The following is a 72089-nucleotide window of genomic DNA, read 5'->3' on the forward strand; positions in this document are numbered from 1 at the left end:
CATGAAAAGGATTTACTCGTACAATGGGGGGCACCGTGCAAATTAGCTTGATAAGACTAATGAATCAGATCCCCAGAAAGGATAATCTCCTTTAAAGATCAAAAATCAGCTTTTAAGACTGATATTACTCAATCCTAGATATTGACCTTAAAGATTGAGAATTACAAACTCATGGAATTCAATGATATCTAAACTCGAGCTTGAACGAGAAAATATTTTGATCAAATTATAAACCGATTTGTTTTCTGAAAACACATTTTCAATGCGTTCATTACCATTGAACGTAAAATCCTAGGAATTCATCTGGAATTCATTAGGTCATCTGAACCAAATCGGGTGTCAACCGTAAGAACGGTGGTTGCATAGCATGGTCAAAGACAGGACCTTGTGCCAGACCGGAAAATTATAAGGGTGAGATTTACTATTGCTCCTACAAAGGATAGTAATTGCGTCCGACATGTTATAGACCATAATTAAAAGCATGTCAGGGGACATTGCCTTAACAGTTGCTTGTTCAACGCTTTCCTTTACAACCGGACGGTAGTTTACCGAAAGGTAATATACGGAGCAAGTATACTGGACGTGTTGCTTTCCTAATACATGGTTAGCAAGTGGGTGACACAAAACCACAAGTTTTGAGCTAAAATTTTCAAATCTGAAACCCACCAAACCCACAAAAATATTTTGCAAACACCAGTGAAGGGTTATTCCGGAAAAATTATCTAGGGTAAAAACTAGATTTAATTTTCAAAAGATCAAATGTTTTCATAAAGATCCAATTTCCTTAATGGATCTAAATTTTATAGTCATGTGGGACTGTAAACCACATCGTTACTACCATTGTTTATACCGCCGTAAAGAAATCACTGATGTACAAAGTGTGAAGAATAAAGAAGTGATTCTAGTATTTCAAGACTATATTGCTTGAGGACAAGCAACGCTCAAGTGTGGGAATATTTGATAATGCTAAAAACGAACATATATTTCATAGCATTATTCCTCAAGAAAGACAAGCTTTTAGTTGCAACTGTTCTATTTACAAGTGATATTCGTTTAAATAATAAAAGGTGAAGACAAAAGACAGATTCGACGAATTGAAGACGCAAACGACCAAAAAGCTCAAAAGTACAAAATACAATCAATGAGGTTCCAATTATTGATAAGAAACGTCTCAAAATTACAAGAGTACAAGATTAAAAACGCAAAGTACAAGATATTAAATTGTACGCAAGGACGTTCGAAAATCCGGAACCGGGATCAGAGTCAACTCTCAACGCTTGACGCAACGGACTAAAAATTACAAGTCAACTATGCACATAAATATAATATAATATTTAAATAATTCTTATAATTATTTATATATTATATATTATATTATTAAAAACCGTCGGCAGAAAAAAAAAAGGCATGTGAGCCTCCCCAGCTGGCCATGCGATCGCATGGCCTTGAAGGGTAAAGCTCATGCGATCGCATGAGCCACTTTTCCAGCCCACATGCCTATAAAATTCGCAGCTTGGTGAACATCAAAACACATCTTTTTCTTCTTCACTCAAACGTAGTATATGTATATATAATTTATATTTTAATTTTAATTTTAATTTTAATTCTAATAATAAGGGTATGTTAGCGAATGTTGTAAGGGTGTAAGTCGAAATTCTGTCCGTGTAACGCTACGCTATTTTTAATCATTGTAAGTTATGTTCAACCTTTTTAATTTAATGTCTCGTAGCTAAGTTATTATTATGCTTATTTAATCCGAAGTAATCATGATGTTGGGCTAAAAATATTAAAATTGGGTAATTGGGCTTTGTACCATAATTGGGGTTTGGACAAAAGAACGACACTTGTGGAAATTAGACTATGGGCTATTAATGGGCTTTATATTTGTTTAACTAAATGATAGTTTGTTAATGTTAATATAAAGATTTACAATTGGACGTCCCTATAAATAACCATATACACTCAATCGGATACGATGGGTGGGATATTTATATGTACGAATAATCGTTCATTTAACCGGACACGGGAATGGATTAATAGCCACTAGAATTATTAAAACAGGGGTGAAATTATGTACAAGGATACTTGGCATAATTGATAACAAAGTATTAAAATCTTGGGTTACATTCAGTCGACATCCTGGTGTAATTATTAAACAAAGTATTAAAATCTTGTTACAGTTTAAGTCCCCAATTAGTTGGAATATTTAACTTCGGGTATAAGGATAATTTGACGAGGATACTCGCACTTTATATTTATGACTGATGGACTGTTATGGACAAAAACCAGACGAACATATTAAATAATCCAGGACAAAGGACAATTAACCCATGGGCATAAAACTAAAATCAACACGTCAAACATCATGATTACGGAAGTTTAAATAAGCATAATTCTTTTATTTCATATTTAATTTCCTTTATTTTATATTTAATTGCACTTCTAATTATAGCACTTTTATTTATTGTTATTGTATTTAATTGCACTTTTAATTATCGTACTTTTTAATTATCGCAAGTTTATTTTATCGCACTTTTATTTATCGCAATTTCATTATCGTTATTTACTTTACGCTTTAAATTAAGTTTTTTATTTATTTAATATTTTACATTTTGTTTTAACTGCGACTAAAGTTTTAAAAACGACAAACCGGTCATTAAACGGTAAAACCCCCCCTTTATAATAATAATATTACTTATATATATATATATATATATATATATATATATATATATATATATATATATATATATATATATATATATATATATATATATATATATATATATATATTTGTATTTTTATAAAATAAAACTAATATAGCGTTAAGCTTTGATTAAAAGATTTTCCTTGTGGAACGAACCGGACTTACTAAAAACTACACTACTGTACGATTAGGTACACTGCCTATAAGTGTTGTAGCAAGGTTTAAGTATATCCATTCTATAAATAAATAAATATCTTGTGTAAAATTGTATCGTATTTAATAGTATTTCCTGCTAAAATTTAAGCTATTTTATATACACCTCGCATAACATCAGTTATTCCTGATAACTAATGGTCCATCGGGCCTGGGATCGGGTTTCTCTATCTTGATAGATGGAGATTTTCCCTTATTGTTTTTCTTTTCTTTAAACTGAGTCGGTGTAATTTCTATCACTTCATCGAAATCCTCATCGGGATTCTCTTTCGGTTCCTCAGGAAATTGGGAATCTTCCCAGTATTTTTCTTCCTCAGCAGAGACACCATCGACCATTTTTAACTTTGGTACATTGGTTGAAGATTTTGACTCAATATCTGAGTCGCTTGAGTGACTACTATAATCGGAGTCGTTTGATAGCCTAGCATGATCGGATGAAGTCATCTAACACATAATAGCAAGCACGTTAAGATATTAATATATCACATAATATTTACATGTTAAGAATATATAGTTTCCAACAAAAGTGTTAAGCAATCGTTTTTAAAACAGACACGGTCGAAGTCCAGACTCACTAATGCATCCTAACAAACTCAGTTAGACACACTAATACAAATTTTCTGGTTCTCTAAGACCAACGCTCTGATACCAACTGAAATGCCCCGTTCATATCGAATATAATCGTTTCATAATAATCGGTTTCATTGCGAGGTTTTGACCTCTATATGAGACGTTTTTCAAAGACTGCATTCGTTTTTAAAACAAACCATAACCTTTATTTATATGATAAAGGTTTAATTGACATAATATAGATTATCGACCAATGATAATCTAAGACTACAAAGTTTACACACGACCATTACATAATGGTTAATAATATGTTACAATAAAAGATGTTTCGAATGCAGTTTTTAAACAATATCATACAAGCATGCTGACTCCAAATCTTGTCTTTATTTAACATGCAACAGTGGAAGTCTTTTAATAATCATCTGAGAGCTTAAAATGTCAACAAAAAATGTTGGTGAGTCATAGGTTTAACCTATACCATAAATCGTAATAATAATAGACCACAAGATTTCATTTTTCATAAATAGCATACAGGCATATAGCAATCTGTATAAAAATTATTTGTATGATGAACACCTGGTAACCGACATTAACATAATGCATATAGAATATCCACCGCATACCGGCACTTCGCAATCGCTATGCCATATATATCGGCAATCGCAATCAGTATATATATAAAGCGAAGTATTAAAGCATTTCATATCTCTGACTGGGGCATGTCAAAGCCCATAGATCTATCTTTAGGATTCGCGTCAATTAGGGGCCATTTCCCTAATTCTTAGGTTACCAAGCTAAATGGGCGATATTCGTTATAGTAATCCAACCATAGAATGTAGTTTCAAGTACTTGTGTCTATTTTATAAAACATTTACAAAGCTGCATGTATTCTCATCCCAAAAATATTAGATAGTAAAAATGAGACTATAACTCACTTTCACAGATTTTCAATTCGTCGAAAATCAGACTTGGCCACGGATCGATTCACGAACCTATAACAAATATATACATATATGTCAAAGTATGATAGAAATACATTCACATAATATTTTTATTTACGTGTTGATGATTTAAGTTGTTAAGTTAGCAGTCCAACGTTAGTAGTCCACAGTTAGTAGTCTAATGTTAGTAGTACATAACTAGATCGATATATCACCCTGAAATAATCAAGACATAGTATACACGTATTGTATAAGACTCAATCATGACCCAAGATACATATATTGTATTTGAATTAATCTAGACGTATTGTGTATATGGTGTCTTTCGATTTATCCGACGTATTGTGTAACTATTGTCTTAACTAATCAAGATTATATTATATTGTCTCAGACTTAACCAAGACTAGTTTATTACAAGGAAATACTCATGATATGTTAGAATACATGTATAATACAAGAAAATTTAGCTAGGATTTGGTTAGTATAGATTTTATCAAAATAATCCCGTAGTCATTTTAGCCATTTCTAACCAATATTGTTTTGCCTATAACTTCTTCATTACAAATCAGTTTTGAGTGAATCAAATTGCTATAGTTTTGTAATGAACTATATTTTTTAAAACTAAACAGAAAAAGTGGTGGTTTATAGTCAGAGTTACAGGTTATAAGTCCATTTTGAAAGAGGTAGTCATTTCCGTCGAAAGAATGACATCTTGATGACCATTTTGATAAACATACTTCTACTTTGTGTTTTACCACCATTTTTGGATATATTATCATGTTCATATGAAATATCATTTTCCCATGAAACAAACTTTAAATCAAAGTCTTTGATAGTTTTTAATTATCCAACCCAAAACAGTCCCCGGTTTCACTACGACAGCGTATGTCCAGTTTTACGGTGTTCTTCGTGTTTTCAAGTTTTAAATCCTTGCGTTAGCATATCATAAAGATATAATACATGTGTTAAGTTGCTTTTAAAAGTCAAGTTAGAAGTATTAACTTTGTTTGCGAACAAGTTTAGAATTAACTAAACTACGTTCTAGTGATTACAAGTTATATTCTTCGAATAAGATAGTTATATAAGTATGAATCGAATGAGGTTATGAACATCGTTACTACCTCAAGTATAGTAGGTAAACCTACTGGAAATGATGAGAAATAAACTTGAGCTTCAAAATATCTTTGATGGCTTGGAAGTTCTTGAAGTAAAATCTTGACATGAAAACAAGTTCAAGTAAGATTACTACTTGATTTAAGATAGTTATGTTTATAGAAATCGAATCAAAGCTTGAATATTTGAATATTACCTTGAACTAGAATGATACCCTACTGTAAATAACAAATATTTCTTGATCTTAGATGATTAATTGGAATGAATTAGAAAGCTTGGAAGTAGTCTTGTAAACTTGGAATGATTCTTGAAGTGTTCTTGAAAGATTGTTTTGTATGATGATTAAAGCTTGTAATTGAAGCTAAAAGATGAGGAAAATGCTTGGGAATGATCAAGTATGAAGTTAGGAGTATTTTGAGAGAGAATTTTGAGTGTAAGTATGAGAAAATGGAATGAAAAAATGGTGTGCATGCATAAAAATGTGGTTACGTGTTATAAAGAAAGAAAAGATTCTTAAGTTTGTTTTCTTGCTAAATAATTCATGCTAGTTAACAAATGGTTGGTTCCACATGGTTGTTAATCATTTAGGGCTGCTAAGAGCTGAATTATTATGTGTATATACCAATAGTATATACATATAGAAGCTGGGTATTATACAGGTACAAATATCGAACGAATACGAGTAGAATTCTTGATGAAAACGGATGGGGATACAATTTTAACAATATTTGTTAAGTATAAGTATTTTGATATATGTTCTTAAGTCTTTCAAATATGTATTAATACATCATTGTACGATACGTATGTATTCATTATGATTCAGGGTTTATTTCGTCGTTTAATCGATATGTTTATATATTGTTTCGAACCTTTAAGTTCGTAGTCTTGTTTTATGTATATAGTTCATTGTTAATACACTAAATGATATACTTAATTATCATTTTATCATGTTAAACATAGTGTATTAACATATCTTAATACGATACATATGTATTTATTTTAATTAAGACGTTACTACGTCGATAATCGTTACATATATATCCCGTTTCAAATTCCTTAATTTAGTAGTCTCATTTTATGTATATAATTCATTGTTAATATACTTAATGAGATACTTACTTATCATTATATCATGTTAAATATATATGTATGTCCATATATATATATATATATATATATATATATATATATATATATATATATATATATATATATATATTATCAAGTCGTCTTTACAAGTTTTAACATTCGTGAATCGTCGGACAAACTGGGTGGTCAAACGTTCACATAAAATCCGTTTCAATTAATCAAGTTTTAACAAGTTTGATTGCTTAACATGTTGGAAACATTTATTCATGTAATATTCATCTCATATAATATATAATCATAGAAAATTCTGGGTCATTACAATTTTCCTTCTTACAGTCGTAATCATCAGTACTAACTTCCAACAACTTTTCAAATTCAGCATCTAAATCAAAATCATCACTACCATCAACGGGAACAAAACCTGTAGTATCAACTTCCAAGAACTCCTATAAATCATTCTCAACACACAAATCTATTATATTAAGTTTAAACAAGTATCATCAGTGGACTTAGGTTGTTTCATGGTTTTGTCTACATGGCAAATCACTCTTTCGTCACCTACAACTATGCTAAGTTGGTTTTGTTGGACATGGATAATAGCATCAGCGGTGTTTAGGAAAGGTCTACCTAGAATGATTGGTACTTTAGTGTCCTCTTTCATTTCAAGGATCACAAAGTCGGTCGGAAAGACTAATGGTTCCTTATTTGGACAAGGGTGGCTAACTCTTACTATTAAGTCTTCGGCAATACCTATAGGAGTGTTAAAAGAATGGTTGGCCAAACGGATTCCCATTCTAGTCGGTTTTAAGTATCCTAGGCCAAGTTTTAAGTACAATGAATAGGGCATTAAATTAATGCTTGCCCCTAAATCGGGTAGTGCATCGTACACTGCCGAATCACCCAATAAACAAGGAATAATAAAGCTACCCGGGTCTCCCAAATTTTGGAGGCATCTTTTGGTTTTTCAAAATGGCCGAACACGCCTCATTGAGGAATGTGGCCGACACCTCTTGATATTTACCTTTCGAAGAGATTAGGTCCTTTAAATACTTCTTGTAGTTGGGCATTCCTTTTATCACCTCCGCCAATGGCATATTGATGCTGATTTGAATGATCATATCCAAGAATTTATTATACTAATTTGCAAGCTTGTCTTTATTTAGAGCTTTAAGATATGAGATTGGTTCCTTGTACACTTTCAATGGCGGCTATGATCTCCGGTGGATCATCTTTCTTTTGCTCTTGAACCTTTGGCTCGTCATCCTTAAGATTAACATCCTTTGGCTCCTCATCATTTGGTACCTGCAAAACAGTAGGAGAAACAACAACAGGTGGAGACTTAAGAGTCTTCTCATTAATGACCAAACCACTTCGAGTGGTTATGGCATTCACGTGCTCATTTCTAACCGGTCCTTTGTTGTTCGGATTGGACTGCGTGTTAGATGAGAGAGTACCCGGTGGTCTCTTCGATAAAGACTGAGCAATACAACCTACATCTCGTTCCAAATTCTGAATCGAGGCCTGCTGACTTCTAACTTGCTGCTTTGTTGATTCACCATCTTGCCTCAAAGCAGTAATACTCTCGTCCGTTTTCATGATAAAACCCCTTAACAACTCTTCCAATGGAGGCATCTTATCGACTGGTTGTTGAACTGGTTGAATAGGTTGCTGAAAATTTCTAGGTGGTGCTTGTTGATTTCTGTTATTAAACTCAGGCTGCCTATACGGATAAGTCTTCTGATTACACTGAAAAACTTGATTTCCATTCTGATAATTATTTCCACTCGTATTACCCACTTGGTTGAAAAACTGCCTTCCACCCGAAAATTCACTAAGCTCAAAGTCACCCTTTTTCACATAACCCAAATAATTTTCCTGTTCCTCCATCGACGCCTGATCACAATCTTTCGTAAGATGTGGTCCCTGACATAACTCACAACTAACCTTTCTCGCGTGCATCTCTTTGGTCATAGATTACATCTGTCTTTTAAAGGTTGCAAGTTGAGCCTTAACTGAAGTAAGCTCGTCACTAGTTTCGGTACTAGTAACGTGAGAAGAGCGAGAAACATCCATCTCTTGATGGCAATCATAAAAGTGCGTAGCAGTTTCGGAGATGATGTCATAAGCTTCGTCTGGAGTCCTTTTCATTAGCGAACCACGTGCATCAATATGAATTTCTTTCCTTGTTGGCACATTGACACGTAGAATATCCGGACCTTATTAAAGTTGTTCAACCCGTGTTGAGGACAATTGCGTAGCATTTTACCGAACCGTGTCCATGCATCATAGAGTGTCTCGTTTGACTTCTGAACAAAGTGATTAATGTCACTCTTCAATTTAGCAGCCTTAGCAGCCGGAAAGAAATGCTGCAGAAACTTATCTTCCATTGTAGGTCAACTATCAATTTCACCTTCAGGCAATGATTTCAACCACTCCTTGGTATCGTCGTTCAAGGATCAAGGAAAAACTCTCAAATAGATTACCTTATCTGCAACTTGGGCAATCTTGAACAAATTGCAAATATTTTTGAAGTTTCTAAGATGCTCAAATGCATCCTCTTTCAGTGTACCCCTGAATTGACACTCGTGAGTTATCATATTCAAAATCTGTTCCTTAACCTCAAAATCCGTGGTGACTGCTAGTTGTCTAATGGCATGTCCATTACCAGCCCTCGTGGCTTTCATCATTGCTTCCATCGTTTGACCTTCTCCTCCTTCAGCCATTTTAAGTTCTTCTTTCTTAATATATTCAAAATCCGGAAAAAGGTAATTCAGCGAAACCTTCGGCGATTTCCTGTTCTTCTTTAGCTTTGTTGCGTGTATGGTAAACTCTAGACGGTTCCAGAGTTATTTGTACCTAACTTGTGATCACACCACAACAAAACCGAGCGTAAATCCAAATAAAAATGACAGTAAAGTAACTTTAGCAAGAATTGCTTCTCACAAAAGGATCGAATAATTAAAAGTAAACTTAAAATCCCAATGTAGAACCGCTCCCCGGCAGCGGCGCCAAAAAGTTGATGTGTGAGATCTGACTTTAAAATGACTAGCTAAAAACTTAACAATTATCACACAATTACAGGCAACTATAACCTGATCATGCAATAACCTATAAGTAATTCGACCAGTTCGTTCCACAGAGAGCAGTTTAATCGAGATCTTAAAACTAGTAATTATCCTAGAAGTTTAATAAATAGGATTGGTTTGTGTTTTAATTCATGCAATCAACGTGAAGAAAATGAAATGAATTAACAATTAAGATAAAACAGTGTCCACTTGAATGATTCACTAATATTATGGATTGTTCTTGCGATTATTACCGATTATTATGTCTTTAATATAGTTGTGTGACTTCTCACAAAGTTCTAATCAATCAAAGTTAGTAAACTCACATAAACATACTTCAAAAGATTAAACTATATTCGATAGAAACTAATGAGACTTGATTTGAACTAAACTCACGTAAGATCCTAACTATAACAATCACTTGAAATAGTTACACTATTATGCAGTTCACAGCCCTTTCAATTACCAATTAAATCAATGACACAATCACTTGAAATCACTTATCTAATTGTCTAGATCACCTAAGTGTTGAAGCATAAATTACATCTCAATTTAACTCACATTAAACGATTAACAACCTATGTAATTGAATTAAGAATATAGAACATGCATAAGAGTGGATCTTTAATCAAACACAATCAATTTCAATCACAAAACATTAAATTCAATTGAAAGAACAATCCAATATCCATAGTTTCACATTCAAGCAAACACTCAAACTATTTAGCCTAGCATATTAAAGTTGCAAGAAACAAAGAAACAATAAAAACAATGAGTATTCATGATTACAATGATAAAACTAATGATTAAATCAAGTACCGAAAGTTATAAATGATAGAATGAAAGTAAAGGATGAACTAGTCTTCAAAGATATGATCCAAGTCTTCAAAAAGCTCTTCTTTTCGTAACCTAAAAACTGCACCCCTTCATTAGGGTAAAAACCTCGTCTATTTATAGTTGATCAAAAAGTCACCAGAACGGGACCGCGTCGCGACCGGAATCAGTGGATCGCGACCGGGATCATTAATCTGCATCGCGACCGCGATTGCCTGAGTCGCGACCGCGATTGTGCTGTTTTCGATTCCTTCATGGTTTGTCAATGTATTACGGCCGGGATTCACCTAGTTGCGGCTGTGATCAGCTCCAGACTCAGTAAAACTTCAATTTTTCGCGTTTAAACATACTTTGAGCTTATATATAACCAATACTCAACAGGAAACAACCAAAACATTAAACCAAAGACCTCTGGAGCTAGAATTATCATTTTTTCTCAAATTACCACATAAGTCTTCAAATTCTCGGAAATAAATAACAATAAGGAACCGATATCGCGATTTAATATATGTATAATTCGAGCGATATCAATACTTTAGGTTTTTAAATTGGTGGTTGTTTCTTGATTGTAATTCCATATCACTTTCAATTATGCTCGCTATGCTTTCAATTTGGTCGTCTGGTAGTGTTAGACGCACATCGCGAGTGTCAACGATGTAATCTCACTTCCAATGTTGTATCACCGGTTCTTTGACTTATGTATATATATATATATATATATATATATATATATATATATTCGCCAAAAAAAAGTCAAGTAATTAATTTAATAAACTATTTTATTTTCTTTATAATTACATATTAATTACAATTTTAGATATTTATATAATTTTATATATAACTAAATGCTCATTAAAAATTAGTGTACTAACTTGTGCTCTAATAACATAAGTTAGTTTTTCTCTTTTAAATAAGTTAAAAATTACTGAAATAAACAATTATCATAGGACATGGTGACTCACTTATACTTAAAAATTATTGAAAAAAGAAATTATGATAGGACATGATGAGTCACTTAAAAAAAATCTCTTTTTTATTATTGAAATACATCAATCACTACTACACAAATTTTGAATTAAACAGAAATAGAAAACAAAAAAAAAATATAAGTAGAAACTAAAACAAACGATAAGGCAAAACCGCTTCAAAATGTGTCATGTGATCATCGTTTTTAATGCTAACAAGAAATTATGTTTAATGATAAGGTAACACCGCTTCAAAAATCTAACGACGAGGCTACACATTTTAATGCTATTTAATTTTGTCATTAAGAATACATCAAAATAAACGATAAGGCAACACCGTTTCTAAATGTGATAATTAGATCATCGTATTTAATGCTAACAAGAAATTATGATAAACAATAGGGTAACTCCGCTTCGAAAATCTGCGATTAAGTTTTACTTTTAATGCTATTCAATTTTATTATTAACAAGACATAAAAATAAAAGATAAGGCAACACTGCTTCGAAATGAGATCATGCTTTTCTAATAATATTTAGTTATATTTTGATAAAGATAAGGTAACACCGCCCCGAAAACCTTATGATGAGGTCTTACTTTTAATGTTATTCAATTCTCATCAGGAATAACAGTAGTGAATTGTTGGATGTGTGAAGGATATCAAAACAACAAGAAAAAGTGTGTTCTAGTGTTAAGGCGCGTCGAAGCTCGACACATGGATGAGGTTTGAATGTTGTAAAGAAAGCTATTTTGAAATCATGCTTTAAGCCACGGCGCGGCTCCTCCAGCCACGACGCGGCTAAAGCCTATCCGGGAGCCTGGCGAAGAAAAACGCGTTTTCTTGCTCTTTAAGTTGTTTCCTTATTATTTTATGCCTATATAAACACCCTAATGTAACATGTAAAAGTGTGCACGAAAATAATAAGAAAAATTCTCTGGTTTGCGCCCGTGGAGTAAACCTTTCTTCGTGTTTAAAGTTGGGATATAACCACGTTAAATATACGTGTCGTTTATGCTTTTATTTATCATATCGCTTATTCGTTTGTTGTATGTGGGTTATGTGATTGTTGTAAATCACATGTTCTTGTTAGGGTCCACTACTGAATTCCTAACAAGTGGTATCAAGAGCTAAAGGTTTGAAGATTGGGCACAACGGCGATTGAAAGCAGATATACGATTGGTTGATTATTCGGGTATCACCAAGAGAAGAAACGACGATTAGGGTTTTGTGTTTTGTAACATATATCAAGATCCAGAGATTTAGTTGATCGCGGTAAACTTATGGTATGTCTATGTACCCAGTAAGTTGATCACACCAGAGTTTGTCTGATTCTGGCGGGTTATAATGTAATCGGGCGCACGGTTGCATCATGATGGTGATTTATTCGTGAAGGTTACGGAATCAAGGGGGCCGGTTTGATAGAGTTTGTTTGCAGAAAACACAAGATGAGATTTTTTTTCCGGAAGATCCGGGCGTTAGATCTGAGTTCTTGTTCTTCGCGATCCCGAGCGTAATAATGATTGAACTTTCAAATTCGGAGTTCCAGGAGTTATTGTAGTAGAAAATTCGTAGCGGGTACGTTAACCGTTGGATCGACTTGATTTTTTTGTATGTGGATAGTAGAGTTACTGATCTACACGTGGTAAAAATTTGAGGCGGATATGAGCTTTGGATCTTGAGATATGATTTTTCAAATCTGGACAGTTTTCAGGATGAAGTTTTTCTAGTTTGATGACGCGACTGCGAGATGGTTTGTGTCTCAGAAACTTTGGTCGAAACGAGATGGGTATTATGGGATGTTGGTTTGTTACAGAAGCTCACGAGGGTGATTCTCTCAGGTTTGGGCATGTTTAGGTAACGAATGGATTACATCCGGGTTATTATCGACAGTGGGAGTTATCGGGGAAGTTTGACACTTGCGGGTTTTGAAACGGGTCAACTAAACTGATTGGTTGGATATTCCAGGTTATGTGGAATATAAGGGCGGGTTAGAGCTTCTCTCACTAAGGAGAATTGGTTGACGAAGGGTGTCGGATAGAACGCGTTCGACCGGTCAGGATTTTGGGTAATGATTGTTTCACCAAACAGGCGATTTCTTCTGGGTGACCAATTATGAGTTCTTAGGTGATTGATGAAGTGGATAATCTTGTAAGTCGCATAACTTGAGCTTTCAAGATATTGTTAAGAGTGTCGAGAACTCGGAGTGAGTTTGGGAACTGACAGAAGTATCGTGTAAGTGGGAGTTGGACGACTAGTGGGAGTTGTAGAGATGGTTGTGCGACATGTTTCTCTGATTTTTCACAGTGTTAGTGTGACGACCCGAAAATTTCCGACCAAATTTAAACTTAATCTTTATATAGTTTCGACACCATAAGCAAAGTCTGTTATGACGAGTCTCAAAACTTGTGAACTATTTTCATGGATTCATTTAACCTCAGACTATTCCCGACGATTCACGAACAATTTTGTGTAATTAAATATGTAATATATATATATATATATATATATATATATATATATATATATATATATATATATATATATATATATATATATATATATATATATATATATATATATATATATATATATATATATATATATATATGAATTCTACACATAAGTAATATTATATATATTAAGATTATTTATATAAATATTTACATATAACAAATTGTTGATTCTTAATATAATATTAATCATATGTATATATAAAAAAAAAAAAAAAAAACATTAACTATATTAAATATATACAAGTTAGGTATATATAAGATATATAATTTAAGATATAATATATAAATTTATTCGAATATGATTATATGTATTAATATACATATAAATGATATAGGTTCGTGAATCCGAAGTCAACCCTGCATTGTTCAGTTCCGTCGTATGAATATTTTTACTACAAAATATTGTAGAGTGAGTTTCATTTGCCTTTTTACCCTTTATATTTTTGGGCTGAGAATACATGCTCAATTTTTATAAATGTTTTACGAAATAGACACAAGTAATCGAAACTACATTATATGGTTGAATGATCGAAGCCGAATATGCCCCTTTTTACTTGGTAACCTAAGAATTAGTAAACCAGTCTACTAATTGACGCGAATCCTAAAGATAGATCTATTGGGCCTAACGAACCCCATCCGTTGTAGCGGATGCTTTAGTACTTCGATGTTGTTTTATATCATGTCCGATGGATGTCCCGGAATGATAGGGGATATTCTTATATGCATCTAGTTAATGTCGGTTACCAGGTGTTCAATCCATATGAATGATTATTTTTGTCTCTATGCATGGGACGTATATTTATGAGAAATGAAAATGAAAATCTTGTGGTCCATTAAAATGATGGAAATGATTATTTATGTTAAACTAATGAACTCACCAACATTTTGGTTGACACTTTAAAGCATGTATATTCTCAGGTATGAAAGAAATCTTCCGCTGTGCATTTGCTCATTTTAGAGATATTACTTGGAGTCAATCATGACATATTTCAAAAGACGTTGCATTCGAGTCGATCAAGATTATTATTAAGTCAATTATAGTTGGATATATTATGAAATGGTATGAATGCCGTAGACTTTCGATGTAATGAAAGTATGTCTTTTAAAAACGAATGCAATGTTTGTAAAATGTATCATATAGAGGTCAAGTACCTCGCGATGTAACCAAATGTAATGTATTCGTCCAGATGGATTAGGACGGGTCTCTACAGTTAGTGTGCCGATTCCGGCTAAATATGCGAGTAATTATTTTACTCTCCAATGGCAAAGTAATTTGCAACTGATCGGGTGGTACGAAACAGATTCTTCTCGAGTAGCCGCGGTTTATTATCTTACTCATACTGTGGGAGCGTGCCTGAGGTTGAGAAGATGAGTTCGTGAAATTCATAGCGCTATAAGTAATGGTGAAGCTTTTCAAGGGCTGGAGTGGGCTCATGCCCCCCAAAAGTCTGAGTTATAGTTTAATTCCTAGAGAAATTTTACTAGTTAATCAATTGGATAAGTAGTCTCGGAGATAATTCTAGTATTTTGATGCACAGCACAAGTTGATGGAGGTTCAATTCCTTGCTCGCCATTTGTTATTATCCCATCATATTGGTGGAAACTTTTAAATGGTATTTCTAGTTAATACTCCAATAATGTATGTTTAATAATCGATTAGAAAATGAATATATTTTTTACAAAATATTTCGTTAGATATATAATCAAATTTTGAATTAGCATAATTTTGTCAAACAATTAGGGATGACATCGGGTCGGGTTTGGGTTGGATTTAGTTAATCTCGGACCCAAACCGGATTAAGAAACCCTGCCCAAACCCAACCCGAAACTCGTCGGGTCCTCATTTACTTTCATACTATCGGGTTTCGAGTTTCTTCGTGGGTACACGAGTATACCCGATTAGTCATTTTGTATCTATTTTCAATAAGTTACCAAATCAAAATATCGAAAAAAAATAACTTAACTACTTTATGTTTAAAGTATTATAAAATATCACATACAAAAAGTTGATTGAAAAGTTTCTAAAATACTCAAATACACAAAGTATATAAAATATCACATCTCGAAAACTTGTTGTATATTATTATATTGAATAAAATTATATTCGTTTTCAAAACAAATAAGAGAAATCTTTCATACATTAACAATATAATACTAACACTAAAATTTTACAAAAAAATTATTATTAAAATTCCTCGGGCCGGGTATATGGGTGTGCGAGTCGGGTATATGGGTCGGGTAAACGGGTTTGTATCCAAAACCATAACCGAACCCGAAATTTTTTTTTGTAACCATCCTCATACCCGACCCATGACCCAACGGACTCGGGTCAGATCCTGCCCAACTATAACTCCCTACAAACAATATAATTCTGTCACTTTTGATCTAATTTTATGAGTTTGAATAAGTTTGTGATAATTTTTCTTTGTTGTCTATGATAATAAATAGTGAAATATATATCTTTATGTTATATATTTTTATTGTTTCTTCAACACTTACTCAACTTTTATAAGTATTTATATGGATATCTTAAATTGTTAGATTAGATTTTATCGACCTTTACGCTTAATTTGAGACGAGAGAAGCATAGTTTATTCACTTATTTTCTATAGATAAATACATATATGCTTTTTTAAAATGGAAGGTGATTCTCATTACACTTTTATTTTATAAATTTACAATTATACTCATAAATTAATCTAGAGAGTTGGACTTATATTATTATTCTAAGTATAATTAAGGGTATAATAGTGAATTAGGTGTAGAGGGATTAAAAAGTGATTTGTGAGGATCACCTCCATTTTAAAATACGTAAAATTAATACTCCATATATTAAAATACTTTGGTCTTCTCGATAAAACATGTGAAGGAACTTGCGGGCATAGCCCAAAGGTTCTCCCCATGTACTTTGTGTCATGGGATAGGGAGAGGTCATGGGTTCGATCCTTAGGGATGACATGATTTTCTTTAAATCAATTGAACACCAATAATGGTGGTATAAATTGACCATATAGAGAGGTTTTACCGGATTTGTTCACGAACCCTACCCGGAACCACTGCCCGAATGGATGTGTTCCCGGGTACCATCTATCGGGTTCGGGTTTTCGCCCGAACGTGTGTGTTACGTGCAAATGATGAGGGTCGTTGAAAGAAATGATCTACTGATGCCAAAAAATCGCCGTTCAAAAAATAAAAAATAAAAACATGTGAAGTTCGCTCCCCAAGAACAACTGTTTAAGCTTCGCCACTGTATATATGGATATATTTATGATAGGATTTTTTTAATTTAATATACAAATATCCAAAACCTTGTAAACATAAGTAATTGAAATTTTGTTTTTTTTTTTTTTTTTTTTTTTTTTTATAAATTGAAATGTCATCAATTTTTTAAAATAAAAACTAAATAAGTTTGGCACATGTCATCAATGTTTAACCTTGTTTTATTGTTTTATATAATGCATACATAGATAGATAGATATAGATAAATATATATCGACCATAATATGTAGTTTGTGTTTTAAATTTGTAATCAAAATTGTAATTTTACCCTTAGTGGATTTTGATATTTATTGGTCACATGATAAGCAAGTGAGGTTGAGATGTTATTCTTTGTGTTTAGTTATAAAAGTATTATTGTATAAAATTAGTTTATATATTAATTAATTTGTAGTTTCATATTTTTTCTCAATGTATATAACTTTATATTCTTTTTTACTTTTTTAACGGTATCCTATTAGATATCGTTAATGTGTAATAAGAAGTTGTACATAACAATCATTATTTGTTTAGCAATTTCAACAATTAAATTATGTGAATTTTATTAATTAAATACTGAAAATTTTAATCGTATGAATTTAATAGGTTTAACTAGATTTTTTTATGTTGTTAAACATATTAAGTTATACAAAGATAATCATTCCGTTAATAATAACGTAACTTGACTTAGCAAAACGGGCCGACTTATTTTCTGCTACGGAGTATCTTAAATTTGTGATAAATTCGTCTCCTGATGTTCGAGTTAAATTCATCTAATTTTTACTTTTTTTTTTTTTTTTTTTTTTTTCCTTTTTAAAAATGAGGATAAGGTATTATTATTATAAGTGTTATAATTCAGTAGGCTTATAACTACCTTTAGCGGCCTAGTTCTTGACTGTAGACTACTAATAAGTATATAGAGAGAATATGAGAGAATATATTTAGTGTGTGTTTTATAAACTCATAACACACATATTTATACTCAAAAAATCTACTATACAATATCTATAATAATAATAAAATTAACATCCAATTTAACTTTTATAACACTCCCCCTTGGATGACAATTTTATTAGAGAATAACTAGTACTGCCTCGTTAAAAACCTTGCTAAAGAAAACCCATTGGGATAAAACTTTAGCTAAGGGAAAAAGAGTGCAGCATAGAGTTGACTCCCCCTCAAGTAGGCAACGCCTGAATTGTTACATCTTCTGAACATGCCTCATGCCAATATTATGAATGTGTGTTCTGAAAATAGCAGTTGGAAGTGCTTTGGTGAAAAGGTCAGCAGAGTTTTTACTTGACTGAACATATCTCATTTCAATCTGGTTGTCCTTAATGAGATTTTGAGTGTATGAGAAGAATCTAGGAGGTATGTGTTTTGTTCGGTCACTTTTGATATACCCTTCTTTCATCTGTGTTATGCAAGCTACATTATCTTCATAGATAGTTGTTGGACTTTTATCGCGTTCTAGTCCACAAGAATCAGTAATGAGTTGTGTCATTGATCTCAACCAAAAACATTCCCGAGTAGCTTCATGTAATGCAATCACTTCGGCATGATTTGATGATGTTGCAACAAGTGTTTGTTTTTGAGAACGCCATGATATTGCGGTACCTCCATTTAGGAATACATATCCATTTTGAAATTTAGCTTTATGTGGATCAGATAAATAACCTGCATCTGCATAACCAACCAAATCTTGTTTCGATTCGTTGGAATAAAATAATCCTAAATCAGTAGTTCCTCGAAGGTATCGAAATATGTGTTTGATCTCATTCCAGTGTCTTTTGGTAGGAGCTGAGCTGAACCTTGCCAACAAATTAACTGCAAAAGAAATGTCAGATCTTGTACAATTTGTAAGATACATAAGAGCTCCAATTGCACTAAGATATGGTACTTCTGATCCTAGGATATCTTCATGATCTTCACAGGGAAGAAATGGATCAGTGTCAACATTAAGTGATCTAACAACCATAGGAGTACTTAATGGTTTTGCCTTGTCCATATTAAAACGTTTTAAAATCTTTTCAGTATATGTTGTTTGATGTACAAGTAAACCATTAGGCATATGTTCAATTTGTAAACCAAGGCAATACTTGGTTTTTCCGAGATCTTTCATTTCAAATTCTTTCTTTAGAAGTTGAATGGCTTCATGGATCTCTTTTTTTTGTACCTATGATATTAAGACCATTGACATAAATAACTACGATATATATCTGATCATTGTTTTCATAATTAAAACACATGTGCAAATAAGTTTATATGTATACACTTTTCTTATCAAGTAATCACTTAATCCGTTATACTATTGTATCAACCCATATAAAAATCTTTGTGATTCAATGGAATACATTTCTTTAGGTTTTGCGTTAGATGTTTCTGATACCTTAAACCCTTCAGGTATATTCATATATATCACTATCAAGTGATCCATATAGATAAGTAGTAACAACATCCATGAGATGCATTTAAGTAACTACCAGGTTGATTAAGTATCTAATAAGTAATTGTATCCATTACATAAGGATAAGTTTTCCTCATAATTCATTTCTGGTCTTTGTGGGAAACCTTGAGTTACAAGTCTAGTTTTGCCTTGTATCTTCATTTGCACATTTCTTTTTCGGATAAAAATTCATTTATATCCCATACGTTTCACATCTTTAAAAGTGATAACGATTGATCCGAAAACTTTTCTTTTATTGAGTGATTCTAATTCAGCTCGTATTGCTCCTTTCTGTTGAGCTCAATCATGTCTATTTTGATATTCAATGACAGATTTTGGTTCCAGATCATCATCTTTATTCATGATGTCATTGTAACATTATATGAAAATATCTCATCAAGATTTTTCATTTCATTTCAGTTTCATAATATTGCATAATTTATTGCAATTTATGTATTTACATTTATCAATATCCTCTGCAGAAGGAGTATTGATTTGTGGTTCTTGTTGAACACTTTCTTTTACCTCATTATCAGCTGATTTTCTTTTTCGAGAATTTTTATCTTTGGAACCAATTGGTCTCCCACGTTTCTGCCGTAGCAAAGACTCATGAGTGACATTATTGCCAGCTTTTGTAATTTCAATTCTAGCTGAAGCATTTACTGCTGGTATATATGATTTAGTCACTTATTTTTTGTATCTTTAAATGCATAAAGTAATTAATTTGCAAGTTCTTGCATATGCATTATATTTGAACTTTCTTTTCGCATTCTTTTGTGCGATGATCAATATTCCTTAATTGATGTTCACACCATGAAACATCATTTTATTTATATTTCATTTCTCCCCCTAATATAGGGAACAATGTTTCATTAAAGTGACAATCGACAAAACTTGCTGTAAAAACATCACCCATCATGGATTCAATATATCTTATGATTGAAGATGTTTCATATCTAACATATATTTCAATCCTTCTTTGAGGAACCATTTGTTGTGGTTGTTCAATTAAAAATACACTGCACAACCAAATGTTCTAAGATGGAAAATATTTGGTCTCCACCAAAATTAAGTTGGTAATGGAGAATATTTATAACTTGCACTTGATTTAATGCGAATTAATGTCACATCATGTAAATTTACATGTCCCCATATAAATATTGAGAGTTTTGTACTCATTTCTAATTGTCTAGTTATTAGCTGTAAGCGTTTATCTATTGATTTAGTTAAACCAATTTTGTGTATGCACATGAGCAACTGGATGTTCAACAACAATCCTTGTAGACATATAATAATCATTAAAAGCTTGAGATGTTAACTCACCAGCATTATCAAGTCTCATCCTTTTAATGGTGTAATCAGAATAATGTGTTCTTAATTTAATAATTTGTGCAAGAAACTTTGCAAATGCCATATTATGGCTTGATAACACACAAACATGAGACCATGCGTTAGATGCGTCTATTAGAAAAATGGTCCACATGATGGATGAATTGGTCCATATATATACCCTTGAATTCTTTCAAGAAACATTGGTGATTATTTCTCAATGTGCTTTTCATTAATCGCCATATGTGATTTTCATTAATCACCATATGTGTTTTTCGTTAATCACTATATGTGCTTTTCATTAATCACTATATGTGCTTTTCATTAATCACCATATGTGATTTTCATTAATCAACATATGTGCATTTCATCATATATCATTTTCACCATATGCGCTTTTAATCATATGTGCTGCGCTTTTCGTCATATGCACTTTTCATTATATGCGCTTTTAATTATATGCGATGCGCTTTTCATCATATGCGCTTTTTATCATATGCACTTTTAATCATATGCGCTGCGCTTTTCATCATATGCGCTTTTTATCATATGCGCTTTTAATCCTATGCGCTTTTCGGTGCTACATAGATATTTCTCATTTTCGATTATCATTGACTGATAATCATATCCATTATGATATATATCAGAGAAACTTAACAAATTTCTCTTTGATTTGGGAGAAAACAAGACATTGTTTACCAAAAAATTCGTACCATTTGGTAATATGAAATTTTGCCTTTTTCGTTTCTTATATCAAGTTTGCAAGAGCTGATATAGTATTTATAATTCCTTCATTTGATTTAAATCAATGAAATATTTCTTTGATTTGATCATAGTGTGTATGTTACTACTATCTGCAATACATAGGTCTTTACCATTTAATTGATGTTGTATTTCTGCAGGATTCATACTAAAACTTCAAATAAGATATGCAAATAATGAGTTATATTTCAGCAAGATAATCAAATTATATTACCTGCAAACAAGTTATAATCTGAAGTACATAAAAGATAACACTTAATAAAACATATGCGTTATGGTCTAAAACCATTTATTTATGAGTGATACATAAAAAACTAGGCATCTTAGAAAATTCAAACCATTCAAGTCTCAAGGTAGCTCAGGGTTAATTTAATCAACATTTGTCAACAGATTCACTCTCGTTTTCTTTTCTTTTGGGACTTATTTGTAGAGCTAAACAAGATGTTCATGTATTCAAGAAATACTAGACTGATGATCCACGTTACCAGATCATTAATAAGAATCTCCGGAATTCTTATAAGAGCGTCTACTAATATCTTCAATTTTATTCTTTCATGGATCACTGTTATTATTTTTTATTTTTTATTTTATTTTTTAATTTTTTTATTTTTTTATTTTATTTTTTGATAATTAATATCGTATCTATATTTGAGTATTTTTCATAATACACTTGGATTTTCGATCATATAATATGTAGATTCTAAGGACTCGTCAATATGTTTGCTAAGAAAAATACTTACTATTGCTTTCTCTTGTTCGGAATAATTGTTATTTTCATTCAGGGTTTCTAAAATACAGTTTGATTCGAGATGTTTTTCTACATTCATAACCCATGTTAAGTAGTTGTTCCCACTTGTTCTAAATGAGCAAATTTAAGCCTTTTCAAATTCGACATTTTCTATTATCATAAAGATGAATAACATAAATCATAATCATAATCAACTTCTATTCATAGACAAATAATAAAATGAAATTAGAATCATTTTAAATTCATAAGCAGCAAACAACAGAATAATGGTATGATTACAAATAATAAAACCACAAGGGCAGGATAGAATATAGGTTCACCCGGTGGTATATTAGCAACAATGATGATAGTTAATATGACCAATACAATAGGAAAAATCATCCTTGTGTGAATCATTTTTACAAAAACTTTTTGAGAGTAGTAATCTGAAAAATGAAGATTGATTTGTGAAAATGTGAAAACGGAGATGTTTATTTTATATTTGAAAAATATAGTTGTTGTAACGTCGTCAGTTGACGTTAACAACCGTTATGTATATATGACCGTTGTAACGTCGTTAGTTGACGTTAACGAATAAAGTCACTATATCAAAACGCGTATGAGTAATATAAAGGACAAGATTTTTTTTCTTATTTTAACTTTTAAGATTTACTTTTAATAAAAATAAAAACTACTTTTTCTTATTTTAACTTTTAAGATTTACTTTTAATAAAAATACAAACTACTTTTTCTAATTTTAACTTTTAAGATTTACTTTTAATAAAAATACAAACTACTTTTCTTATTTTAACTTTTAAGATTTACTTTTAATAAAAATACAAACTACTTTTCTTATTTTAACTTTTAAGATTTACTTTTAATAAAAATACAAACTACTTTTTCTTATTTTAACTTTTAAGATTTACTTTTAATAAAAATACAAACTACTTTTTCTTATTTTAACTTTTAAGATTTACTTTTAATAAAAATACAAACTATTTTTTCTTATTTTAACTTTTAAGATTTACTTTTAAGAATAAACATTAGTATGCATGAAATAAATAATGATTAATTGCATAAGTAATCATAAATGTTAGATAACATATAAAGACCCCATCGTATTCGTATTGATCGGAATTAATCTCGACCCATGGTACCGTGTTGTCAAATGACGTGTTGCGTACATAAAGTACCGTGTTGTCAAATGACGTGTTGCGTACAATCATGAGGTCTTATTAACATAAATATAAATGTTAGTGAAGTTAATAAGAGTCATATTACAGAAAATATAATTCAGGTGGTATAACCGACCATATATAACTTAAATAACATAAATATAAATGTTAGTGAAGTTAATGAAAGTTAGATTACAGAAATATAATTCAGGCGGTATAACCGACCATATATAACTTAAATAACATAAATATAAATGTTAGTGAAGTTAATAAAAGTTAGATTACAGAAATATAATTCAGGCGGTATAACCGACCATATATAACTTAAATAACATAAATATAAATGTTAGTGAAGTTAATAAAAGTTAGATTACAGAAATATAATTCAGGCGGTATAACCGACCATATATAACTTAAATAACATAAATATAAATGTTAGTGAAGTTAATAAAAGTTAGATAATTTCTTACCTTGATTAGTGACGTGTGCTTGCTTAGATAAACCTTGATTATACGGAGCACTTCGTGCTGATAACGTGTTATAATTCAGTAGGCTTATAACTACCTTTAGCGGCCTAGTTCTTGACTGTAGACTACTAATAAGTATATAGAGAGAATATGAGAGAATATATTTAGTGTGTGTTTTATAAACTCATAACACACATATTTATATTCAAAAAATCTACTATACAATATCTATAATAATAATAAAATTAACATCCAATTTAACTTTTATAACAATAAGTTTATAATAACTAAGCAAAATGAGATGTCATGTGTTTATTGCTATTTCAAACTTCGATACTAACGATAAATCAAAATTCACACACACACACACACACTGTCTTGTGTATGCAACTGAGCTCAATTTTACTCCTTTAATCAATCAAACAATCAATCCTTCCTCAATTAAATCTATGGAACATGAGTATAATTATGATGAATTACCTGAAGATCTATGGGAGCAAATTGTAAACAGTTTAGGCGATGATCATCCTTCAGAATTCGAATCACTTTCACTCGTAAACAAACGATTGTTATCGTTAACCAATCGTCTGCGTCGTCATTTAACCGTCGTCAATCAAACCTACATCATTCACGGTACAATTCGTCCGTTACTTTACCGTTTCCCCAACCTAAAAACCCTAGATCTAAGCAATTTATTGTTCAGTTATCGCGATACTGCGATCAAAGAGATTGCGCGTTCTTCTATCGGATTGAATCTACAATCACTTGATATATCTAGTCATGACGTGTTACCGAATGATAGATTGGAGGAATTAGCGTCACGTAATTGTTGTAAACTCAAGGTGTTGAAATGCGCTAATGTTACTAGGCTTACGGATACAGATCTGAATGATATTGGGAACTATTTTTCGAATTTGGAGGAGTTAGATATTAGTTATCCACGTCATAAGTTCACGGTTGATGCGTTTAGGGCGTATACTGTAGCTGAACTTATGATAACTGATGACGGACTTAAAAATATGGCGTTACGTTTGAAGAATTTGGTTAAGATTGATTTGTCTATGAATATCCTTTTAACGGATAATTCGTTACTTGATCTTTCGATGAATTGTGTGCGATTACAGGAGGTGAAATTCTTAAACTGTATGATGATTACAATGAAAGGGTTGAGATATGTGCTTAAGAATTGTACAGATATTAGAACGATATACATGTCTGTTATTAGGAGTCTTCATGGGACTGATTCGCCTTTTGTGTATAGTGCTACGTCCTGCAGGCGTTTGAGTAGTTTATATTTTAAAGATTCGGATGTTTCTGATGAGTTTCTTAGGTCGATTATGGAAGCTCGTATTCCGTTAATGAAACTGTGTCTTCCTGGTTGTTATAGATATACTATAAGTGGAATTACAAGCGTATTAAGTGCGTATCAGTCCCTCACGTATTTAGATTGTTCTAGGAACAATTGTCTCAGTGACGAAACTGTTATAGCTTCGTCTCCGTATCTTCGTAATGTTGTGAAGATAAAGCTCAATTTTTGTTGTAGGCTGACAGGTAAGGCTTTGTTTGCCCTCATCAACAACTGTTCGTTTCTTGAAGAGATTAAAATGGAGCATACAGATCTTGGTACGGAAGCAGTTGCCTTTATGGGTGTTGTGAAGCGCAATAACTTTAGTATCAAGACGTTGAAATTGGCAGGGAATTCATATTTGACTGATGATTGTCTTTTAAGGATCACTTCTGTTTGTCCTAATTTAAAGTTTCTTGACGTGAGCTCCTCAAGAATTGCAGGGTGTGTAGGTGAGATCTTAAGTTTGTGTCCTGAGATTATGCATTTGAACATACAAGATTGTAACAGCGTTATGAATATAGGACTAAGTAAGGAGCCTTTAAAGCTGCAAACTTTATGTATGGCTAGATCAGGGGTGAATGACGATGGGTTAGTGATGATCGCTATGAGATGTAATGATATTTTGAAGATTGATCTTGAAGGGTGTAGACATGTGACAACAAACGCGGTTAAGTACTTGTTGAAGAATTGTAAGAAACTGAGGGAACTTAATTTGATGGGGTGTCCTAATCTACATGTGTTTATTGTTGAGTGGATGGTGAGGACTCGGCCATCCTTGAAGAAACTGATTCCGCCCTCTTTTGCTGTTACTAATCAAAGTCAACGGATGGAGTACTTGCGTGAGCATGGATGCTATGTTTGTGATCATTAGTTCCCTAAGTGAGTTTATAATGTGTTAATTATGATGTGTGAGCCACCTGTGGTTCTTTTTGCTGGGTTTTTATGTTTAGTATGTGTTTTATTAGAGTTGCATTTCTCATGCAGCTGGATGTCAATAATACCTGTACAAATAGTTTGCGTGCATCTTTCGTTTGTGTAATTATATAACTTCATAGATTAGTCTAGTATTCTGTTTGTATGGAAGCTGATGTTACTTTTTTATGAGTTTATTTAAGGGTGCGTTTGATAAAACTGGATGATTTAGCGCTGAATGATTCAGAATCTGAATGGTTCATAGCCTCTGAATAAAGTTTGTTTTGAATGAAAATAAGCTGTTTGATAATCATTTTAAATGAACAATATGAATTGAGTAAAATTACCATATTAACGTGTTACAAGAATAGAAAATACAATATACTTGTTGGTTAAACGTTCTGGATATGATTTGAAAAGAATATTACAGAAGAATTAGGCTCTTAACGGTTAAGAGAGTGTTTTAACTCTGAATGGTTCAGTACTGAATTCTAAACCATTCAGCACCATATGTTATTCAGAGGTTAGAAACAAACACGCTGAATGCTGAATGGTTCAACATTCAGCTCTGAATCATTTCATTAAGAGGCAAACAAACGTACCCTAAGATAATTCTAAGGGTTATAATGTAGACATGCTTAATTATATGGTACTGTATTTTTAATTGGTTAAGGAGTATTTACCATAAAAAAGTTGATAGTTATTATAGTGTACAAATTATTTATGCATGTTTACATATCGAAAGATATGAGGCCATCTTTATAATATACTCTTCTTAGGGATATGTTAATAAGACTATACTTAAAAAAGGGCGTCAGTTAGTCAATGGGCGTCAGTTATGTATGTGACGATTTTGAAAGTTTCCGTCAGTTTCTTCAACAACTAATCATGCATTTTTTTGATGTAATAAATATACATTTTTTCCCCACCCAATTTTCAATCAGATTTTACCATATCACTCTACCGAATATTTGACACAAAAAATTGACACAACGGTTAAAAAATGCCAGAGACTGACATTGTAATGTCACAGTCAGATTGCACTTTTTGACCAAAAATGCACTAACTGCCCGTGACGTCGTAGAAATGGTTTAATAATAAACTCTTCTTCTATATCTCATTTCAAACTTATTAGTTAAAGGAATATCATACAGTACAGGTACATCTAAAAGGGATGTCACATGTAGAATATCAGAGGTGATATAGAGATGCGCAGGTTAGCCAACTGTTTCAATGTGGATTCAAGTTAATAGTGAAATGCTATTGTGTAATTTTAAAATATTTGAACTGTTATAATTCAGTAGGCTTATAACTACCTTTAGTGATTTGATTCTTGATTAAGAATACTAATAATGAAGTGTAAGAACAAAGATGATAATGGAGAGAAAGAAAGAAACACTTTGTAAGTGTGAGAAAATGGTGCAAGTTTAATGCTTGCATTCATAGCTATTTATAGCAAAAATATCACAAGTTTAGGTAATACAATAATATTACTTTTGTGTATCAATAATTGACTATCCATTTATATATATGTATTTATATATTATAACACTCCCCCTTGGATAGCAATTTTGTTTGTTGAAGATCAACTGTAAGTTACTGCCTCGTTAAAAACCTTGCTAAAGAAAACCCAGTGGGAAAAAAAACTTTAGCTAAGGGAAAAAGAGTGCAGCATGGAGTTGACTCCCCCTCAAGTAGACATTGCTTCAGTTGTTACATCTTTTGAACATGTCTCATACCAATGTTATGAACGTGTGTTCTGAAAATAGCAGTTGGAAGTGCTTTCGTGAAAAGATCAGCAGAGTTTTTGCTGGATTGAACATATCTCATTTCAATCTCGTTGTCCTTAATGAGATTTTGAGTGTATGAGAAGAATCTAGGAGGTATGTGTTTGGTTCGGTCACTTTTGATATACCCTTCTTTCATCTGTGCTATGCAAGCTGCATTATCTTCATAGATAATTGTTGGACTTTTATCGCGTTTTAGTCCACAAGAATCAGTAATGATTTGTGTCATTGATCTCAACCAAAAACATTCCCGAGTAGCTTCATGTAATGCAATCACTTCGGCATGATTTGATGATGTAGCAACAAGTGTTTGTTTTTGAGAACGCCATGATATTGCAGTACCTCCATTTAGGAATACATATCCAGTTTGAGATTTAGCTTTATGTGGATCAGATAAATAACCTCCATCAGCATAACCAACCAAATCTTGTTTTGATTCGTTAGAATAAAATAATCCTAAATCAGTAGTTCCTCGAAGGTATCGAAATATGTGTTTGATCCCATTCCAGTGTCTTTTGGTAGGAGCAGAGCTGAACCTTGCCAACAAATTAACTGCAAAAGAAATGTCAGGTCTTGTACAATTTGTAAGATACATAAGAGCTCCAATTGCACTAAGATATGGTACTTCTGGTCCAAGAATATCTTCATGATCTTCACATGGACGAAATGGACCAGTTTCAACATTGAGTGATTTAACAACCATATGAGTACTTAATGGTTTTGCCTTGTCCATATTGAAACGTTTCAAAATCTTTTCAGTATATGTTGTTTGATGTACAAGTAAACCATTAGGCATATGCTCAATTTGTAAACCAAGGCAATACTTGGTTTTTCCGAGATCTTTCATTTCAAATTCTTTCTTTAGAAGTTGAATGGTTTCATAGATCTCTTTATTTGTACCTATGATGTTAAGATCATCAACATAAACAGCTATGATCACATATCCGGATGTTGTTTTCTTAATGAAAACACAAGGGCAAGTAAGGTTATTTGTATACCCTTTGCTTATCAAGTAATCACTTAATCGGTTATACCACATACGTCCCGATTGTTTTAACCCATATAAAGATCTTTGTAATTTAATCGAATACATTTCTTTGGGTTTTGCATTTGATGCTTCTGGTACCTTAAATCCTTCAGGTATCTTCATATATATATCACTATCAAGTGATCCATATAGGTAAGCAGTCACAACATCCATGAGATGCATTTCTAAATTTTTAGAAACTGCCGGGCTGATTAAGTACCTAAAAGTAATTGCATCCATAACAGGGGAATAAGTTTCTTCATAATCAATTCCCGGTCTTTGAGAAAAACCTTGAGCTACAAGTCTAGCTTTATACCTTGTAACTTCATTTTTCTCATTTCTTTTTCGGACAAAAATCCATCTGTATCCTACAGGTTTCACATCTTTAGGAGTGAGAATGATGGATCCGAAAACTTTTCTTTTATTGATTGATTCTAATTCAGCTCGTATTGCTTCTTTCCATTGAGCCCAATCATGTCTATTTTGACATTCAACCATAGATGTTGGTTCTGGATCATCATCATTATTCATGATGTCATATGCAACATTAAATGAAAATTTCTCATCAAGATTTTTCATTTCATTTCGGTTCCATAATATTTTTGAATATGCATAATTGATTGCAATTTCTGTATTGACATCATCAATCTCCTCTGCAGTAGGAGTACTGATTTGTGGTTCTTCTTGAACACTTTCTTTTACTTCATTATCAGCTGATTTTCTTTTTCGAGGATTTTTATCCTTTGAACCAATTGGTCTTCCACGTTTCTGACGTGGCAAAGATTCGTGAGTGACGTTATTGCCAGCTTTTGGAATTTCAATTCGAGCTGGAGTATTTACTGCTGGTATATATGATTTTGTCACCGTTTTTGTATCTGTAAATGCATCAGGCAATTGATTTGCAAGTTCTTGTATATGCATTATCTTTTGAACTTCTGTCTCGCATTCTTTTGTGCGAGGATCAAGATACTTTAATTGAGGTTCACACCATGAAACATCATTTTCTTTATTTTTCATTTCTCCCCCTAATCTAGGGAACAATGTTTCATTAAAATGACAATCAGCAAAACGTGCTGTAAAAACGTCACCTGTCATAGGTTCAATATACCTTAATATTGAAGATGTTTCATATCCAACATATATTCCCAACCTCCTTTGAGGACCCATTTTTGTACGTTGTGGTGTCGCAATTGGAACATACACTGCACAACCAAATGTTCTAAGATGGGAAATATTTGGCTCTTGACCAAAAGCAAGTTGTAGGGGGGAATATTTATGACTTGCACTTGGTCTGATGCGAATCAATGCAGCAGCATGTAAAATTGCATGACCCCATATAGATACAGGGAGTTTTGTTCTCATTATCAATGGTCTAGCGATTAACTGTAAACGTTTAATCAATGACTCGGCTAAACCATTTTGTGTATGCACATGAGCAACAGAATGTTCAACAACAATTCCTATAGACATGCAATAGTCATTAAATGCTTGAGATGTAAATTCACCAGCATTATCAAGTCTCACCCTTTTAATGGTGTAATCAGGAAAATGAGCTCTCAATTTAATAATTTGGGCAAGAAATTTTGCAAATGCCACATTACGGCTTGATAACAGACAAACATGAGACCATCTGCTAGATGCGTCTATTAGAACCATGAAATATCTAAATGGTCCACATGGTGGATGAATTGGTCCACATATATCACCTTGAATTCTTTCAAGAAACATTGGTGATTCTTTCTCAACCTTAAGTGGTGAGGGTCTAGTTATCAATTTTCCAAGAGAGCAAGATGTACATGGAACCATTGTATCATGATGGATTTTTCTATCCTTTAGTGGATGTCCATGAGTACATTCAATAATCCTTTTCATCATTGTTGATCCTGGATGGCCTAATCTATTATGCCATAAACTGAATACACCAGGATCAATATATTTTTCGTTAACTACCATATGTATTTCTGGTACATTTATATGTGTATAATGTAATCCAGAACTAAGTCTTGGCAGTTTTTCAACCACATGACTCTTGTCAGTGATACTTAAATATTTCTCATTTTCTGTTGTCACTGACTGATAATCATACCCGTTAAGGTATATGTAGGAGAAACTCAATAAATTTCTGCTTGACTTGGGAGAAAATAAGGCATCATTTATTAAAAATTTTGTACCATTTGGTAGTATGAAATTTGCCTTTCCTATCCCTTTTATCAAGTTAGCAGGTCCTGATATTGTATGTATAGTTCCTTCCGTTGGTTTTAGATCAATAAAATATTTCTCGGATTTAAGTATAGTGTGTGTAGTTTCACTGTCTGCTATACAGAGATCTCCACCACTTGATTGATGTTGTATTCCAGCAAAATTCATATTGAACTTCATATATAAGAAATAAATAGTGAGTACATTAATATTACACAATATTTTACACGCAAATAGATAGTACTGAAACATTTAGCAAACATAATGACAAAGACAGACGATATTAAATCGTTTATTTTTCGAAAGACACACAACTTAAACATTCAAGAAATCTTCATATAAATCAGATGGTTTCTCAGTGACTGTTGGATCGACGTTATCCACAAAGTTTACTTCCTTTTCTTTATCTTTCAGCGAATCCTGATACATCTTAACAAGATGTTTAGATGTTCGGCAAGTATTAGCCCAGTGGCCCATTCTACCACATCTGTAGCAAGATTCTTCAGAATTTTTAGAAGAATTTTCTTCAACATCTTGTTTAGTGGGCTTGTTTTGTGGTTGATATTTATATTTTCGTGAATTATTATTTCTTTGACCACCACGACCACGACCACGTCCTCGCCCATTACCATTACCATTACCATAAGGATGGTTTCTACCATAGTTATGGCTTTTGGCATGATGATGGTGATGGTTATTATAACCACGACCTTGCCCGCGTCTTTGTCCCTGTTTATAATTATTTGCAGTATTTGCTTCAGGGATTGCAAGTGTACCAGTAGGACGGGATTGCTGATTTTTCATTAATAGCTCATCATTTTGCTCTGCAACTAAGAGATATGAATTAAGTTCAGGATATGTTTTGAACTTTAGCATTCTCAAATTTCTTTGCACTGTGATGTTTGCAGCATTCATTGTGGAGAAAGTTTTCTCCATCATGTCTGCATCACTTATTTCATGTCCACAGAATTTAAGTTGTGAACATGTATTATACAGAGCTGAGCTATATTCATTTACTTTCTTAAAGTCTTGGAACCTTAATGTTCTCCATTGTTCCATAGCAGCTGGAAGTAAAATTTCTCTTTGATTATTGAATCTGCTTTTGAGACCTTCTCATAAAACATGGGGATCTTCTACAGTCACATAATTATTTTGTAAGCATTCATCAATATGTTGATGAATAAAGCAACATGCCGTTGCTTGTTCTTTTTCAGAACAAGTGTTGTTTTCATTTATGGCTTCAAGAATGCCCATTGATTTAAGATGCATTTTTACTTTTATAACCCATGGCATGTAGTTGTTTCCAGTTGATTCTAAAGGAGTAAATTTAAGCTTTTCCAGATTCGACATTTTCTATTAAAACAAACAACATGATAAATTATAGTCACTTTATATTCATAAGTATATAAACATTAAACATAAATTTAATATAACATAAATGATAAGTAGGTGACAGTGTCGACCATATGTAAGCAATCATTAATAAATGTTATATAACATAAATATAAATATTAGTAAACATAAATGATAATTAGGCGACAGTGTCGGCCATATAAATGTTAGATAATAGAAATATAAATGTTAGTAACATAAATGATAATTAGGCGACAGTGTCGGCCATATAAATGTTAGATAATAGAAATATAAATGTTAGTAACATAAATGATAATTAGGCGACAGTGTCGACCATATATTATTCAGGTGGTATAACCGACCATATATCATTTAGGTGGCATAGCCAACCATAATTAGTATTAAGATTATCGTGCTGATAACGTGTTATAATTCAGTAGGCTTATAACTACCTTTAGTAATTTGATTCTTGATTAAGAATACTAATAATGAAGTGTAAGAACAAAGATGATAATGGAGAGAAAGAAAGAAACACTTTGTAAGTGTGAGAAAATGGTGCAAGTTTAATGCTTGCATTCATGGCTATTTATAGCAAAAATATCACAAGTTTAGGTAATACAATAATATTACTTTTGTGTATCAATAATTGACTATTCATTTATATATATGTATTTATATATTATAACATGAACATACTTGTTAAGATTACAAAAATAGTTGCAAAATATTAATATGAATTCTTGAATAAAACAGTTTAAAAAACATGCAAGTTTAGGGATTATTAATACGAATAAACACCCATTTCCTTTTAAGTTCTTCAATTATGCATAGTTTGATAGTTACTCCGTACATAACATAAAGCCCCTCTCTGACCTTGATGTACTGACGCTCGCTCAATGCACAGTTGTTTGCTTCTCTCTCTGATGAGAAATTCATCTATCCTAAAAGTAAACGAACTTTATTTGTGATTTCATAATTAAAAAAAAAAAAAAAAAACCTCAGTTATCTTTGTATACAAAAAGTCAGCAACTTTATAAACAACAGATCCCATGCCCAAAGCAATGGGAAAATAAATAAAACCTAACAGGGTTATTTTGAAGAGTCTCCAGTGATCACAGATAGCCGCCGTCAGTTGGGGGATAAATATCAGTCAAAACCCTCCACTGGCTTGATTGGGGATGACATTGCTTTTCTCATGATCATATCTCAAACTCATTAATTGAAGAGTATTTGACTATTGAGCATACAGCTGCAAATTTAGAGCTTGTAATCCACACTGTCTCGAAGACCAAGTTCTGAGAGACAGAAGCAATAAGAATCCCAGTTAGTCCGTCTAAGGTACTTCAATAATTTCTTCCTATTCTGTACCATTGCTTGAAGACCCTGTATAGAGTGTTTATCCTGCGCACCATTTTCATCATCAATGAATTTCAGTTGAGCAGAATAATAGAATCTGAAGAACAAAATTAAAACTAAGCATAAAAGATTATGTACAATAAGTACAAGGATGTAGTTGCATAACGTATAACAAAACAGCTATTACCAAAAGAGAAGCGTGTTGCAAATGGTAATAAACATAGTTGTCTCTTAGAAGCAAAGAACAACAAAAGATTCTTCAAGTTTTTTTACATTTGAAAACTCACAATTGCAATGGGGAGCAACTTTTTGCAAATTAAGGTGATGCAACTAAGTAGCAGATGATTAGACACTAAGTAGTAGATGATTAGACACAGGCAGACTAGCGAGTAGCCGCTAACCTTTTTATGAAGAACTGAAGCAAGGTGCTTGATCTTCGTTGTGAGTTGCGCAACTGAAAATAAGATGAAGATAAACAAATAAACAACTAAGACAGACCATATGCAATAACATAAAAAAGTATACACTTGCTGATAAATGATACATGCTGCTAAAAAAAAATACACATAAATGAGTAACACATGCATAAGCATTAAGCGCTAACATAAGTGCTAAAAATATCATGCTCGGATAAAGTTTGCGAGTGAAAGATGATTCCACATGTTAAGAGAACCTTACCAGAAATGTTTCTTAACCCATTTTCTTACTCTATAAGCAATCAAACTACAATAATCAATTAATTATGATACAGCAAATGTAAATAAACTAAGATTTCAGGATCCTTCAAAAGAAGACCAAAATAAGGGTGTTCATGGGTCAGTTACTCGGTTAATCTCAATATTATATAACCATAAACCTACCTCCAATGCTAGTAAAACGCAAAACCTAAAACTAGCCTCCTTTTACAGTTAACCTTTGGGTTGATTAGCAGTCAGGGGCGATATATAGAAGGCCCAGAGGATTACCGGCCCCACCTGTGAATTTTTTTTTAGCAAAGGGTAAATTTTTTTAATATGCTACTCGCCCCCATGTTATTATTTCCGCCCCCTGTTATAACCCCACCCCCTGTTATTATTTCCGTCCCACCATGTTATTATTTCGAACGTCTATGCGTTTGAGCCTCACCCAAGGTGTTCTACCACACACGATGCCCGTATGGATTCGTTGTGGGGGGGTTTCTTTCTTGAGGGGGCGGTAGGACTGTTAATGGTTCGCCTAGGAAATGATCGGGTAAGGGTTCCAACATTGCGTTCGACCCCATCAGTGACTCCTAACTCCTAACTGCCGTTCAAAAAAAAGAAGTCATATTTTATTCAACCAACCCATTATGCACACATATTGCGATTTCAAGAATACTTAACATTGAATACACTGCTCATCTTACATAACCAAATAAATGAAGACAAGGAACACCATTATGCATCAATTATACTATTGAAATATTCACCTATTAAGATTTCAAGGTATCTGAACTGGTTTCTCGCACATATAATATGAAAGAACTAGAATGAAGACTTCGCTAATTTTGTGATGTCTTTAGTTGCATGATCAGCACTCACATGACAAATTCGAAAAGAATATGAAGTATAAAATCATCAAATTCCTAACGCACAATGTAACACATCAGTGAATACAGAAAAAGGTGATGGTCTATAGATATGAAAGTTCATTTTGGAATTCCACATACCTTGAACACGAGATGATTTACAGTCTGAATCAGAAATTTTGAACTTGTCCCTTACATTTTTAAGCTCAATCTTCTGTTTCTCTGCAGATGACATATGATCTGGATGGAAATACTGTCATGAACATATCAAGTAAGAACCTTCTATAACGACAATAGAGAACTCGTTTGGTTCTCATGTCTCACATCTACATCAAGGAGTGGTTTAGAAATTAGAGTTTTAAACATACTATCTTTACTTGTTAACATTTCCAATAAACCACCAGAATACGCAGTTACAAATCCAAATCAAATGCTGAAAGAGGACTAGAAAGTCTGGTTATCCATTGGCTAGAAAGCTGGTATTCTGAACAATAATTGTAACATACAATCACTACAAAAGATTATATCTAAAATCTGGGTTGTTGAGTAAGAACTAGAATAGAGTAGACTTCTGTAGACATAAATACTCAATGATTAAACCTTACACTTAATATAAAGTTAAGACCTTGCTCAAAATCTCAAAGCATCTTCAAGAGCTATGCAAAGTGTGAATGAAAACAATTAGCTTTTTAGGATGTAAATATAAGGGAACTTTGAAATACCAGGATAATTCCTATATAATACCAAGGATATTTCACACTAAAGATGAGTGTAAAATACAAATATATTGAGCCCACAATATCCAAAGTTTCTTAACAAGAAAAAACATGCATATAAAATACCGTCTATCTCATCATAATCTCTCCTTCAAGAAGAAGAAAAGAATGGTGAGAGTGATGGTAAGTTTAATGTGGTTCATAAATGTACTTGTGTGTATACAATCCTAAGCCTTTGGGTTCCAATGTAGCCTATTTTACTTTTAAGTAGTACCACAAAAGATTTTGTTTTGAGTAGGAATGCGCAGACAACTACACAGGCTAAGACATGCCATGATCATGATCCAGTAATCCATTATGTTTATAAGGTGTTATAAGTTTTTCCTAGTTCAGGTTCCATAGGAGGGCGAGTAATCCAACCTCATACTCTATTGTGCGCAGCCTATCAAAATTACTCCCTAGCTATTTCTAATCCTTCCCTAGCCACTACAAGATTCGAACATGAGACCTCTTGCAAGGATATCAAGGGCCCGACTATAAGAGTTGAACCTGTTTCTAATCCTAAACCATAATCCGTTATGTTTAACTACTATATTTAGAAAAAACAAACAAATCAATGAAATGTAACACTTGCCTTTTCAACCAAGACATCCTTGGGTGGAGCTAACATAAAATTAGGAGTTCCAAGATCAGCCAATACACTTCTCTGAGCTACAAAAGTATGCGAAGCTTTTATGTGAAAAATTGAATAGCAACCAAATATATAAATCATATTAAACTTGCGAAAGCATACAACAGCATAAATTCAATTCAAAAAGTATATTGATCATGGTCTTAAGCACCTGAAGTCTTTTTCATAGTGTCCTCATCCTGCAAGGCTGCAACTTTAGGAGGCTCTCCCTTAAGTGACTAAACCTCAAACCATTTGTGTTTTCCATCTCCTTATCATCCATTTCCCTCACCTTTTCCAACCTCTCATTCAATTCCAATAATGAACATCTTCAGTTGAATTCGACGGATTCAGTTTCATATTTTTCAAACTCATTCGGATTGAGTCTAACGAAGCTGGTTCTGTTTTCACTTCGGATCCGGATCCGGATCCTGGATCCGTTTTAGGCATTGCATTTTGTTTGTAAAGCTCTTGGAATGAAATATAACCGGTGGAGATGATTGCTGTTGTTGCAAAGAGGACCGGCGACGGAACTCGGAGAGGTTTTTACGGATGTCTTCTGGAGAAGCAGGCTTTTGAGTGTTAGGGTTTGAGTTAAGGAACGAAGGACGGCGAGGCTGTTGAGGTGACGACGTCGTTTGTTTCAGACTGGCTTTTACGTCATCGAAATAAGATTGTGATTGTGACTGATTTTGATTGTTGTCATCGGAATTAGAAGATGAGGATGCTGAATAGAAGTGAATTGAGGAAGTAGTATTTTGAAGGCGTAATTGGAGGTGTCTGTGTTGACGGAAACGAAGGTAAATTGCGGTTGCAGGCATTGAAAGACGGTGGTTATCTGGTGGTTGTGGTGTTGGTGTTTCAGGAACCTATCTGAACCCCGAAAGTGCGCCTTTGATGCGTTCTTCCCTCTCTGGGCTCGTCGATAGTGTCGCTCACGTGTATTCTTTTTTAAGATCATATCATAGTGATTTTCATATCATAGTGGTTTTTCACATCACTAGTGTCAATACCAAAGTTTGGTTTAGGGCCAAACTATTGGCAATTAGAAATTTAAAACCCACCAAATTCAATGTTTGGTTGAGTGTTTTGAATTTACTTGTTTACTTGCAATTTCAAAATATCTATGAGCTTGAAATTTCAAAGTCCTCTGTATTAGTGAGTATTAGGGAAGGATTTTTTTTTTTTTTTTTTTTTTTTTTTTGTAAGCGATGAAACTATCTTATAAACGATCACATTGGCTGCCTCATAGAAGGTAAAACCTCGGGTAATCAAGTCTCTCGAGCGTGAGACCTAGTACCGGGTGAATTGCGCATTATGAGCACCCTCTAGTCACACACTTTTTTTGAACAATTTGGCATAGCCATGAATTGAACCTGGGTGGTGTGCTTCATTGGGCAATTCGGTGACCACTCAGGCAAGCCTGCGTGATTATTAGTTAGGGATTTTGAAATCTCATGTTTCAGACAGTTTATTTTTATTATTTTCATTTACATTTTACGCTTTACGTTACACAATACGTTTTTCATTTACGTTTTACGTTTTACGTTTACGTTTTGCTTTCGTTTTACGTTTACGTTTTGCTTTCGTTTTGTTAGAAATCGGGTATGAATTGACTGCCGGATTCGTTCTTGAATCGTGTAATCACTATCTCTATAAAGTATTTCGACCCTACGATTGCCACGGTTGCACGAAATCTTTACAGGGATCAAACAAGAACGCAATCAGTGTTTTGGGCAACGAAATCATTGATCAAATTGTTAGAGAATATGTGTGTGTTTCTGTTGGTTTTTATGAATGCAGAATGAATGAACAAAGACGTTCATAAACTGTTTATAGGAAAACAGTTAAACCGAAAGGGTGTAACCCTTCAGTTTTGGCGGGAAAATCGGTTATACCAAAAGGCATACCTGTTCGCTGACACTTATTCGAACGCAACTTTTCTAGTTAACGAATAGTACAATTTCTGTTGAGGTTTCGGGGCGCTGCCCCGAGCCCCGCGAGGGGCGCTGCCCCCTCGACCCCTGCCCGCTCACCTGGGAGCGGGACCCCAGCCAGGGGCGCTGCCCCTTGGACCCCGCAAGGGGGCGCATCCCCCTTGACCCCCGCATTTTACGCGACAGTTAGTAGCCAACTCTTACGGGCGTGTACTCCACACTCTCCGAACCCGTTGGTAAGTATAGCTAGCTAACACCTGCATTCAAGTAAATCGCAACTAACTAAAATGTACGTTGGATGACACTAAAATCACCAACACGTTTTACGTTTCCGTTTTACATTTATGTTTTAAGTTTACGTTATGCGTTTACGTTTTACGTTTGCGTTTACGCTTTACGTTTGTGTTTACGCGTTTACGTTTTACATTTACGACAATATATATGCAGATTGCATAATGGCATGCCTTGAGTATAGTTGTGATTAATATTAAGTTTATTCACGCCATGTTTGTTGTTCAAAGGATTTTTTACGCGCATGATCATTACAATTATAATACTTTGCAAATAAAACCGTTCAACCACAAGTTGAAACTTGATCTTCAAGTATTTGTTAATATAGTTACTTTGCAAAAACTAAACTTGATCATTTAGTTTTTTTGGTGTTAATTAGGTGATAGACTGATTTTTAGATATCGGTTTGTAAATTTGATTAGATATTAGTGAGTTTATGAAAAATCATTTACAGGTTATTAGGGAGATTATGCTTTTTGAAATATATTCATGTGCTTTTATGTTTAGTCTTTTGATTTATATTTGAGTTTAAGTTTTAGTTCGGATTTCGATTGAAGATATATAATTTTGCAATGAAAGTATGAGAAGGTAATGTGGAGAAGAAATCAAGGTTTGTGAAATATTGAGTTGAAGATGAAGATAAGAGAAGAAATGATAAAAAGACTAAAATACCTTCACGTGATACACACATGATTCAGTTTAACAAAAAAATGAAATGGAAAGTAGACGGAGGAACGACCAATGTTAAATTGTTCAAATCATGGACGAGCCAAACAAATTAAAAAGATTAAGGATGACGTGCGAAATTTAAGTGCAAGCTGATGGACGATGTAATTTTATCATATATATATATATATATATATATATATATATATATATATATATATATAAATTTTTTTTTGAGAGCTGATACTCACACACTCAATATTGGTCCATACACACCTAATTCACTATTATGTCCTTACTTATAATAAGTACATGTTCAAGTCCCAAGATAAATTTACGGACATAATTGTAAGTTTTATGGTAAAAAATATGTATGGATCTATAACAACCCTCATATTTCCATACCTGAATTGACTAATTTGACTATAGGGTTGTTATCCATACTTAATATATAATTAAATTTGACATTGATCAAATATTTATTTTTAGTCGACACTTTTTGTTAACTAAAGTTTACAATAATTATATAAAATAACTTTAGTTAATATTAATATTAATGCGTATTATATTTAAAACTATATGAAACATAATTATTAATTAAATGATAAGTTATTTTAATCATTATATATATATTTTTAGCTTATAAAAAAAAGAGATTTTTTTTATAAATTAAATAATGAGCCCATGAATTTTGACTAAATATTTTCAAAAACAAAAACTTATTAAAAATATTTTTAACATGTTTTTATTTTTTGTCAAAATTGGCACCTTTATTTTATTTATATTTTTTCTTTTCACCAACCATTTTTTTTCTATAAATACCCACTTCCATTTCATAAAAACTTGTATCAAATCTTTGGAAAAACTCTCTCACAAACTTGGGAAAGTACTTGAGGTATTTTCTATATTTTTTATCGAATTGCTTTTTTTTTTTTGTACATTCTTTAAAAATTCGAATTTAATATATATAAATTATTTTTATATGTTATAATTAGTATTATAAGTATTATGATGTATAAAAATAATTTTTATAATTTATGGAATATTATTTATAATTAAATACGAATTATGTAGTATTTAAACATAAAAACAATATAAAATTCGTAATAAAATATTAAACAGTAATAAAAATAATTATAATTTTTTTTGAGATTATTATACTTTTATAAACAAGCGAAAATTATAAAACTTAAATAAATGGGACGATTAGTACTTAAAAAGAATTTACTTTTTCATTATTCTAAACCGAGAGAAATAATAAAGAAAATACAAAATAAATACAAACGTGTATTAAATATTTTTATAAAATTTTTATATGATTAGTAGCATCACTAGATACTTTAAAAAAAATATATAAAAATTATTTTTAAATTATTTTTCCTATTTATTTAATTATAGGCCGATTACAATGGTTAAATAATTAGAAAACATTAAATAAATAATATTTTGATTTAAAACTTGATTTAATAATTTTTATAACATTTTTACATAATATAGAACCTGTAAAAAATATAAAATTATTTATTTAGGTCGATTTAATATTTATTACCTAATTAAATTTGATTAATATAAACAGAGTATATATATAAAAAAAAGTGGGAAATAAATACAAAAAATTGATAAAATTATTTTTATAAAATATCCTACTGAATTGTATAATTAACTAAGTTTATAAAAATTATAAATATAATATTTAATGAATTAATATTCGTATTAACTTATATTAGTATGATTTTCGATTAACATAAGTATATTACATATACTAAATTAATATTATTATTATAACTTACGGTTAATAACTAAGTATACTATATAATAAAGTATAATGCTGATAATGTAAGTTAATAACAATACATTATTAATAAACACTTATTTTATAACTATACTAATTTAATAATAATAACTTATAGTATATATAATATAAGATAATCAAATTGTTAATACATTAATAAATATAATATAACATATATAATAACATATAAACCTAAAGTAAAGGTTAATCAAAGATAATGTACAATTCATGTGAACTTCATCGCTACTCACGGTCATAAGTGAATGATGTCTAGGTTGCCATTTATGGGTAAGCTTGTGGATCTCGAATGCCATGACTTAGATTCTGGTCAAGAGTCCTGGGCCCCCGGTTACATCTGGTCATTCCTGACTTATTTGATAGCAACGAAGTTTGAGTAAAGTTATACAACGTCTTGCTAAAGATTAACCCGAACTTTCTAAAATTGGAAAATTACTATAAGTGGAAACTTTCCATAAATAGTAACCTTCCGAAAATGGAAATTCTTTAGTGAACCATTACTATCAATATAGTACTATATACTATTGTCTGTTAGGCAATGTCTGATCATACGTTCTATCTCTAGGTTGAGATCTCGGTCACGTCCTTCCGTTCAATTCTTTCGTGGAATACTCTTTTGTGCTACTAAGGTGAACTTCATAGCCCCACTTTTTACTGTTTCATAACTGTTTTATAACTTTTGGGGTGAGACACATGCTTGCTTTATAACTATTTTACACTTAGACACAAGTACTAAATTGTTAACTATGCTGTCATGCTTTGATTCATGCTAAATCCCTACCGTAATATCGTCAATTGCTACGTTTAAATGCAAACTTAATTATTGTGAGTAGGCCTATTGAGAGTAACGTCTCTAACCATTCGACCGTTGGTCTTTGGTTACATAATAATGATTCCACGACACTGACAGTACAAGGTGTCATAGGGTAAACTTGTTTAGTAGCGATATTACAAAATGCAGCAACACTTTTAGATTGATATTTCTATATCAATCAACTTTAAACTAAATCTTGTGGTCTAAAACTTTGGATATTATTTATAAACCTGTGAATTTCACTCAACCTTTTTGGTTGACACTTTAAGCATGTTTTGTCTCAGGTGATGATTGAGCTAGCTGTTTGCAACTTTGTGATGATAGATTTGATGCTTGCATGGAGTCCACATCGCATATTATATTTTAGTTCATAAACATTTATTTTACGTTTTAATAATAATGTAAACATGTATTACTGCTTCCGCTATTTTATTAACAAAGGTTTTATTTAAAAAGTCTCATATAGAGTCGTTCTCGTTTATACAACTGTGTTATGATATGATTGGTCACAATTACCCCTGGTCCATTTTGGGAGGTGTGACAGATTGGTATCAGAGCAGTGTTGTTGTAGAGAACCAGGATTGCATTTTAAGTGTGTCTTATACAATTAGGTACCTTAGCAATGTAGGACTACAACTTTTCTTGACTATAGTGCCTTTAATTGTTGCCTTTAATTGTTAAATGCTACACTATAATTTAGAAACTTTACTTATCTTAGAATGCCAAGTCAATCTAAGAACTCTGTTCACTTTCTAAGTACTATCGAATTACGCCACCGCGTTTAAATGCGACACTACGATTTCTGAAATTCTTGACATTCCTAAGTCATCTATCATGGTTTGTGTATTACATATGTATTACATGAAATATTATCCATGAATTTTGAAACTCCTATATTTGTTACTATTCATACTCAAACGTATATAACTCCCTGTTATATCACGTACCTATATGCCTTATGCCTTTATGCATCGGTTTGCGAACCAGAAAATGTTATTGAGTTATCGAGAATCTCAAAGACATTACAATGTCATCACTATTTATATTCATTACTTTCTTTGCTTTCTTGTTGTTTTGATCATTGAATTTTCCTGACGGATGACGTTTACGAAACTATAGAATAGAAAGCGTTTGGATTACTGATTTAAAGGATCCTATAGCTCAAGCCCCTGGACCTGAATAGGACATTACGAATTGAAAATCTTTAATCAAAAGATTATCATATTACATACTTATCATCTAGACACGTCATACTACCATTATTAGAGTATAGACACATCATATCTTATTATATCTTATCGTATCTATCCCAATAATCTTTGTCTAACACTTTTCCTAAATTTCTTCCGTAAATTACAAAAATCTTTTTGCTACATATACATATTCAAGGAGATGAATATATCATCCAATATTCAACACTAATCTCATATCAAACCCTAAATCAAATCACATAATATGGATTTCTCAACCAATTCCTCGAGCTCCAATGGCAGCGTAACCGGAACAAACGAACCAATCAGCCATCATCTATTTTAGATGAATTGGGGATGGGTTCGTAGTAAACTTAATCAATGGAGACAAGAAGAAGGTAATCCCTTCCACCAACCGAATTCACCTCTTGGTGAAGAACCTGAAGCACTTACCGGCGAACCCGTTCGGAACACTATTTTCACCCTCATTTCCAGGATATCCAGTCACGAATATATAATATCTAAAATTCTAGATCTTATTCATCCACTTGTCCGAACCGCCAATCATCCCGGAATAATAGAAGAAGTCAACGAGCTTCGCGCTCGAGTGGTGGCTCTGGAGAATATGGTGCGAAACCTACGAACACCAGCGGCAGCACCAGCAGCATAACCAGTACCATCAGCATCACCACCAACAGCATAAGCATCACCAACAATAACATCTGCATTTCACGCCTCAACATCACACTCAGTACCTCGGATATCAACATCATACGCCCCATAGATACTAAGGAATATTAGTAATAATGAGTTAAGATGTATTGACTCATTCTTCCTGAAGAATTATATATGTATACTTTATATATATATGGTTTGAAACAATAATCAATCTTTTCGTACTAAGCTATTACGTGTAAATCTTAACTAGTATGTACTACTTGGTTAATTCATATCGCTAATATGCTATAATGTACATCCTTCGTTAATGACTTAATGATCGTTAATCACTGCTTCAGCACAATAAACTCCATTTCATAATAAATCAAGTGTATTATTCAAATACATGTCTGATTTTACACTTCCATTTTCGATGTACTCAAAACTTTTTAGAAAACATTATTCGTGTCTTGTGAATTTCACAAGAATTCCACGAGCACCAACATCATATATCGAGGTATATCAATAACAATGAACGATGAAGTATTGATTCATAACTCCATTAAAGAAATATTCTGCGACGATTATGTAATCTCTCAAGTTTTGAAGATTATTTATTCTTGTTCCAACCGCAAATTAAATGATTTTAATATTATATTAACTCATTAAATCTATATTATATTTGAAGAATACATATATGAACGTATATCTCCATAAAGATTGTAATTAAAGTTCTTTTGTACAAACTGTTAATTGTGAAAATATTTTAACGGGTAGGTAATACCCGAGAAATATTTATATCTCACATTAATATGTTGCATTGTACATTCTTCAATTCTGATTCAATAATCAGTAACTATACTACTTACGTTCACAAGATATATGTATCCGTTCACTAAAGAACAACCATTTTCGTACAAATTCAATTACATATTCTAATTTTGACATATCAGAATCCAAGTAAAGCTTTAGCAGGTATTATCTTCCTAAAGATTACTAAATTCATATATATATTCATTCGTATTCTATGATGAATTATCACATCAAACCACCGAAATTATCGTTCATTTCTTTTGAAATCAACAACGCCTATTCATCAACCATTAGATCCGTTGACGATTACAATCAGCGTTTAATCATCTAAAAACGAAATTTCTTGAAACCATCTCGGATTGATAACCAATGATTCAAATATGGCTGCATTAAATGCAGAGAAAACAGCAAAATTGTAGATGGTCTCAATGGTCAAAAGTTTTATAATAAAGAATGGTACGTTGGAAAAGCTCAAAAGAAAATTAGGAACTGAAAAACGGATTGAGCTAGCCATGGAGGAGACCAAGGACAAATACAAGGACCAAACCCTATATTCAAAGAATCCAGGTAATTCTGGATCCGATGAATTCTTTAGAGAATATCTTGCTTCGAAGTCATGTTAAAAGCTTGCGAAAAAATTTTCCTCATCAACTTTTGAACTTAGAAATTCCAAAATATCATCATAAATATCCTCTATATTTCTGATGATATCATCATAACGATTCTTGTCCGCAATTAATTATCTCTTTGCGATATCTTTATCACATCATAAAGGAAACTGTATTAGTTTCTATATTCTGTAAAATTCAAGTTTAAATTATGAATGATTTGAAGAAGTGTTGGGAATTGAAACGTGAGTTAGTATAATATAATGACGTCAGGCCAACGTGATTATATTACAGTAAGACATGCTAAATTTTTAATGGAAGATGATGATTCATAGACTGTATAAATCACCATTCGCCATGTTACACGACTCTTACATTCTACTTAACCTCTAAACATATCAAGAAAATATTTTTCTTGATGATTCGGTCTTTTCCGAATATTCTGGTAATTTGACAAATCAAATCGTGCTATTACCTTTCCTTTCTACTTTATAAATTATGATCATTCGAAACTTCATACCTACGAGTTCTGGACCATTATTCGCTTGACTTGAAGTCGGGAAGAAGAAACAAAAGCATAAAGCTCCGACATATAAGGGAAAATATAAAGCCCGATAACGACTCTGAAACTACAAACCGTGTATATCAATGCGTATAGCAATATAAAGACACGGAAGAATTAAAAACACTATAACCCCAAGAGCATAGTAGAAGTAAACAGATTCCTCTGGTGGTAAAGGAAAAAGAAGAATGACTGCATATATGGTCAATATAATAACAAGCATCAATACAGGATTGAGCATATTAACAAATCTTTTGGAAGTATGAATTTAGGAAGAAAGTATAGAAGTGGTGAAGATAATGAAACGGAAGAAGCTAATTTATAGCAAAATTTCCAAACACGTCAATCAAGGCAATTCACCGCATTTAATCAAAGAAATCTCAAAATTCAGTGAATACCGGAGAATCAAATCTTATAGATTACGAAGATTTCCTTTAATCCCTTGAATTCCGGAAATCAATCGTGACTACGTCAAAAGTTAAGGCGAACATTTAATTTTCTCATTCACTCTTTTACGATAGCTTCGTTTATACGCTTCCTATAATCGAATTGTTTTATCCATATTATTAAATAGTGATAAAACTTTATTTTTCAACTCATATTCATCATTAAGATATTCTTGTTGTAAACAATGATGATCTCTATCAAATTTCATGAATATGATTTCACGAACTCCTCTCTGTCTTATCTGCCCCAATATTGTGGCATAAACGCTCAAGGTTTTAAATGAGCACAATATTATTCATAACATATTTCATGTATCTAATTTACTGAAATGACTTGTAAAACATCATCATTTTGAATGATCTCCGCATTAATAATAAAATGCACTTTGTAGAAGAACTTGTAGAAATTGTGGTTTGTATGATTTTAATTCTTGAAACAGAACAATATTCTATCCGTTGGAATTCACGCAAGGCCCCGAGCATACCTGGGAACGTGAAAACCAAATAAAACGTAAATATCCTCGTCTATGTACGAACAACACCGATTAATGGCAACAACTAAATTTCGGGACGAAATTTCTTTTAACGGGTAGGTACTATAACAACCCTCATATTTTCATACCTGAATTGACTAATTTGACTATATGGTTGTTATCCATACTTAATATATAATTAAATTTGACATTGATCAAATATTTATTTTTAGTCGACACTTTTTGTTAACTAAAGTTTACACTAATTATATAAAATAACTTTAGTTAATATTAATATTAATGCGTATTATATTTAAAACTATATGAAACATAATTATTAATTAAATGATAAGTTATTTTAATCATTATATATATATTTTTAGCTTATAAAAAAAAGAGATTTTTTTATAAATTAAATAATGAGCCCATGAATTTTGACTAAATATTTTCAAAAACAAAAACTTATTAAAAACATTTTTAACATGTTTTTATTTTTTGTCAAAATTGGCACCTTTATTTTATTTATATTTTTTCTTTTCACCAACCATTTTTTTCCTATAAATACCCACTTCCATTTCATAAAAACTTGTATCAAATCTTTGGAAAAACTCTCTCACAAACTTGGGAAAGTACTTGAGGTATTTTCTATATTTTTTATCGAATTGCTTTTATTTGTTTTTTGTACATTCTTTAAAAATTCGAATTTAATATATATAAATTATTTTTACATGTTATAATTAGTATTATAAGTATTATGATGTATAAAAATAATTTTTATAATTTATGGATTACTATTTATAATTAAATACGAATTATGTAGTATTTAAACATAAAAACAATATAAAATTCGTAATAAAATATTAAACAGTAATAAAAATAATTATAATTTTTTTTTGAGATTATTATACTTTTATAAACAAGCGAAAATTATAAAACTTAAATAAATGGGACGATTAGTACTTAAAAAGAATTTACTTTTTCTTTATTCTAAACCGAGAGAAATAATAAAGAAAATACAAAATAAATACAAACGTGTATTAAATATTTTTATAAAATTTTTATATGATTAGTAGCATCACTAGATACTTTAAAAAAATATATAAAAATTAATTTTAAATTATTTTTCCTATTTATTTAATTGTAGGCCGATTACAATGGTTAAATAATTAGAAAACATTAAATAAATAATATTTTGATATAAAATTTGATTTAATAATTTTTATAACATTTTTACATAATATAAAACCTGTAAAAAATATAAAATTATTTATTTAGGTCGATTTAATATTTATTACCTAATTAAATTTGATTAATATAAACAGAGTATATATATAAAGAAAAGTGGGAAATAAATACAAAAAATTGATAAAATTATTTTTATAAAATATCCTACTGAATTGTATAATTAACTAAGTTTATAAAAATTATAAATATAATATTTAATGAATTAATATTCGTATTAACTTATATTAGTATGATTTTCGATTAACATAAGTATATTACATATACTAAATTAATATTATTATTATAACTTACGGTTAATAACTAAGTATACTATATAATAAAGTATAATGCTGATAATGTAAGTTAATAACAATACATTATTAATAAACACTTATTTTATAACTATACTAATTTAATAATAATAACTTATAGTATATATAATATAAGATAATCAAATTGTTAATACATTAATAAATATAATATAACATATATAATAACATATAAACCTAAAGTAAAGGTTAATCAAAGATAATGTACAATTCATGTGAACTTCATCGCTACTCACGGTCGTAAGTGAATGATGTCTAGGTTGCCATTTATGGGTAAGCTTGTGGATCTCGAATGCCATGACTTAGATTCTGGTCAAGAGTCCTGGGCCCCCGGTTACATCTGGTCATTCCTGACTTATTTGATAGCAACGAAGTTTGAGTAAAGTTATACAACGTCTTGCTAAAGATTAACCCGAACTTTCTAAATTTGGAAAATTACTATAAATGGAAACTTTCCATAAATAGTAACCTTCCGAAAATGGAAATTCTTTAGTGAACCATTACTATCAATATAGTACTATATACTATTGTCTGTTAGGCAATGTCTGATCATACGTTCTATCTCTAGGTTGAGATCTCGGTCACGTGTCACGACCCAAAAAAAATTTCGACTAATTTTAAACCAAACTCTCGATACGATTTATTATTTTGACAAGATAAGGCAATCTGTTAGGATGAGTCTCAAAAATTTTGAACTGTTTCATTCATTAAACCTCGGCCGGTTTTGACGATTCATGAACAAATAATTGTAAATAAATATGTGTATATATATATATATATATATATATATATATATATATATATATATATATATATATATATATATATATATATATATATATATATATATATATATATATAAAGTGTTTTTGTTTGATTATCTTCCACCTTATACTAGTATCTATTCTATCATTGACAATAAGTGGAGTATCATGATTCACGAAAATTGCTCACTATGTTAAATATGTACAATTTAATATTATAAACTATCTATCTATATATCTGTCTTCCATAAAGATAGAGAAACAGTTAAACCATCCGTGACTCAAATTATTAAAGGAGTTGTTGTGCCTTTTTGTTTTCTTATCACAATATAAATTGTATATATATATATCTACATATGGGATGCATGGAGGAACACAATATAGCAAACCATCTATCTATGTCTTTATTCGATAACCATCTCCACCAAGACCACCAACCCGTTCAAACCATCCTCACCTCCACCACCACCGTGAGCATAACCACCATCACCTCACCTTCTAACACCCTACACCACCCCGCCATCACAACCTTTCACCACCTCACGAGCCATCACCTACAACACCCGGTTTCCCTCCACCACAAAATACGACACCACCAACATAGACTATCTGAACGAAACTCACTTGAAACTAATTACTTGTTTTCTTCATTCTTGTCTAGTATCATTCTCATATCACCACCATACCATCACCTTGTTGTTTAAAAACCCATAACCACTTTCATGAACCATCAAGATATTTTCTGTCGAACAAGACCAAACTAAACATCCTTTCATTTCTACAATTATGCTCGATATATATTGTTGCCGCTATATATATATTTCTGTTTACCGGTCATTCCACCTCCATTAAACCACCTTATATCACCCTCTAGCACCGACCTTCGACAACCATTTTTATTAACAACTGTTGCCATTACTCGATTCTGTTTTATTTCGATCAAACACCACAACCACTATCCTTTTTACTATAAACCTACAAGTTCCACTTTACAGCTGGTATTATGCCCTTTCTTTCTTCCGTTTTAACCAACGACAACAACTAAACTATAAACCCACTTGTTGATTATAAACAATTTTTAATACATGGTGATAAAGATAAAAGATACTAGTTGTCTGCCTTTTTTTGAACCCTACAACTTTATACATACTTTTCCTCCTTTCTTTTTATTATTTTATTTCCTTTCTGTTGACTACAATGAACGTAAACATCAAACATGTCACAAGTGTTTAGGTGACTTGTAAATGGATCGAAATTGGTTTCTTGTTGGACTGTATTTTTTTTTACCGAGATCCCTTTTCATTTGGGCCGAGACTCAAATAATATGTTGGGCCGCAGGTGATTAGAAGTTATATTGGGCTTGTGAAACTATTAGTGGGTCGTGGGGTTGGCACAGGCTGCAAAGAAGTTCAAGATGTTTTATTTTGTAGATATTATATGTAGAGCAAGTTGTGATCGTGGGGATTTAGGACAGAAATGTTACGGGTTGCTGAATTGGTTTGTACTACCCTTAAGATGTAACACAAGCTTAACTGTTTTATGTTTCAATCGAAACCCAAATCTAATAGGGAACTAAGATGATATTGATGGGGTATGATAAAGATTAGGGGTGATAATGAGATAGATGACGGTGAAAGATGATGAATGATGAAGATTTTGATGATGATTGTAACGGTGGTATGATGCTATGATTATGAAACTGATGATGACGTTATTATGAAGATATTGTTATGATAATAATGATGATACGGTTTATATGATATTAGAATGAGGATATTGTAAGATTAAATGGATTGAGGATAGTTAAGAAGATGAAACAGATAGATATTGGTTATATATACATAGGAACAGAAATATAACAGAAAATATATGCACAGTTGGTTAGGCGTGTGGATTTCAACTGGAGGTCCGGGGTTCGAAACTTGGCTACAGCAACATTTTTTTTATTAACCACAGAAGCTGTCTGGGCTATTGTTAGACTGGAACTCGCTGTAAAATATAGCTGGGCCGAAGATAATAGGCTAGATAAATATAGGGTATGAAGTAAAACAGAAAATAGAAATAGCCGAATGGTACAAGGTGTTGGGGTTAAGTGAGAGGTTGTGAGTTCGAATTTGGGCAGTGACGATTGTTTTTTTTTCTTCTTAAAGCTTGTTACATGAAGGTAACATTCTTATTATTTTCATTATTATCACTATTATGGTTAATTTTATTTTCTATAAAAATTTTACTAGTATTATTGTTATTATTATTATTATTATTATTATTATTAAAAATATTATTTTCGCTAAAACTATCAATTTTAATAAAATTACTATGATCACTATCATTATTATTATTATTATCCTTAATCTAATAATACTACAATTATTAATTTAGCAAAACTAAAGATGTATACATATGTATATAAGTAAACTTAATTGATTTGCATTATATGTGTTAATATATATATATGTATATAAATGATATAGGTTCGTGAATCCGAGGCCAATCTTACACATGTTCAATGATGTTATATGTATTTTTACTACAAAATACAGTATGGTGAGTATATAGTCCCTTTTAAACTCTAAATATTTTGGGCTGAGAATACATGCGCTGTTTTTATAAATGATTTACGTTATGGACACAAGTGATCAAAATAAATTCTACGTTGAGTTGTACCATGACATATTTCTTTATACTTGGTAGCTAATATTTACGTGAGGAGCGTAAACGCGAATCCTGTTGATAGATCTATCGGGCCTGACAACCCCAACCGGGCTGGACGACCAGTTTTTAACGGTTGCACAGTACTTCGTTTCGTTACTACACTTGGTACGGTGTAGGGTTTATTTAAGAATATGCTGCTGTGATTTAAATGTTAAGTATGGTTACCAAGTGCTCAACGACTTTTCCATACACGAGGAGTGTATTATGTATAAATATGAAATCTTGTGGTCCATAGTTATAACGCTGCTAGCATCAAACCTATATATCTCACCAACTTTATGTTGACATTTTAAAGCATGTTATTCTCAGGTACGAATTAAGTCTTCCGCTGTGCATGTGCTCATATTAAGAACATTACTTGGAGTCGATCATCGCAATGGGACCAGATATTGATGATTTCGTCCAGGGGGATTTGGACGGGGTTTGACAGAATGGTATCAGAGCGGTGGTCTTAGCGAACCAGGCCTTGCATTAGTGTGTCTGACTGATAAGTTGTTAGGATACATTAGTGAGTCTGGACTTCGACCGTGTCTACATGTCAAAAGTTTTGCTTATCATTTTAGTCGGAAATCATCTGCTTATCATCCTTAGGAAATTACCTGCTTATCCTCCTTAAAGTCTAGACACGTCTTACTGCATTTAGTGCATCGATAGTGTATAGACAAAATTCATATCCTAGCATATCTTTTACTATAGATATTGTATGACGTATTTCAAAAATTCTCCGTAATTTATGGGATTTTGGTATTATATATACATATGTAAATTATGTATAGAAGAATACCAAATCTAACTCCTATAATTTATTCCATACCAAAAATTCATTTCCCCGACTATAAAAGATGAACTCCGCGTCCAGTTCGAATTCCTCCGACTCCGACAGCTACACCGATATGGATTTCCATTCGGGCTCCGAAGGCAGCGTCACCGGAATGGATCAACCAATCTCCCATCATCTATTCTGGATGAATTGGGGATGGGTTCGTAATATACTAAATTATTGGAGACAAGAAGAGGGTGATCCCTTTCATCCACCAAATTGCCCTCTTAGCGATGAACCTGAAGCACTTACCGGCGAACCTGTTCGAGAAACCATTTTCTCTCTCATTTCTAGAGTATCTCATCACGATTATATACTATCCCATATTTCAGATCTTGTTCATTCGCTCACCCCAACTGTCAATCATCCCGGTGTAAGAGAAGAAGTCAACGAACTTCGCGCTCGGGTAGTGGCTTTAGAAAATATGGTACGAAGGTTACAAACACCAGCAGCAGCACCGGCAGCATAATCCGTACCATCATTATCAACGTCGAAATACCCTTATCACCCCAACCACAACCACGTCGTAAATCTCAACATCACGATATGTACCTCGGATATCAACATCACACGCCTCACTATCACCATGTGTACTTCGAGTATGATCTTCGTTCTATATATCGTTCCACATCAATTATCATCGTTCTACGTATTGTTCTACATCATTTGTTTTCGTTTTACATAGCGATTCTGTAATCTTTAATGTTTTAAAGATTATGTACTCTAATTCTAACCGAAAAATCAAATGAGTTTAATATCTTATTGACTCATTAAATTCATAATTACATCCGAAGAAAATATATACGCAAGTATATTTTCATAAAGATTGTAATTAAAAATTCTTTCGTACAAACTATTAATGATGAAAATATTTTAACGGGTAGGTAGTACCCGAGGAATATTTAGATTTCACATTAATAAGTTACACTGTACATTCTCCGAATCTGATTCAACGGTCATTTACTATTCTACTTACAACCACCGATATACGTATCCGTTCACCACAAAACAACCATTTACATTCAAATTTCATAATTGGATTTTGACCTATCAGAATCCAACAAGTGGCATAATGAAGAAAACATTGGACAAATAAAATTTGTTAGAAACAAATGAATTAATTTATTGAAATATTGTTAGGAATCCACGCTAACTGTTCCTAGCTAACTGTTCCCAGCTAACATTTAATTTATCACAATTTACATTCTCGCAATTTTATTTAATTTCCGCACTTTACATACCGTCGTGACACATGTACAACAATACTTCGGATTAATTCTGAGACAATACGTTGTGCAATGGGTCATGATATATATTTATTTATTTTACGCACTTTAATTAACGGGACACGTATGCAAGGTTTCGACTTATCATATCGACCCATCTATATATATATTTCGGAACAACCGTAGACACTCTATATGTGAATGTGCGAGTTGGCTATACAGGGTTGGAGTTGATTCCAAAATATATATATTGTTTGAGTTGTGATCGACACTGAGACCGGTACACGGGTCACGATACGTATTAATTAATTCGAATCTTATATATTTAATTTATATATATGAATTTATTGGACCATTGGACAATCGGATTATTGGACTGCTAACTTTGGACAATTAAAATGAATTAAAATATTGTTTATAACATATGAAATTAAACAATTCTTCAAGCTTGCCACTTGATTTCATCTTAAACCTCATTTGTATCTTGACAATTATGATCTGCGTTCAAACCTTTCATGATTCTTGAAAACACCTCAATCGAGAAGATGAACCAACCGCACTTCACCTACGGAAGAAAAGATCTATGCATATAGTTATGCACCTGAAAAACTCTCGGAACCTGAGTAAAGGTTTAACACGTATATGCGCTAGCTTCTTTGGCGATGTTACTACCGAAGATCACTTTGCAATCCCTTTCTAAAATAGCCGATTTTGTCATAGCTCCAACAAGTCAACTTCGACTTTTCGTTCGTATCAACCTTATTATAACAATGATATATACGTTTTCCACTTTATTGTTACCAAGAAACCTTTTATATTCCACCATATTACCATCAGCGTTTAATCATCTAAAAACACAATTCTCCTGAAACCACCTCAGTTTGATAACCGATGACCCAGATCCGTTAACTTTGAAAATGCTGACGAAGCAGCATGTTGTAGATGGTCTTAATGGCCAAAAGTTGATGATAAATAAGGAAGTGTTAGGAACGCTCGATAGAAAATTTGGTAGAGAAAAACGAATTGAGCTAACCATGAAGGAGACCAAGGGCAAATAGAAGGACCAAACCCTATATTCAAAGAATCCAGGAAATTTTGGATCCGCCGAAATCTTTAGAGAAAATCTTGCTCTGAAGTCATGTTAAAATCCTTGCGGAAACGTTTTCTACATCATCCTTCGATCTAGAAATTTCAGAATATCGTCATAAATATCTTCAATATTTCTGAAGATATCTTCATAAATATCTTCGTCCGAAATTATCTATCTTCTCGTGCTATCTATGTTACCTCATAGAAGAAACTGTTTCAGTTTCTATCCTTCTATAAAGTTTGAGTTTAAATTATGGATGATTTTTGGAGAAGTGTAGGGAATTGAAACATGAGTTAGTATAATATAATGACGCCGGGCCAACGTGGTTATATTACAGTAAGTCATGCTAAATTTCTAATGGAATGTGATGATGGTTCACAGATCTTACCCTCATCATGTGCCATGTTACACGACTCTTTCATTTTACTTAATCTCTAAGCATATCACGGAATTATTTCCTTGATAATTCTATTCTTCCGTAATTCCAACAGTTGCTAACAAATCGTGCTATCACATTTTCTTTCTGATTAAAAGATTTTCTTAAATTCCTTGAATTCTGAAAATCAACCTTGACTATGTCAGAAGTTAAGACGAACCTCTAAACACTTCATTTCACTCTTTCGTGATAGCTTCACTCGTACTCTTCGATTAATCGAATTACCTTATCTATATTACTCAATGTAATAAAACTCTATTTATTAGCTTATATGAGCCATGAAAACATTTTTATTGTTAGCCACGACGACCTCACTCAAATTTCGGGGACGAAATTTTTTTAACGGGTAGGTAATGTCACGACCCAAAAAAAATTTCGACTAATTTTAAACCAAACTCTCGATACGATTTATTATTTTGACAAGATAAGGCAATCTGTTAGGATGAGTCTCAAAAATTTTGAACTGTTTCATTCATTAAACCTCGGCCGATTTTGACGATTCATGAACAAATAATTGTAAATAAATATGTGTATATATATATATATATATATATATATATATATATATATATATATATATATATATATATATATATATATATATATATATATAAAGTGTTTTTGTTTGATTATCTTCCACCTTATACTAGTATCTATTCTATCATTGACAATAAGTGGAGTATCATGATTCACGAAAATTGCTCACTATGTTAAATATGTACAATTTAATATTATAAACTATCTATCTATATATCTGTCTTCCATAAAGATAGAGAAACAGTTAAACCATCCGTGACTCAAATTATTAAAGGAGTTGTTGTGCCTTTTTGTTTTCTTATCACAATATAAATTGTATATATATATATCTACATATGGGATGCATGGAGGAACACAATATAGCAAACCATCTATCTATGTCTTTATTCGATAACCATCTCCACCAAGACCACCAACCCGTTCAAACCATCCTCACCTCCACCACCACCGTGAGCATAACCACCATCACCTCACCTTCTAACACCCTACACCACCCCGCCATCACAACCTTTCACCACCTCACGAGCCATCACCTACAACACCCGGTTTCCCTCCACCACAAAATACGACACCACCAACATAGACTATCTGAACGAAACTCACTTGAAACTAATTACTTGTTTTCTTCATTCTTGTCTAGTATCATTCTCATATCACCACCATACCATCACCTTGTTGTTTAAAAACCCATAACCACTTTCATGAACCATCAAGATATTTTCTGTCGAACAAGACCAAACTAAACATCCTTTCATTTCTACAATTATGCTCGATATATATTGTTGCCGCTATATATATATTTCTGTTTACCGGTCATTCCACCTCCATTAAACCACCTTATATCACCCTCTAGCACCGACCTTCGACAACCATTTTTATTAACAACTGTTGCCATTACTCGATTCTGTTTTATTTCGATCAAACACCACAACCACTATCCTTTTTACTATAAACCTACAAGTTCCACTTTACAGCTGGTATTATGCCCTTTCTTTCTTCCGTTTTAACCAACGACAACAACTAAACTATAAACCCACTTGTTGATTATAAACAATTTTTAATACATGGTGATAAAGATAAAAGATACTAGTTGTCTGCCTTTTTTTGAACCCTACAACTTTATACATACTTTTCCTCCTTTCTTTTTATTATTTTATTTCCTTTCTGTTGACTACAATGAACGTAAACATCAAACATGTCACAAGTGTTTAGGTGACTTGTAAATGGATCGAAATTGGTTTCTTGTTGGACTGTATTTTTTTTTACCGAGATCCCTTTTCATTTGGGCCGAGACTCAAATAATATGTTGGGCCGCAGGTGATTAGAAGTTATATTGGGCTTGTGAAACTATTAGTGGGTCGTGGGGTTGGCACAGGCTGCAAAGAAGTTCAAGATGTTTTATTTTGTAGATATTATATGTAGAGCAAGTTGTGATCGTGGGGATTTAGGACAGAAATGTTACGGGTTGCTGAATTGGTTTGTACTACCCTTAAGATGTAACACAAGCTTAACTGTTTTATGTTTCAATCGAAACCCAAATCTAATAGGGAACTAAGATGATATTGATGGGGTATGATAAAGATTAGGGGTGATAATGAGATAGATGACGGTGAAAGATGATGAATGATGAAGATTTTGATGATGATTGTAACGGTGGTATGATGCTATGATTATGAAACTGATGATGACGTTATTATGAAGATATTGTTATGATAATAATGATGATACGGTTTATATGATATTAGAATGAGGATATTGTAAGATTAAATGGATTGAGGATAGTTAAGAAGATGAAACAGATAGATATTGGTTATATATACATAGGAACAGAAATATAACAGAAAATATATGCACAGTTGGTTAGGCGTGTGGATTTCAACTGGAGGTCCGGGGTTCGAAACTTGGCTACAGCAACATTTTTTTTATTAACCACAGAAGCTGTCTGGGCTATTGTTAGACTGGAACTCGCTGTAAAATATAGCTGGGCCGAAGATAATAGGCTAGATAAATATAGGGTATGAAGTAAAACAGAAAATAGAAATAGCCGAATGGTACAAGGTGTTGGGGTTAAGTGAGAGGTTGTGAGTTCGAATTTGGGCAGTGACGATTGTTTTTTTTTCTTCTTAAAGCTTGTTACATGAAGGTAACATTCTTATTATTTTCATTATTATCACTATTATGGTTAATTTTATTTTCTATAAAAATTTTACTAGTATTATTGTTATTATTATTATTATTATTATTATTATTAAAAATATTATTTTCGCTAAAACTATCAATTTTAATAAAATTACTATGATCACTATCATTATTATTATTATTATCCTTAATCTAATAATACTACAATTATTAATTTAGCAAAACTAAAGATGTATACATATGTATATAAGTAAACTTAATTGATTTGCATTATATGTGTTAATATATATATATGTATATAAATGATATAGGTTCGTGAATCCGAGGCCAATCTTACACATGTTCAATGATGTTATATGTATTTTTACTACAAAATACAGTATGGTGAGTATATAGTCCCTTTTAAACTCTAAATATTTTGGGCTGAGAATACATGCGCTGTTTTTATAAATGATTTACGTTATGGACACAAGTGATCAAAATAAATTCTACGTTGAGTTGTACCATGACATATTTCTTTATACTTGGTAGCTAATATTTACGTGAGGAGCGTAAACGCGAATCCTGTTGATAGATCTATCGGGCCTGACAACCCCAACCGGGCTGGACGACCAGTTTTTAACGGTTGCACAGTACTTCGTTTCGTTACTACACTTGGTACGGTGTAGGGTTTATTTAAGAATATGCTGCTGTGATTTAAATGTTAAGTATGGTTACCAAGTGCTCAACGACTTTTCCATACACGAGGAGTGTATTATGTATAAATATGAAATCTTGTGGTCCATAGTTATAACGCTGCTAGCATCAAACCTATATATCTCACCAACTTTATGTTGACATTTTAAAGCATGTTATTCTCAGGTACGAATTAAGTCTTCCGCTGTGCATGTGCTCATATTAAGAACATTACTTGGAGTCGATCATCGCAATGGGACCAGATATTGATGATTTCGTCCAGGGGGATTTGGACGGGGTTTGACATCACGTCCTTCCGTTCAATTCTTTCGTGGAATACTCTTTTGTGCTATTAAGGTGAACTTCATAGCCCCACTTTTTACTGTTTCATAACTGTTTTATAACTTTTGGGGTGAGACACATGCTTGCTTTATAACTATTTTACACTTAGACACAAGTACTAAATTGTTAACTATGCTGTCATGCTTTGATTCATGCTAAATCCCTACCGTAATATCGTCAATTGCTACGTTTAAATGCAAACTTAATTATTGTGAGTAGGCCTATTGAGAGTAACGTCTCTAACCATTCGACCGTTGGTCTTTGGTTACATAATAATGATTCCACGACACTGACAGTACAAGGTGTCATAGGGTAAACTTGTTTAGTAGCGATATTACAAAATGCAGCAACACTTTTAGATTGATATTTCTATATCAATCAACTTTAAACTAAATCTTGTGGTCTAAAACTTTGGATATTATTTATAAATCTGTGAATTTCACTCAACCTTTTTGGTTGACACTTTAAGCATGTTTTGTCTCATGTGATGATTGAGCTAGCTGTTTGCAACTTTGTGATGATAGATTTGATGCTTGCATGGAGTCCACATCGCATATTATATTTTAGTTCATAAACATTTATTTTACGTTTTAATAATAATGTAAACATGTATTACTGCTTCCGCTGTTTATTAACAAAGGTTTTATTTAAAAAGTCTCATATAGAGTCGTTCTCGTTTATACAACTGTGTTATGATATGATTGGTCACAATTACCCCTGGTCCATTTTGGGGGGTGTGACAGGATCAAAAACTGGTGTGTGGGTATCACCTTCCATTTTTTATGTGATATATTAAATATTAATATAATATATTAATATTTAGGAGAATGCGAATATAGTGATATTGTACATGTAAGCTAATATAACAAACACCTTCAAATCACTTTATTTTGATGATTTTCATGCGAAATAAAATTCATTTAGACTATTGTATACCATTTTTCAAGGTTATACATTGAATTGAAACAAAAAACAAAAAAAAAAAACAAAAAAAAAATAAAAAATTCAAGTTAATCCATACTTTACACAAATTTGTTTTTGAACCTTATTAATAAGTAGTCTTTCACTATAAATAGAATGTCATCCATAAATTGTAAAACTTATGAAATAAACTTGAGAAAAAAGATTTATTTTGCATGAATTATGATTCAATAACGTATTTCAAAACTTATTTTATGAAAAAAAATATTAAAATAATAAATTTAAAAGTGTTTTCTTAATTAATAATATTACATTAGACCAAATGAATTCACTGTTCACCAACAGTTAATTGTTTTTTAGTATTTTCACAGCAGCACTCAGGGCTATTTTCGTCTTTCTACTCCAAGTGATATGTTACTCCCACCTACGGCCTACCCACCTCCACCCTCTCCATTCCACCGACCTCTTGTTGAACAATGAATTCCCCGTAAATATTATTGATTATTGATGCGGTATTTATAGCGATACAAGAGATCTAGAAAACCTTAACGGACCCAAGCCCACATATCGGACTTGGACCAACCTATAATAACCGTCTAACACTCCCCCGCAGTCCGAGCGGCGAAATCGTCAAAGCTCGGACTGGAAGAAAACACTTACAATTAAATAAAATAAACAAAAGTAACTCTTTTTTTCTCTTATTTGCTGCATTAAATAAACTGATATTCGTTGATGCATTTGCAGATTTCTTGACGGCTTCTCCTTTTCCGTAGCGTTTTTTTTTTTTACGCCGTGGCTTGCTGTGCCTAAGGATCAAGTACCGCTTTGATATGCTTTCTTTTGTCGACAATAACAATATTCTTCAACGCTGCAAACAAGAATTTTGACTATATTCTCTTTTTTCGTATTTTTTTTTTATATTTCTCTTTTTTTCGGGGTTTGGAACCTAGTCAAGCTAGGCGGGTCAGCCCCACGCCGATTATGATTGCTTAGGCAATGAATAAAAAAGAAGAGTAAATCAAAGATAAAAGTATATATATGATACAGCTATGATATATAAATATAAAGAAACCATTCAAAGAGGTTGTGGTTTAGAGTAGCTATGAAGCGACGACAAAGACCAACTATTTTGAGTGGCAAGAGAGGACGGATATGAACGATAATAGAAACAAAAGAAAAACAAATAGGAAAGATAAATTGTTTTCGTTGTTTTTTTTTTTGTTTTTTTTTGTAAGCTTCTGCAATTCAACGGCAAAATACGACCACAACCTTTTGACACTTTTTTTTTTTAACGACGCACACATAAGAGTTTTGATGAGAAGTAGAATAAAAATAAAGATGGCGTACAGTAATCAAACATAAAAAAAAGATAATAGTTGAGATGTTATACAAGAGAATGAAGAAAAAATAAAATAACGATGGTCGGTGGTTTAGATGAAGGGCTACACCAGATTACAAACGTAGGGTAATTCGACGGGGAAGGTTTTAGATGCAGCGGCACATGGGCCATGGCGGATGATAGGTTTTGGGATCATACCCGCTCTAATACCATGTTAAACAATGAATTCCCCGTAAATATTATTGATTATTGATGCGGTATTTAAAGCGATACAAGAGATCTAGAAAACCCTAACGGACCCAAGCCCACATATCGGACTTGGACCAACCTATAATAACCGTCTAACACCTCTTGCTTCTGGAATCATAGGGTGATTCTCTCTACCTTATCCCCATATTAGGGTTTCCCTTTTCCTTCACTGATTATATAAACTTATATCTACAACAAGATCATTTTTATTTTTTCATAATATTTATTATTACCTATACTGTATGGACGGAAGTACTACTATCTTAAAAATCAAGACCGATATTGACACTCATTTTATTTGTGGTAAAATGACTACTTAGACCCTTGGCAATGATGGCTTTCCATTTTGGCATACTAAGCGAAAAAAAAAGGTAAATCAGTCGATGATAAAAAGAAGGTAGTAGTCAGGTCAGGTGTACAAATTTTTTAGTACCACTAAACCTAAAAAAATAAATAAAAAGAAAAATAAAAATAAATATACCTCGTTTATGAAACTAACAAATAGAAGAGTGGGTTGTAACCGAGTGTGGTCCCCACCAAACTCCAATCCATTCCTTCCTTTCTATTTAACTTCACCCATTCCACCCTTCTTCAATTTTCCTTTTCAGTTTTATTTTCTCTTTTCCATTATTCCCTCACTCCGTAACAAACCCCACCAGCATGTCTCACGATGATTGGCTCACCGCTGCCATGTCAGACTCCGACATCGTCGCTAAACTCCTCATCACTCTCCGCTCAACACCATCACCACCACCACCACATCGACCACCCAAAAACTGGACCGTTCATCAACGCCGTTCACGAACACAAACGCTAATTCAACCTCCTAATAAATCGGAACCACCTAGAGCTAGCCCAAGTACACCTTTATCATGGAGTGGTCCCGTTTCCGACCCCGCTGTTGACTCTAGTCAACAACTTATTACCTCAAGATCTAAGGTTCGTTATACGTCGACGTTTTATTCGTATTTTAATTTTAATTTGGTTGTGTTATTAGTCAGCTGATTGTGAGCTGTGTGTATCCTCATTTGCTTCTTGTGTTTTCCGATCCGGTTATTTACTTTTTAGCTATAGTTACCATATTACCCCTAAATAGTTAACTAATTTGTCAGAAGTACCCCTCACGCTTTCATCATTTGTCAGAGATGACACTGATTTACGGTTTTTTCAGTTTTCTATTTTTACCAATTTACCCTCCAAATATCTCCATTGACCGAAGTAGTCTATATACAAATTAAATTAAAAAAAAAAAAATTGTGGAAGAAACTTAAGAATCATTGTGACTTCCGTTGAAAGCATAGGAGTCACAAAATAGAAAGTAAAGTGACATTTTTTTATTAAAAGGGTATTTATGTCATTTCAGCAGGTGTATAAAATGATGACTCATGTATATTATTCTGTCGAAATCATATCCATCTACTTTGGGCAAAAAAGGGATGCCACTCGAAACATATTTGTGGATGTTGTGTACAGTTAGGGGTACTTCGGTAATTTTAATTATCGGTTTTAAATGGGTGGCGTGTTTTCGTGGCAAGTGTAGTGTGTGTCTACGTTTAAGTTTGGTGCGAGTATTGGGGGTAGTGGGTGTTTTTTCCTGTATGTATATTTTGTACTACTTTTATTCATGCTACTTTTGTGATGTATAATTATAAAATTACATAAATATTTAGTTTAATTTAGTCTAAATTTTATTCCTGTTCTAAGTTAGATGCAATTCTTTCTTAATATAATTCTAATAATTTTAAAGGTTACATAAAAAATCAATCAATTGTAGATAATCATTGTTCAATATTCGATCTATTCTATGATGTATTTTATGTACTTTTATGATTGATTTACGACTAATATTACGAAGATTGTAAGAAGTTTAACATGAAACTAATACGGAGTATCTTTTTTTCTCTTTTTCAAAACTCAAGAAAGTTAAGTTTTGAAATAGTCAAAGTGAAAATAGTCTACAATATATTGTTTTCTTCTGTTTATTATTCTCTTAGGTAAACAGTAAACACCTCTAGTTAACATTAGCTCATTTTAGTAATTTCTTTATCTGGGATGGTGTGCATTTACGGTCAAAAAATGCTAGTTATAGTATTATATTGCTATTTTATTTTCTTCATAATAAAATAAATAAAAGAACAAAAAAAACTAATTTCCTTTTTGGTCACGTTAGTCCCTTTAATAGTGTGTAGTGGGTAATTCTGTAGATATCCTGAAATTCTTTTGGATTCAAGCTCAAAGTTCTTTTTGACATTGATTTATTATTTGGTTTTATTGGTACACACACTTAGGTTTTCATTATAAACCTAATAATAAGACAATGTTTATGTTTTGTGTTATAAAGTAGAAGGGGAAATTATGTGGACTGCTAGTTGGATATTAGTTTGGGTGCAAGTTAAGTGACAAGTATGTGTGTAAACTTATGCCTTTTGAATTTGCTTTAGGAGCACATTATGTATATGTTGCTACTAGTGTCACACCAAAATTAAAAATTCAGAAAACAGATGCACAGTGCATTTATTCAGTTAAATACTAGTGCCCTGAGTTTTAAGGTGACTTTGGGTTAAAGGAATTCATGCAGATCAAGGGAGGCTTAGAGTGGCACTGGTCAAACAAATATGGTTTTGCATGTGCTTCTAAAATATTGATATAAAAAGTGTTCTATTTCTACTAAAATAATGTAAAAAGCTTCTGTCTTTGAGCAAAGATGTTGGATTCTTGTAGCTTTAGTGCTTTACCCTAGATCTAACCTCACTTAAATTAAAATATAGGTAACTTTTTGTATTGTTGCATTCCTTGTACACAAAATGTAACCTTCATTACCTTGGTTTTTTATAAAGTTTTGATAACTAAACCTATTTTTTTTCTTTTTGTAAAAAATTGGTCAATTCTGTACTGCATAGTTCTATTATTATGTGTTTTGTGAGCAACATTTTGTCTAGATCGCAAGCAAATTAATTTAATGTTGATCACACATTAATGTTCAAAGTCTCAACAGATGTAGTCTATACTTTCAAGTTTCTCATTTTCAACTTATATTAAAGTTACCACCAATTAAATTTGTTTTCATCAAATAATAATCTTAATCTTATTTTTTTTTTCCTTTTCTTCTTTGCAGGCTACTACACCTGTTGAAACCACCCAGTCCAAGAGACCAAGAAAGAAAAAGGTGAGTCACATGACATACTTATAAAGTTGTCGCAAATACATTTGATCGGGTTTAAGAGATATTAGTATCTAATTGATATTTTTTTTATATGTTTTTAGACTTTGGCTGCACTTAAGGAGGAGGAAGTGTTACTGATAAAGGAACAAAATGATTTAACGATGGTACGTTAAGTCTAAATCGTCATTTATATTGGTAAAACATACTCGCCATTGTATAGATGCTGATTTTGGTTATCATGCAGAAACTAGCAAACATGCAATCTACCTGTGAAAAACAGAGAAAGATCAATGAGACCCTTAAGAAGATGAAGGTAAAACATATTTAATGACTCCATAGTATAGTCCTAATTATATTATGCTATAGTTCATAAAATTACAAATGTAAATCTACTTATATGTTTCAGCTGGATATACAAGTTGAAAGACCAACGGCGTGCAAAAACAACTATTTTGAAGTGGCAAATGAGCTAAGTGAAGGATTTTTCCTCCCTGATCTTAATGTTCCTGTTGGGGAGGATGTGATCATGAGTTATTAAGAAAAAGGAAATAACCCACGTATATTCAAGAATAGAAAAATAAGATCTAACGTCGAATTTGAAATAGAAAGACCTTACAATTAACTTCTCAAAGAAATTTCGAAACTTGTTAAGTTAATTTAAGTCAATGAAGGTAACTGAGGATAATAGTTAAGAAGTATATGAGCACCCTTTTAGATGCAGATGGAGATATTGTTTCATTGCAGATGGTTTTGTACATTTTATATATCCCACTTCCTTTCTTGGAATACAATTTTTATTACATATTATATGCAACTTCTACATATTGAAAATCATGTTTTTACAATCTGTTGGGCAGGTTTATTATTTTCAGTTTATGACATTTTCTTTCACGTTTATGTACATTTGGTTCATATTCAAGGACATGAATAAGCTGCAACAAGCCCCTTGTTCCCAGAAAAAGAAATGAACATTTATAAATAGACCTTATATTGTTTCATGTGTTTCAGAAAAGAAACCCAGGTTTTGGTAAACAAAACTTGAAATTTCCATAAGTTTGTGTAATTGTGTTTTTACTTCCTGGATGTTATTAATGAAATGTTTGTCTCTGCGAATAAATAAAAAGGTTAAGTGAAATATTCATCTTTTTTTTGGGACATCAGTTTGTAATTAACCAGGGTACTAAACCACACACGAGTTCATCTCCCGTAGTTGTATAACCCGCCCCCAACTACAGCCCTGGAGGAAACCCGGACCAATCCGAGGGCATGGCCGATAAAAACCCCCTCCCCGCTGCCCCCACACGAAGCGAAAGGTGACCTGGGTTGATATTCAGGTCAGGGATAACATTGAGTGCAATGTTGTAGCCCAACGGAGTCGAACTCTTGACCTCTCGCTAAGAGAGACATGCCACTACTAGTTAAGCTACAACTCAATGTTAAGTGAAATATTCATTTGAATTCTTAATTTTGCTTGAGATATGTATAATCACATGTGATTGGATACTACAATCACATGTGATTGGATATTACAATTACATGTGATTGTAAGATCCAATCACATGTGATTGTCCCGCGTTTTTAATCCTAGCCACTGATTATATTGATCCAAGGGTTGAGATTTATCTCTGTTGGTGCATGAACGTAAGTCCCGAGTTCATTATAGCTATTCGCGTGTATTAAGACAAAATAAGTACTTGGATAGTCGATTGTATGCGTTTCAAGTTAAATTGCTTACTTTTGTGTAACCGCACGAATGCAGGTTGCGTCAGTACGGGTACAAGTGCAACCCTACGGTTGCATCCTGCATCCGCACGGTTGCCTGTGCAGACCTTATTTATTGAAGATTTCGAGTTCATTCGAGTACTGTTTACAAGGTCCCTTGGCTTTATTTATTGAGGCAACACCAAGCGTCGATTAAGTGACGACTTGAATGCCGCTTAGAGCCTAAATTGATGTTTTCAGGCAGGCTTTTAAACCCATGAAAATTTAATTCTACCATTTTCATGGCGTCCCTTTTTTATTTTTTCATTATTTATTTATTTATTTATTTATTTATTAATTATTATTATTTTTATTTTATTTTTTATTTTTATTATTATTTTTTTTCTTCTTATTTTTTATTTTATTTTACTATTTAAAAAAAAAATTATTTCTATTTTTTGGCCGGAGGTCCTCTCGGAAGCAATCTCTTTATCCGTCGAATAGAGAGAGGGATGACTTTCTCTACTCTGTGTGGAGAAATGACTTGTTTTCTATTCTCGGATAGGGGAAGGATTGTCTACATCTCACCTCCCCCATACACCATTCATGTGGTATTGGGTTTCGTTGTTGTTGTTGTTGTTGTTGTTGTATTCCCGCAGTTCAAATAACAAAAAAGTTATATACGGATTATAAAAAAAGAGAAAGAAATGTATTCAAATTTAAAGTATAATTAGAAGAGCAAAACAAATATTTTTCAGGAAAAGGCAAGGATTAGTAAAAGTGTAAGAATTTTAGGACCAACAATAAGGGTAATTATAGAAAATTACTCTCTCTAAAAAGATAAACGAAGACAATAACAAGAAAAATAATATTGTGATAATTTAACGTGGTTATATGTAGGGTTAAAGCTAAAAATAGGCTACAAACTTACACAAATGTACCGATGTCGCCCACAAACCCATTTCCGTCCTACTGTCACCTACAAACTTATAAAAAATGTGCCGATGTTAACATTTCGTTACCGGTTACCTGCTGAACCGGTAACGTTAATCATTTAACTTTTTTTATTCATTTTATATGTCTCGATGTCGCCCATATACTTTCAGTTGTGTTTCGATGTCGCCCATATACTTTCAGTTTCTGTTTCGATGTATCACCGACCTGTCATGACTACTTAGAAGCCACGTCATCAATTATTTTGGTTGACGGTTAAAAAAAGTATTTTGTTTATATTAGCACCTTTTTTAGAAGTTTGTAGGCGACAGTAGGACGAAAATGGGTTTGTGGGCGACATCGGTACATTTGTGTTAGTTTATAGCCTATTTTTGGTTTTAACCCTTATATGTAATCAAGAGTTGATTACTTTAATCCACGTACCAAACTAGAGAGATTTTATTGATATAATTCGTGATACATGCAATGGGTTACATTAGTGTGTTTATATAGGCAAAACTCAACAAGGAAACAACTTAACGAACAAGAAAACTCGGTTTTGGAAACTTTGGCCGACCAGTCCTTGACTTGCGATCGAGATAATCTGCAGGCTTCTCTTTCGCGACCGTGAGAGCCATGTCGAGCATAATCTCCAGTCGCGAACTCCTTTTTCCCACTCGCGAGTTCATGTCCACTTCATTCTTGCGATCGCGACTTTCAGTGTCGCGGTCGCGAGTCTTCTGCTTCTTTGTTTTTGTTTAAGCTACTTAACTCCAACAATATCCCACTTGAAGGAGACTTTAACAAAACCCAATCTTCGTCAACCCAACACTAACCAAGAATGTTAAACCACCATTCATACCTCCAAAACGCCATTTGGGACACGCACACTCAACACATGCTTAAGATGAGTAGACTTTCGATACAAGGTCTTCAACACTTCTTGTTAGACTCGAATCATCATCTCTCAAACTCTCTAGTCGGTCATCTTCTCTCATCAATTCATGAGAAGACCTGTTGAGGCAATGCAAAACCTTAGCAAGCATATCCGCGGGATTCTTCGAACCAAGGACTTTCTTCAACATTAAAGTATCATCCTTTGTATGTTGTCGAATAAAGTGATGTCTTAACTTGATGCGTTCCGTATGACTATGAAACACAAGATTTTTCCCAAGATAAACTGCACTTTGATTATCACAATACAAGAAAACACAATAGTCTTGTCTTTTACCCAACTCACCCAAGAAGTTCTTCAACTAAACAAGCTCTTTAGAAGCTTCCGCAATAGCCATGTATTTGGCTCCCGTTGTTGATAAAGCAACACTCCTTTATAGTTGAGACATCCAACTAATCACCGTCTTCCCTATTGTGAAACATAACCCGTAGTCCTTTTTACCGAATCACCACATCCACCCAAATTAGCATCCGCATAACCTCTAAGTATGACATTGTTTTTATAGAAGCACAATCCCATATTAGAAGTACCTTTCAAATAACAAAGCAACCATTTGACTGCTTCCGAATGCTCTTTTCCCAGATTATACATATAACAGCTCACAAGACCCACCGAATGGGCAATATCCGGTCTCGTACAAACTATGGCATACGTAAAACTGATGCATACAGAACCTTTTCCATCTCCACTTTGTCTTCTTCTGTTTTAGGTGATTGACTTTTCGATAACCTTATCGCGCTACCCAAAGGCATAAATCTCCATGTCAAACCTCTCTAATACTTTCTAAATATATTTGCATTGAGACAAATATAGAGTACCTTTCACACGATCACACACAATACTCATACCAAGTATTTGCCTCATGAGAAAGTAATCTCTTCAACTTGTTAATTTTTTGGACATGTTAGAACCCGCAAGTAATATATCATCAACATACAACAATAAGATGATATAAGATGACTTGAATTTCTTCAAGTAGCAACAATGATCCGCTTTAAATATTAAGAAATCAATCTTCATCATAAACTCATCAAACTCTAAGTACCATTACTGAGGTGCTTGCTTCAATCAATACAAAATCTTCTTTAGCTTACAAACCCACTTCTCTTTACGCTTGACCTCAAAGCCCTCGGGTTGCTTCATATAGATCTCTTCATTAAGTGTAAGAATGAGGTCTTCACATCTAGTTGCTCAAGATGTAAGTCTTCGGATGCAACTATAGAAAGTACCAACTGAATAATGGTCATTTTAACTACTGGTGAAAATATCTCGTTGTAATCAACTCCTTCCTTTTGTTGAAAGCCTTTGACCACCAACCGAGCCTTGTACCTTTTCTTGCCATCCAACTCATTCTTGATTCGATATACCCATTTTTTTGCAACGCCCTTTTATCATGATGTAATTTCACTAATGACCAAGTTTCATTCTTCTCAAGTGACCCATCTCTTCTTTCATGGCAAGCTTCCATTGTATGGATTCTTTCGATTGTCTTGCCTCAAAGTAACCCTCGGGTTCACTATTCTTGGTATATAGAAAGTAATTTGTTGAATAAGAATACCTAGGATTAGGCTTGGTCACTCTAGTCGAGCGTCTTAGTGTAGAAGCAACTGGTATGGTTGGACCGGTTTGATTAGTAACCACCTCATCACTAGAACTCTCACTATGTTTGGAATTATCACCGCTTTTCGAACCGTCTTCATCATTAGCACTTTGTGACGCCTCACCGTTATTCAAAAATTCATTGTTACCTGAACTCCCACTAGAACCTGCAAGATCATCAATAGAAACATCATCAAAAGTAACATAATCCGGTTTAGGACTCCCCATTTTCGGTTTTCCATAAAATGAATCTTCATCAAAGGTGACATCAAGAGAATGAATTAATTTTCTAGCCTCGTTATCCCAACAACGATAACCCATTTCTTCCGAACGGTAACCAATGAAAGTACACCTCTTTGACTTAGCCTCAAGCTTGTCTTTATCTGCATTGCATCCTTGGTCTTCACGTATGCATTGCACCCAAAGAATTCTAAGATGACCATAACTCACATTTTTACCTTGCCATTCTTCTTTAGAAATTCGGAAACCCAATGGTGTTGAGGGTCCCCTATTGATTAAATAAGCCGTCGTATTAACCGCATCCGCCCAAAATATCTTAGGCAAACTGGCATGTAGTCTCATACTCTTAGCCCTTTCATTCAACGTATGATTCATATGTTCGGCGACCCCATTGTGTTGCGGTATCTCCAGTACCATCTTTAACATCTTAATACCTAGCCTTGAATAATGGTCTTTAAACTCAAGACTACCATATTCCTCTCCATTATTCGACTTTAAGAACTTCACCTTTAAATTAGTTTCATTTTCTACCATAGCTTTCCACTTCACAAAAGTAGTAAATACATTGGATTTAGCTTTAAGAAAATAAACCCATACCTTTTGATAATGCTAAAAACGAACATATATTTCATAGCATTATTCCTCAAGAAAGACAAGCTTTTAGTTGCAATTGTTCTATTTACAAGTGATATTCGTTTAAATAATAAAAGGTGAAGACAAAAGACAGATTCGACGAATTGAAGACGCAAACGACCAAAAAGCTCAAAAGTACAAAAGACAATCAAAAAGGTTCCAATTATTGATAAGAAACGTCTCGAAATTACAAAAGTACAAGATTCAAAACGCAAAGTACAAGATATTAAATTGTACGCGAGGACGTTCGAAAATCCGGAACCGGGACCAGAGTCAACTCTTAACGCTCGACGCAACCGACTAAAGTTTACAAGTTAACTATGTATATAAATATAATATAATATATAATTAATTATATTAATTATATATATATTATATATATATAATAAAAACCGTCGGCAGCAAGAAACTCCAAGGGTGTGAGCTGTAAATACCTCTCCGCGACTCGCGGAGTTTTAAGGGCATTTTGCCGCGAGTCGCGGAGCCCCAAAAATAAAGTCTGGCTATAAAGCCAACCGAATTCTGATCAAATTTCATATCTTATTTCTCTATCTCTCTCAATATATACGATATATATATATATATTTATATTTTAATTTTAATTTTAATTTTAATTCTAATAATAAGGGTATGTTAGCGAATGTTGTAAGGGTGTAAGTCGAAATTCTGTCCGTGTAACGCTACGCTATTTTTAATCATTGTAAGTTATGT

The 72089-nt window shown here is 32.6% G+C and overlaps 2 protein-coding genes and 1 long non-coding RNA gene across 4 annotated transcripts; 2 read left to right on the forward strand and 1 right to left on the reverse strand.

Moving 5' to 3' along the window:
* The first annotated feature begins 24500 nt into the window (after nucleotides 1-24500).
* On the forward strand, nucleotides 24501-26570 carry LOC139892638 (EIN3-binding F-box protein 1-like). 2 transcript variants are annotated; one of them, XM_071875746.1, is made up of 2 exons: nucleotides 24501-25967; nucleotides 26040-26570. In XM_071875746.1, exons 1-2 carry the CDS (start codon nucleotides 24620-24622, stop codon nucleotides 26387-26389), a joined length of 1698 nt encoding a protein of 565 aa, XP_071731847.1. In that variant the 5' UTR covers nucleotides 24501-24619; the 3' UTR covers nucleotides 26390-26570. The 2 variants fall into 2 exon arrangements, with proteins under 2 accessions (XP_071731847.1, XP_071731846.1); XM_071875745.1 differs by having other exon boundaries at nucleotides 24501-26570.
* Nucleotides 26571-33521: 6951 nt separating this feature from the next.
* Nucleotides 33522-37284, reverse strand: LOC139892639 (uncharacterized). Its single transcript, XM_071875747.1, has 5 exons — nucleotides 37257-37284; nucleotides 37049-37125; nucleotides 35840-35951; nucleotides 34554-34606; nucleotides 33522-34197 (listed from the first exon to the last, which is right to left on the reverse strand). Exons 1-5 carry the CDS (start codon nucleotides 37270-37272, stop codon nucleotides 34054-34056), a joined length of 402 nt encoding a protein of 133 aa, XP_071731848.1. The 5' UTR covers nucleotides 37273-37284; the 3' UTR covers nucleotides 33522-34053.
* A 25793-nt stretch (nucleotides 37285-63077) lies between these two features.
* Nucleotides 63078-66266, forward strand: LOC139892640 (uncharacterized). Its single transcript, XR_011774182.1, has 5 exons — nucleotides 63078-63093; nucleotides 65270-65320; nucleotides 65419-65481; nucleotides 65562-65630; nucleotides 65724-66266. It is a non-coding gene; the product is annotated as an uncharacterized lncRNA (long non-coding RNA).
* Nucleotides 66267-72089: the final 5823 nt, after the last annotated feature.

Source organism: Rutidosis leptorrhynchoides, chromosome 2, assembly GCF_046630445.1.
Source record: "Rutidosis leptorrhynchoides isolate AG116_Rl617_1_P2 chromosome 2, CSIRO_AGI_Rlap_v1, whole genome shotgun sequence".
In the NCBI taxonomy this organism is placed as follows: domain Eukaryota; kingdom Viridiplantae; phylum Streptophyta; class Magnoliopsida; order Asterales; family Asteraceae; genus Rutidosis; species Rutidosis leptorrhynchoides.

What these genes read in the sequence shown, in the direction of transcription:
- LOC139892638 (XM_071875745.1), top strand. Translation starts at nt 24,620, where the DNA reads ATGGAACATGAGTATAATTATGATGAATTACCTGAAGATCTATGGGAG.
- LOC139892639 (XM_071875747.1), bottom strand. An exon ending in AGGATGTCTTGGTTGAAAAG is followed by an intron (nt 35,952 to 37,048) that starts GCAAGTGTTACA and finishes TGTTCATGACAG; the next exon opens with TATTTCCATCCAGATCATAT. An exon ending in CTTCAGTTCTTCATAAAAAG is followed by an intron (nt 34,198 to 34,553) that starts GTTAGCGGCTAC and finishes AATGGTGCGCAG; the next exon opens with GATAAACACTCTATACAGGG.